The sequence below is a fragment of the Saccopteryx bilineata genome, chromosome 4 (genome assembly GCF_036850765.1).
Source record: "Saccopteryx bilineata isolate mSacBil1 chromosome 4, mSacBil1_pri_phased_curated, whole genome shotgun sequence".
NCBI lineage: Eukaryota > Metazoa > Chordata > Mammalia > Chiroptera > Emballonuridae > Saccopteryx > Saccopteryx bilineata.
The window spans coordinates 127,740,994-127,812,472 of record NC_089493.1 but is presented as its reverse complement, the minus strand read 5'-3'; the positions used below and the strand labels follow the sequence as shown (position 1 = coordinate 127,812,472).

Sequence of the window (71,479 nt, the reverse complement as noted above, 5' to 3'; positions counted from 1 at the left end):
AGCTAGATCTAATAAAGAAGGTAGTAGTTTGCAGGCGAAAAATATTTGGTGTCTCCAGTTCATCAGCATTCAAAAGAAATGTAATTTTTTTTTTTAAGTAAAAAGCGTGATATGGTAGACCCGTCGGAGTCATTGGCCTGGTGTGCAGGATTCCCGGGTTCGATTTCTGGCCAAAGCACACAGGAGAAACACCCATCTACCTCTCCACTCCTCCCCCTCTCCTTTCTCTTCGTCTCTCTCCTCTCGCCCGCAGCCAAGGCTCCACCGGAGCAAATCCACCCTGGGCACTAAGGATGGCCCCATGGCCTCTGCCCCAGTCGCTAGAATGGCTCCAGTTGTAACAGAGCAACATCCCAGATGGGCAGAGCATTCCCCCCGGTAGGCATGCCAGGTGGATCCCAGTCAGGCGCATGCAGGAGTCTGTCTGACTGCCTCCCCATCCCCATCCTCAGAAAAATACAAAAAATAAATAAATAAAAGAAAAAATACTAAAAAAAAGGGAGGGGGCATTCCCTTGTGCTAAAGCTCCAGGGAGCATGGAGTGAGCTTGAGTATGTCCTATGATACATGGAGCTCTATGTTTACATATAAGTCTTTGAAAAAGGAGGAACTGCTGAAATAGTTAATGAGCATTTGTCCCTAAGACAGCAGTCTTTATAGTGGGAACACCATACGTAAATATTTGCTGTCTATAGATTAAGGGGAGAATATGGCAAATGCTGAAAAGCCATGACCTTTGTGCCCCTCCCCTCCCCCAACCCCCTCCCTCTCCTCCCCTCACCCTGTAACCCCAACACTGTTGTTCATGTCTCTGAGTCTCATCTTTATGTCCCACCTATGTATGGAATCATTTAGTTCTTGGTTTTTTCTGAATTACTTCTTTCACTCAGTATAATGTTATCAAGGCCCATTCATGTTGTTGTAAAGGATCCTATGTCATCATCGTATGCTCGCCTCATAAAAGGAGCTTGGAAGTCTTCCTTCCTCTTGAATTTTTTGAAATAGTTTGAGAAGGATAGGAGTTAGTTCTTCTTTGAATATTTGGTAGAATTCCGTTGTGAAGCCATCGGGCCCAGGACTTTTCTTTTTTGGGAGTTTTTTGATAGCTGTTTCAATCTCATTTGTTGTAATTGGTCTGTTTAGGTTTTCTGATTCTTCCAGATTGATTTTTGGAAGATTATATGATTCAAGGAATTTGTCCATTTCATCTAGGTTGTCTAGTTTTTTGGCATACAGTTCTTCATAGTATTTTCTTACAATATTTTGTATTTCTATTGTGTCAGTTGTTATTTCTCCACTCTCGTTTCTAATTTTATTTATTTGAGTCCTCTCTCTTTTTTTCTTGGTGAGTCTTGTTAAAGGTTCGTCAATCTTGTTTACCTTTTCAAAGAACCAGCTCCTGGTTTCATTGATCCTCTGTATTGTTTCTTTAGCCTCTATGTCATTTATTTCTGCTCTGATCTTTATTATTTCCTTCCTTCTACTAGCTCTGGGCTTTACTTGCTGTTCTTTTTCTAGTTCTTTTAGATGCAGGGTTAAGTTGTTTATTTGAGCTTTATCTAGCTTCTTGAGGTATGCCTGTAATGCTATAAACTTCCCTCTCAGGACTGCTTTTGCTGCGTCCCATAAATTTTGAGTTGATGTATGCTCATTATCGTTTGTTTCTAGGAATTTTTAAATTTCTTCTTTGATCTCAATGTTAACCCATTCATTGTTTAATAACGTGCTATTTAGTTTCCAAGTGTTTGAATGTTTTTCAATTTTTCTATTGTGGTTGATTTCTAGTTTAATGCCATTGTGATCAGAGAAAGTGCTCGATATGATTTCAATCTTCTTAAATTTGTTGAGCCTGCTTTTGTGCCCTAACATGTGGTCTATTCTAGAGAATGTACCATGAGCGCTTGAAAAGAATGTATATTCTGCTGTTTTAGGGTGAGAGGTTCTGATGATATCTATTAAATTGAGTTGATCTAATATGTCCTTTAAGTCTGCTGTTTCTTTTTAATTTTCTTTCTTGAGGATCTATCTAATGATGTTAATGGGGTATTGAAATCTCCTACTATTATAGTATTGCTGTTGATCTCGCCCTTTAAGTCTATCAAAGTCTGCTTTATATATTTAGGTGCTCCTATATTAGGTGCGTAGATATTTATAATGGTTATATCTTCCTTTTGGATTGCTCCCTTTATCATTATGTAGTGACCTTCTTTATCTCTAACTATGGTCTTTGTTCTAAAGTCCATTTTGTCTGATATAAGTATTGCTACCCCAGCTATTTTTTCATTTCCATTTGCGTGAAATATTTTTTCCCATCCTTTTATATTCAGTCTGTGTGCATCTTTTGATTTAAGGTGTCTCTTGTAGACAGCATATGTATGGGTCCTGTTTTCTTATCCACGCAGCTACCCTATGTCTCTTGATCGGATCATTTAATCCATTAACATTTAAGGTTATTACTGATATGTAATTGTTTATTGCCATTTTTTTTCTTTAAAACTGTTTTTCTCTTTTGCTATATTCTTTTTTTCCTTTGATCTGTTTACAACAGGTCCCTTAGCATTTCTTGCAACCTTGGTTTGGTTGCAGTGAAATCCTTGAGTTTTTTTTGGTCTGTAAAGCTTTTTATTTCTCCTTCAATTTTAAATGATAGCCTTGCTGGATAAAGTAGTCTTGGTTGTAGGTTCTTGTTCTGCATTACTTTGAGTATTTCTTGCCATTCCCTTCTGGCCTCAAGTGTTTCTGTTGAGAAGTCAGAAGTCATCCTTATGGGGGCTCCTTTGTAGGTGATAGTCTTTTTTTCTCTAGCAGCTTTTAATATTTTCTCTTTATCATTTAGCTTTGGTAATTTAATTATGATGTGTCTTGGTGTTGGTTTCTTTGGGTTTCTCCTTAATGGAGTTTTCTGTGCTTCCTGAACATGTGAAATGTTTTCCTGACTTAATTGGGGGAAGTTTTCCGCTATAATATGTTTGAAAAAAGTCTCTATCCCTTGTTCTTTCTCTTCTTCTTCAGGAACCCCTATGATGCGGCTGTTATTTCTCTTCATGTTGTCACAAAGCTCTCTTAGAGTTTCCTCAGACTTTTTGAGTCTCTTTTCTTTTTTCTGCTCTGCTTCCGTGCTTTTATTTATTGTGTCCTCTAACTCACTGATTTGATTCTCTGCTTCATCCATCCTGCTTTTAATTCCTTCCATTGTATTCTTTATTTCAGATATTGTATTTGTCATTTCTGTCTGATTCTTTTTTATTATTTCAATGTCCTTTTTTATATTTGTTATCTCTTTATTTAGGTTTTCGTAATGGCCATCTATGGTGGTTCTAATATCTTTGAGCATCCTAACAATCGTTATTTTAAACTCTGCATCTGGTAATTTGGTTATATCTGATTCACTTAGGTCCTTTTCTGGGGATTTCTCTTGGTTTATTTGTGTTGTATTTCTCTGCCTCTGCATTTTCTCTTCACAGGAGTGGCTGTGATCACATGCTTGGGTGCACAAGGGTTGGTGGCCTTGGCCTTTGCCCCACCCCCGTGTGTGACGTTATGCTCGGTCCTGAGGGCACTGGCGAGCACCTTTGCTCAGCTGTGGGTCTCCGCCTGTTTCCGAGCTTTCGCCCTGCCTTTGCAGGATGATCCCACTCAAGGAACAGCTGCTATCCTTGGCTCTACCGCCAGGCAGGGCTGCATGCCCAAGCTCAGCTCCGTAGCGGAACTCCGCCTCTTCTGGGCTTTTGGCTCCACCCCTGCGGGAGGAGCTGGCTACCAAGTCAGACCGCAAGCCTGGGTTGCACGGGCGGGGCAGGGATGTGCTCCTCTGCCCTTGCTCCGGGGCTGGTTTCTACCCTTTCCGGGTTTCCCGCCCTTCTCTCAGAGGCTGGATTACAGGCTGCTGGCAGCTGAGCTTGGCCGCTTTTGCACTCCCCCTTCTTCCTAGCCGGGCAAGATTGAGCTCACACCTGAGCCCACTGGTGGCCAGCCGGCTTCCGCCTCTGCCAGCAGAACCGCGCTTTTGTCTCCCGCTGCCGCCTGCTCTCCGGTGCGCCCTCAGCCGCGTGAGTGGGGGTGTTGCAGCTCGGACCCTAAGACTCACTACTGTAGACCTGAAAGCTCCCTCCTTCTATGCGACTCTGCTCTGAGTGCCGTGGGGGAGCTTGTTTGGCTGCTCTCCTGCTTCCCTTTGCTGGTATTGCTGTTTCCGGGGGAAATATTCACTTCAGCTTTGGGGAGTGACTTGTCCCAGGGGTTAAGGTGGCTATCTCCCAAAATGTTTCTCCCTATGCCTCCTAGATTGCACTCTCTTCCTGTTACTGTGGTTCTCTCCCCTCTCCCTCCGTCCCCAGGAGCCCCGGGTGAGTGTTTGTGAGAGAGATGTTCTGCGTGGTCCCTTTAAGAAGGATCCTGGGTCTGAGAAATCAGACTCTCTCACAAACAGTATCCTGACTTGTTTCTAGCTAAATACTGTCCTTACGCTTTTTCTGGGCTCTGGGGCTGCAGGCTGGGGCTTTGTTCCTGGGGCTCAGGACCCTTTCCCCTCTGCTAAACTCACTTCCCGCCACGTGAGTCTCTCCCTGCTGCCGTTCGCTCTGAGAAGCTGGGCAGCCCTCTCCGCGTTTCCGCTTTTCCTGCCAGTCTCTGTGTGGCTTCTTCAGCGTTCCTCGGTTGAAGAGTCCTTTTAGTTTAGTCCCAAGTTGGTTTTTCCAGCTGATAGTTCATAAAATTAGTTTGTAATCCACTTTGGTTCTGGGAGGTAGATGCTGGTACGTCCGCCTACTCCAGCGCCATCTTGTCTCCTTCCAACCAAGACTTCTTTATCCAGCAAGGCTATCATTTAAAATTGAAGGAGAAATAAAAAGCTTCCCAGACCAAAAAAAAAAAAAAAAAAAAAAAGCTCAAGGAATTCATCACAACCAGACCAATGCTGCAAGAAATGTTAAGGGGCCTGCTGTAGACAGAACAAAGCAGGGAAAATATCTAGTAAAAGAGGAATGTAGATCTAAAGAAAAAAATGGCAATAAACAACTACATATCAATAATAACCTTAAATGTAAATGGTTTAAACGCTCCAATCAAAAGACATAGGGTAGCTGCATGGATAAGAAAACAGGACCTGTACATACGCTGTCTACAAGAGACTGACCTCAAAACAAAAGATACACATAGACTGAAAGTAAAAGGATGGAGAAAAATATTTCATGCAAATAGAAATGAAAAAAAAAAAGCTGGGGTAGCAATACTTATATCTGACAAAATAGGCTTTAAAACAAAGACTATCGTAAGGGATAAAGAAGTTCACTACATAATGATAAAGGGAGCAATCCAACAGAAAGCATTATAAATATCTATGCACCTAATATAGGAGCGCCTAAATATATAAAGCAGACTTTGATGGACATAAAGGGCGAGATCAACAGCAATACTATAATAGTAGGGGATTTCAATACCCCACTAACATCATTTGATAGATCTTCAAGAATGAAAATTAACAAAGAAACAGAATTAATAAAGTACCTAGGAGTAAATTTAACCAAGGAGGTTAAAGACTTGTACTCAGAAAATTATAAAACATTGATAAAAGAAATCAAGGAAGATACAAACAAGTGGAAGCATATACTGTGTTCATGGTTAGGAAGAATAAACATCATTAAAATGTCCATATTACCCAAAGCAATTTATCAATTCAATGCAATTCCTATTAAAATACCAATGACATACTTCAAAGATATAGAACAAATATTCCAAAATTCATATGGAACCATAAAAGAACACAAATAGCCTCAGCAATCTTGAAAAAGAAGAATAAAAGTAGGAGGTATCACACTTCCTGATATCAAGTTATACTACAAGGCCATTGAACTCAAAACAGCTTGGTACAGGCAGAAGAACAGGCATACAGATCAATGGAACAGAACAGAGAACCCTGAAATAAACCCGCACCTTTACAGACAATTGATATTTGACAAAGGAAGTAAGAGCATACAATGGAGTAAAGACAGCCTCTTTAATAAATGGTGTTGGGAAAATTGGACATCTACCTGAAAAAAAATGAAACTAGACCACCAACTTACACCATTCACAAAAATACTCAAAATGGATAAAAGACTTAAATGTAAGCCGTGAAACCATAAGCATCCTAGAGAAAAACATAGGCAGTAAGCTCTCCAACATCATCCGCAGCAACATATTTGCTGATTTATCTCCACGGGCAAGAGAAATAAAGGACAGGATAAACAAATGGGACTATATCAAACTAAAAAGCTTTTGCACAGCTAAAGACAATATGAACAAAATAAAAATGCAAACCACACAATGGAAAAATATATTCAACAATACATCTGATAAAGGGTTAATAACCAAAATTTATAAAGAACTTGTAAAACTCAACACCAGGAAGATAAACAATCCAATCAAAAAATGGGAAAAGAAATGAATAGACACTTCTCCAAGGAGGACATACAAATGGCCAAAAGGCAAATGAAAAAATCTGCCTATCATCACTAATCATTAGAGAAATGCAAGTTAAAACCACAATGAGATATCACCTCACACCAGTCAGAATGGCGCTCATTAACAAAACAACACAGAATAAGTGCTGGCGAGGATGTGGAGAAAAGGGAACCCTCTTGCACTGCTGATGGGAATGCAGACGGGGGCAGCCACTATGGAAAACAGTATGGAGATTCCTCAAAAAATTAAAAATGGAACTGCCTTGTGACCCAGCCTTCCCACTTTTAGGAATATATCCCAAGCACACCACATCAATGATTCAAAAAGAGAAATGCACCCCATGTTTATGCCAGCATTGTTTACAATAGCCAAGATCTGAAAACAGCCCAAATGTCTGTCAGTGGACGAGTGGATTAAAAAGCTGTGGTACATATACACAATGGAATACTATAGGGCAGGGGTCCCCAAACTACGGCCCGCGGGCCACATGCGGCCCCCTGAGGCCATTTATCCGGCCCCCGCCGCACTTCCAGAAGGGGCAACTCTTTCATTGGTGGTCAGTGAGAGGAGCACATTGACCATCTCATTAGCCAAAAGCAGGTCCATTGTTCCCATTGAAATACTGGTCAGTTTGTTGATTTAAATTTACTTGTTCTTTATTTTAAATATTGTATTTGTTCCTGGTTTTTTTTTGTTTGTTTGTTTGGTTTTTTTTACTTTAAAATAAGATATGTGCAGTATGCATAGGGATTTGTTCATAGTTTTTTTTATAGTCTGGCCCTCCAACGGTCTGAGGGACAGTGAACTGGCCCCCTGTGTAAAAAGTTTGGGGACCCCTGCTATAGGGCCATGAAAAAGAAGGAAATCTTACCTTTTGGGACAACTTGGATGTACCTAGAAACTATTATGTTAAGTGAAATAAGCCAGGCAGAGAAAGAAAAATACCATATGACCTTACTCATTTGAGGAATCCAGGAAACAATGTGAACTGAGGAATGGAATAGAGACAGAGGCAGGATCAAAGGATCCAGAGGGAAAGTGGACAGAGGGAAAGGGGATGATAGGATGGGATGAGATCAGAAAAGCAAATCCTGGAGGGAATGGGGAAGAGCATTACAGGAAGGGGGGAAAGGGGGATATTGTGTGGAACATGGGGGAGGGGGGTTATTCAGGGGACACTAGAAACTATATAAACACAATAAATTTAAAAAAAAACTGGGGGAAACCCAGAATATCAGCTCTTTTACACAATATATTGTTAACTGAAAATTTTGCAGAAAACTAGTTACTTCATGTTCTAAAAACTTTGTTGTTAAAGATTATGGAAGTGTGTACACTGAAAGTGGCCAGACACACAACTGACCACAAGTACTATGTCATACATATATATCTAAATGTAGAAATATGTGCTGAGTGCCAACATTCATTCTTTTTCTGGTTTTTATGTGTGCCTTAGCACTACAAAGGGCCCAAAGATGGAAGTAAGCCCAGGGAAGGGTGTGTACATCAGGAAGGATTGTAAACCCAGCAGATCAGGGGCTTGGGTAATGAAGGCAGAAAATAGATTATTCTGGAAAGCTATAATTTCTATATGGCCGAGTTATGAACTGAGAATTGTGCCTTCTACACACAAAACTGTGTTGCTTGAATTTTTAAAACCAAATACATGTTGCTTTTACAATAAAGAAATGCCCATCATTGCCTCCCCACATGTTCCCTTCTAAGTGAATTCATTCTCTCACTTGCACTGGTTCCATGTCTTCTCAGCTGGGTAACTCACTCACAGTTTCTCTTTGGAGAATTTGAAACTGGAATACCGAGGGAATAAATTAGGAAGAGCAAGAGAACGAAGCAGATGCAGGGTTAGGGATGACAGACAGGATGGGTTTTGAGAGACCAAGGGGTAACCTTGATTCCTAATAGATATTCCAGCCCATTAGACCCTGGCTATAATTAGCTTCTCACATCCAGATGCTGGTACAGATGATGAACTCCCCACTGCTAAGCTAGTTGGGGTTCTCTTCCTAGCAACTAAAAGATCTCTGACAAGAATGTGATGTTTAACCTTTTGCACCTAGAATATAAAAAATCTGTGAAATTTCTGAAGCATTCTTATATGTACATGTCATCTCTCATAGTGTCAGGAAAGATCACTGTTTCTTTGACCTTTTGTCTCCATGGTTTGTCTCATAATTACTTGTTTCTTTTTTTTTTTTTTTGGATTTTTCTGAAGCTGGAAACGGGGATAGACAGTCAGACAGACTCCCGCATGCGCCCGACCGGGATCCACCCGGCAAGCCCACCAGGGGGCGATGCTCTGCCCCTCTGGGGTGTCGCTCTGTTGCGACCAGAGCCACTCCAGTGCCTGGGGCAGAGGCCAAGGAGCCATCCCCAGCGCCCGGGCCATCTTCGCTCCCCTGGAGCCTCGCTGCAGGAGGGGAAGAGAGAGACAGAGAGGAAGGAGAGGGGGAGGGGTAGAGAAGCAGATGGGCACTTTTCCTGTGTGCCCTGGCCGGGAATCGAACCCAGGACTTCTGCACGCCAGGCCGATGCTCTACCACTGACCCAACCGGCCAGGGCCTCTTGTGTGTTTCTTGTTGGTTCTGAACAATTCTTTATCCTTCTACTGGCCTCCTGCCACTATCTAGCTAATGTGGACTCAGGGGAGGTTAACAGATTTTAATATTTTCCTAAGCAAACTATCCTTAGGAAGATGTCAGCTTTTCTTCCAAGGGAAAAAAGCATTGGCCCACTTACCTGGCGACCAGGGAGCAAGGTGGGTTGAAAAGACCAGCTTGCCCTGGCCGGTTGGCTCAGCGGTAGAGCGTCGGCCTAGCGTGCGGAAGACCCGGGTTCGATTCCCGGCCAGGGCACACAGGAGAAGTGCCCATTTGCTTCTCCACCCCTCCGCCGCGCTTTCCTCTCTGTCTCTCTCTTCCCCTCCCGCAGCCAAGGCTCCACTGGAGCAAAGATGGCCCGGGCGCTGGGCATGGCTCTGTGGCCTCTGCCTCGGGCGCTAGAGTGGCTCTGGTCGCAATATGGCGACGCCCAGGATGGGCAGAGCATCGCCCCCTGGGGGGCAGAGCACCGCCCCTGGTGGGCGTGCCGGGTGGATCCTGGTCGGACACATGCGGGAGTCTGTCTGACTGTCTCTCCCTGTTTCCAGCTTCAGAAAAATGAAAAAAATAAAAAAATAAAAAATAAATAATAAAATAAAAAAAAAGAAAAGACCAGCTTATCTCCCAAGTGGAAAGGACAGGGAGAGGGACAGACTGTGAGGGGCTAAGGTATGCAAGAAACGAAATAAAAAAGCTGACTCATTCATGCTGGAGGTGGCCATAGCTGGGGGAGGGACTGAACCTTTCACAAAACAGAGCTGAAGTGCTTCCGGATCAGAGATCTCCGGACATCTATCCAGCTCCAATCAGCGCAACAAGACACAGCTGAAAACAAGAAGTGGGGAGGAGGGGCAGTAACTCAGGTCTCCATGGAGATCTGAGATACACCTCCCCCTTCTGAAGCTGAGAAAAAACCCTGCCCCCAGTGAGATTAGTTGGTGGAAGAGACCTTCACCGTCTCAGGCTACACCCACAGCATTCCTGGTTACAGTTTCAAGGAAGCCCCCTGCTGAGATCAGTTAACAAGACTATCACCTGTTAAGAAAACAAACAAATCAAGACTTCAAAGCTGCCCAAATCTGAAAGTGGATTACAAATAATAGCTGATACCAACCCAAGAAGACCTAGAAATAACACAACTGAAAACTGGAGGCAGACAACACCAAGCCTAGACTCAACCAACTCTACAAATAAAACACCATGATGAGAAGACAAAGGAGTGCAACCCAAATGAAACCACAAGAGACACCTTTGAGAGATGAGCTGAGTGATATGGAAATAATCAAACTTCCAGATGCGGAGTTCAAAATAATGATTGTAAGGATGCTTAGGGATCTTAGAACAACAATGGAGGGGCAGTTTGAAAATCTAAATAAAGAAATAGCAAGTATAAAAAAGAACCAGTCGGTGATGACAAATACAATATCAGAAATAAAGACCACAATGGAAGGAATTAAAAACAGGATAGATAGAGCAGAGGATCGAATCAGCGAGTTAGAGGACAACTGGAATGAAGGCATGAAAGCAGAGAAGCAAAGAGAAAAGAGACTCAAAAAGTCAGAGGAAACTCTTAGAGAGCTCTGTGACAACATGAAGAGAAATAACATCCACATCATAGGGGTTCCTGAAGAAGAAGAAAAGGAACAAGGAATAGAGATGTTGTTCAATCATATCATAGCTGAAAATTTCCCTAAATTAATGCAAGAGAAACTCTCACAAGTCCAAGAAGCACAGAGGACTCCATTAAATGATCCAATCAAAAGACATAGGGTAGCTGCGTGGATAAGAAAACAGAACCCATACATATGTTGTCTACAAGAGACACACCTTAGAACAAAAGACACACATAGATTGAAGGTAAAAGGATGGAAAAAAACATTTCATGCAAATGGAAATGAAAAAAAAGCTGGGGTAGCAATACTCATATCAGACAAATTGGACTTTAAAACAAAGGATATAGTAAGAGATAAAGAAGGCCACTACATAATGATAAAGGGAGTAATCTAACAGGAAGATATTACTATTATAAATATCTATGCACCTAATATAGGAGCACCCAAATATATAAAACAGACTTTGATGGATTTAAAGGGCGAGATCAACAGCAATACTATAATAGTAGGGGATTTCAATACCCACTAACATCACTAGATAGATCCTCAAGAAAGAAAATTAACAAAGAAACAGCAGACTTATTGGAAACACTAGATCAACTAGATTTAATAGATATCTTCAGAACCTTTCACCCTAAAGCAGCAGAATATACATTCTTTTCAAGTGCTCATGGTACATTCTCTAGGATAGACCACATGTTAGGGCACAAAAGTGCTCTCAACAAATTTAAGAAGACTGAAATCATATCAAGCACTTTCTCCAATCACAATGGCATGAAACTAGAAATGAATCACAGCAGAAAAGCTCAAAAATTCTCAAACACATGGAAACTAAATAGCAGGGTGTTAAATAATGAATGGATTAAGAATGAGATCAAAGAAGAAATAAAAAAATTCCTAGAAACGAATGACAATGAGCATACAACAACTCAAAATTTATGGGACACAGCGAAAGCAGTGCTGAGGGGGAAGTTCATAGCACTACAGGCACACTTTCAGAAGCTAGAAAAAGCTCAAATAAACAACTTAACCCTGCATCTAAAAGAATTAGAAAAAGAACAGCAAGTAAAGCCCAAATGTAGTAGAAGGAAGGAAATAATAAAGATCAGAGCAGAAATAAATGACATAGAGGCTAAAGAAACAATACAGAGGATCAATGAAACCAGGAGCTGGTTCTTTGAAAAGGTAAACAAGATTGATGAACCTTTAAGTAGACTCACCAAGAAAAAGAGAGAGAGGACTCAAATAAATAAAATTAGAAATGAGAGAGGAGAAATAACAACTGACACAACAGAAATACAAAATATTGTAAGAAAATACTATGAAGAACTGTATGCCAAAAAACTAGACAACCTAGATGAAATGGACAAATTCCTTGAAACATACAATCTTCCAAAAATCAATCTGGAAGAATCAGAAAACCTAAACAGACCAATTACAACAAATGAGATCAAAACAGTTATCAAAAAACTCCCAAAAAAGAAAAGTCCTGGGCCCGATGGCTTCACAACGGAATTCTACCAAATATTCAAAGAAGAACTAACTCCTATCCTTCTCAAACTATTTCAAAAAATTCAAGAGGAAGGAAGATTTCCAAGCTCCTTTTATGAGGTGAGCATAATTCTGATTCCAAAACCAGGCAAAGACAACACAAAGAAAGAAAATTATAGGCCAATATCTCTGATGAATATAGACGCTAAAATCCTCAACAAAATATTAGCAAACCAGATCCAACAAAATATGGAAAAAATCATACACCATGATCAAGTGGGATTTATTCTGGGGAGGCAAGGCTGGTACAATATTCATAAATCAATCAATGTGATTCATCACATAAACAAAAAGAAGGAGAAAAACCATATGATAATTTCAATAGATGCAGAAAAAGCATTTGATAAAATCCAGCACCCATTCATGATCAAAACTCTCAGCAAAGTGGGAATATAGGGAACATACCTCAACATGATAAAAGCCATCTATGAGAAACCCACAGCCAACATCATACTCAATGGGAAAAAAATTAAAAGCAATACCCTTAAGATCAGGAACAAGGCAGGGGTGCCCCCTTTCACCACACTTATTTAACATAGTCCTGGAAGTCCTAGCCACAGCAATCAGACAAGAAGAAGAAATAAAAGGCATTCAAGTTGGAAAAGAAGAAGTAAAACTATCATTATTTGCAGATGATATGATATTGTATATAGAAAACCCTAAAGTCTCAGTCAAAAAACTACTGGACCTGATAAATAAATTCAGCAAAGTGGCAGGATATAAAATCAATACTCAGAAATCAGAAGCATTTTTATACACCAACAATGAACAGTCAGAAAGAGAAATTAAGGAAACAATCCCCTTCACAATTACAACCAAAAAAATAAAGTACCTAGGAGTAAACTTAACCAAGGAGACTAAAGACTTGTACTCGGAAAATCACAAAGCATTGATAAAAGAAATCAAGGAAGATACAAACAAGTGGAAGCATATACCGTGCTCATGGTTAGGAAGAATAAACATCATTAAAATGTCTATATTACCCAAAGCAATCTATAAATTCAATGCAATACCAATTAAAATACCAATGACATACTTTAAAGATATAGAACACATATTCCAAAAATTTATATGGAACCAAAAGAGGACACGAATAGCCTCAGCAATCTTAAAAAAGAAGAATAAAGTGGGAGGTATCACACTTCCTGATATCAAGTTATACTACAAGGCCGTTGTACTCAAAACAGCCTGGTACTGGCATAAGAACAGGCATATAGATCAATGGAACAGAACAGAGAACCCAGAAATAAACCCACAGTTCTATGGACAACTGATATTTGACAAAGGAGGTAAGGAAATACAATGGAGTAAAGACAGCCTCTTTAACAAATGGTGTTGGGAAAATTGGACAGCTACCTGCAAAAAAATGAAACTAGATCACCAGCTTACACCACTCACAAAAATAAACTCAAAATGGATAAAAGACTTAAATGTAGGTCGTGAAACCATAAGCATCTTAGAAGAAAACATAGGCAGTAAGCTCTCGGACATCTCTCGGAGCAATATATTTGCTGATTTATCTCCATGGGGAAGTGAAATAAAAGACAGGATAAGCAAATGGGACTATATCAAACTAAAAAGCTTTTGCACAGCTAAAGACAACAAGGACAGAATAAAAAGACAAACTACACAATGAGAGAACATATTTGACAATACGTCTGATAAGGGGTTAATAACCAAAATTTATAAAGAACTTGTAAAACTCAACACCAGGAAGACAAACAACCCAATCCAAAAATGGGCAAAAGAAATGAATAGACACTTCTCCAAAGAGGACATACAGATGGCCAATAGGCATATGAAAAAATGCTCAACATCACTAATCATTAGAGAAATGCAAATTAAAACCACAATGAGATATCACCTCACACCAGTCAGAATGGCGCTTATCAACAAAACAACACAGAATAAGTGCTGGCGAGGATGTGGAGAAAAGGGAACCCTCCTGCACTGCTGGTAGGAATGCAGACTGGTGCAGCCACTATGGAAAACAGTATGGAGATTCCTCAAAAAACTGAAAATCGAACTGCCTTTTGACCCAGCTATCCCACTTTTAGGAATATACCCCAAGGACATCATAGAACGGCTCGAAAAGGAGAAATGAACCTGCATGTTTGTGGCAGCATTGTTCACAATAGCGAAGATCTGGAAACAGCCCAAGTGTCCGTCAGAGGACGAGTGGATTAAAAAGCTTTGTTACATATATACTATGGAGTACTACTCAGCCATAAGAAATGATGACATCGGATCATTTACAATAACATGGATGGACCTTGACAACATTATACGGAGTGAAATAAGTAAATCAGAAAAAAAACTAAGATGAATCCATACATAGAAGGGACATAAAAATGAGACTCAGAGACATGAACAAGAATGTGATGGTTACAGGGGTGGGGGGTTGGAGGAGGGGGGATGGGGTGAAGAAGGAGAGAGGGGTTAGGGGAGGGGAGGTGCACAAAGAAAACCAGACAGAAGATGACAGAAGACAATTTAACTTTGGGGGAGGGGTTTACAGCACAATCAAATGTCAAAATAATCTAGAGATATTTTCTCTCAACATATGTACCCTGATTTATCAATGTCACTGCATTAAATTTAATAAAAATAAAAAATAAAATAAAAAAAGCATTGGCCATACCCAGTGACTTTTAATTATTTGCATCATTGCTCCTTTCTAGTTCTAAAGTTAATTGAAAGTTGCCCATGCACATTTTAAAAAAGAATTTATTATTGATTTGAGAGAGAAAATGGGGGGGGGAGATAGAAGCGAGAAGCATTAACCATAGCAGTTGGGCAAGCCTGGGGTTTTAAACCAGTGGAACCTCAGGGTTCCAGATCAACACTTTATCCACTAAGCCATCACAGGTCAGGTATCCATGCACATTTAAATCCAATAATCATTCCTTTCTAGAATAAGACAGTGGGCTAAGAACAAGATGTAGGCATAGCAGCCTTCATGATCAAACTGCACTCAATTTCAAAGAGACTGCATGACTACAGATATTTCCAGAGGCATAATCCAGTGAGGTAGGGAGAGCTAGGAAGCCCACATATCTGTGCTCCATTTCCAGCTGAACTTTTCCCTTACACTTGGTTGAATAATTTCAATATAAATTTATCGGTGTGCCAACTGCATGAGAAGCACTCTACTATGTACAACAAGAAATGAATAAGAATTTGTTGAGAACATATTATGTACTCAGCACTTTGCATAGCGCTGGAAGTATCACTATGAATAATATCCTATACCTGCTTTTGAGGAACAACACTTTGCTTCCCTGGTTCTTAGTTCTCCCCTAAAACGAGAAGTGAACTAGGCAATTTCTAAGATAACATCTAGGTCTATACTTTTATGATTCTTAAAAATTTCCCCTAGATCTTTGTACTCATTTCTGGTGGGAAAGGATGTTCTGTTGTTTTAGTTCAAGAAGTTTACAGCCTGACCAGGCGGTGGCGCAGTGAATAAAGCGTCAAACTGGGATGCAGAGGATTCAGGTTCAAAACCCTGAGGTCGCCAGCTTGAGTGCAGGCTCATCTGGTTTAAGCAAGGCTCACTAGCCTGAGCCCAAGGTCACTGGCTTGAGCAAGGGATTACTTGGTCTGCTGTAGCCCTCTGGTCAAGGCACATAAGAGAAAGCAATCAATGAACAACTAAGGAGCTGCGACGAAGAATTGGTGCTGCTCATCTCTCTCCCTTCCTGTCTGTCCCTATCTGTGTCTCTCTCTGCTCTCTGTCACACATACAAAAAAGAAGTTTACAATAGAGGATTGAACAAAATTTTCAAACACACATTACAATCAGCACATATGGGTTGAGTTCAGTAGTACAATGTTTCTTCCCACATATTTATTAGAGGCTAATTATTTCTCTATGAAATTTTATAGATGCTCGGTCTTTATTCAGGATACTATGAGGCCAGATGCATAATCTTCAAACCACTGAATTGTGACCATCTGCCTAATGTGGCTATTGCCTGCCAGGTCTCTTTGGGAGAAACATGCTGAGGACACTCCAGGCCAAGAAGCACTATCCTGGGACCTTCATTCAAATCTCTAATCAATACTTTGTGGGTGAGCTAGGTATCACCACAGGGACTCCTGCCTAGACTGCATCCTGCTTCAGGCCCAGGACATTTTCTGTGACACCCACCTGGGAGACAAATTTTAAGAGGATAGTCAATCCCAACACAAAGAAAAGGAATCCAAGAGAAAGACCCAAAAGCTGCTCCCAACAGAAGTAAGACATTTTATCTGGTGCTCATTGCCATCAAGAGGTCCCCCTGTACCATGAGTGAAATTAAATATTTTGGAAAGCTGTATCATAGTAATATGGCACTAATGTTTTTTAAAGCCAAATGTTTTTTTTTTTTGTTTTTTTTTTTGGTTTTTTTTTTGAGAGAACAGAGAGACAGAAAGGGAGAGGGCGAAAAGCATCAACTTGTACTTGCTTTCACTTGAGTTGTGCATTGAGCTTCTCGTACATGCCTTGACCGTACATGTTCAAGCCAGTGACTTTTGGGTTTAAGTTGGTGAGCTTCAGAATCATGTGGACCATCCCCCTGCTCAAGCCAGAGACCTCATGTTGACCATCTGTACTCAGAGCCTGCAACCTCAGCATTCTAGGTCAATGCTTTATCTACTGTGTCACCATTGGTCAGGCAAGCCAAATGCTAACAGATGGCCAAAGGACAGAAAAGTTGAAGGGATCTGTGCTCTAGAGTCCCTGGAGGTTGTAGCCTGGCTATTAGTCAAGGAAGGAAAATAATTATGGAGGACCCAGACAGGAGAATGGGAGGAAGGCAAGAAGTGAATGATAAATCTTTTTGGGCTAACTGGGAAATTCCAGTAGGTAATAATGTATGGTCTGAATGATTTTCTAATCATTGTAAGGCCTTATATGCTCAGATTAAAGTTTCATTGATGTCCTACCTCCCTTAAGGGTTTTCAGATTATTTCTGTGGATTTGGCCAGCACGAGCATCTATAGCCACTAAGGCTTTAGGTATGCAGGCCTAAGAGACTAGACTAGAGGCAAGATAATTGTAGTCTACAGCAGCCATTGGGATGCCTAGAGCAGGATGTAGTTTAAAAAGCAAAAAGCCCTAGCCTGGCCAGTTGGCTCAGCGGTAGAGCATCAGCCTAGCATATGGACATCCCAGGTTCAATTCCCAGTCAGGGCACACAGAAGTGACCATCTGCTTCTCCACCCCTCCCCCTTCTCTCTCTTTCTCTCTTTTACTCCTGCATCCATGGCTCGATTGGTTTGAGCATGTTGGCCCTGCGTGCTGAGGATGGCTCCATGGGAACTCCACCACAGGCGCTAAAAATAGTTCAGTTGCAAGCATGGCCCAAGATGGGCAGAGCATTGACCCCAGATGGGGGATCTTGGTCAGGATGCAAATGGGAGTCTATCTCCCCTCCTCTCACTTGGAAAAGAAGAAGAAAAAACAAAGAGCCCCCTTTTAAAGAGATTTAAACAACACACATAACTATCTTAACTATATACATTTGTTCTTTTTTGTTCTAAAAACCCTAACATCAGAGGACCAGGACTAATAGTCTAACCATGAATAGGATTTCTGATATTTTTCCATGAGTTAATCTGACTTAGATGTAATCTTAAAGTGGTCAAGAGCCTTAATTAAACAGCTCCTATGGTAAATGGGATACTAACATTATTTTTTATCAGTATTTCTCTTCATACCCTATTAGTTCTAGACAAAAGGAATTGCTTCAGATTCTTCAGAGATTTCTGCCTAGAGAGATGAGAAACATCAATTCCTAGTTGCGGCACCTTAATTGCTTTCTCATATGTGGCTTGACCTGGAGGCTCTAGCCAAGCCAGTGATCCCCTTGCTCAAGTCGGTGACCCTTGGGCTTCAAGCTAGCAACCTTTGGGCTCAAGCCAGCAAATATGGGGTCATGTCTATGATCCTACACTCAAGCCAGCGACCCCGCACTCAAGCTGGTGAGTGTGCACTAGAGCCAGATGACCCCAGGCCAGTGACCTTGGGGTTTCAAACCCGGGTCCTCAGCATACCAGGACAATGTTCTATGCACTGCATCACTGCCTAGTCAGGCTCATTCTACTTATTTTAAAGATTCATCAAGTGTCTGAGTGCCAGATACTGTTTTTATTCTGATATGTAGTCTTTTTCCATGGACTGGTCTTTGACTCCACACATTGGAATTCTGTCTTTAAAACTGTAATACAAATGCTTCCTCATTGCATTCATTCAAAAAATATGTATTGAACTCTTACTGTGTGCAGAGTCCCGGTACAGGCAGAAGGATACAACTGTGGGAAAAGATACCACTCAGTCAGCATGTAGTCTGTGGGGACCATGGACAAGAAAAGAGGCTAAAACAAGGGTGTATAAAATAAAGAAGTACAGCGTGCGGAGGACCTGGGTTCGATTCCCGGCCAGGGCACATAGGAGAAGCGCCCATTTGCTTCTCCACCCCTCCGCCGCACCTTCCTCTCTGTCTCTCTCTTCCCCTCCCGCAGCCAAGGCTCCATTGGAGCAAAGATGGCCCGGGCACTGGGGATGGCTCTGTGGCCTCTGCCCCAGGCGCTAGAGTGGCTCTGGTCGCAACATGGCGACGCCCAGGATGGGTAGAGCATCGCCCCATGGTGGGCGTGCCGGGTGGATCCTGGTCGGGCGCATGCAGGAGTCTGTCTGACTGTCTCTCCCTGTTTCCAGCTTCAGAAAAAATGCAAAAAATAAAAAAATAAAAAAAATAAAGAAGTATCCAAAAGAAGGTGCCTTTCAAAGTTTCTCACAGCTCATTGCTGAAGGTGACAACTGGCCAGGATGTCTAGCAGCCCTAGGCTCCGCCTGGCCATGGGAGAACTGAGCCAATCACTGTCAGCCCACACCTACTCCATTCACACTATACTTGTTCTGGTCTGGGATAAGACCTGAAGGATAAAAAGATGCTGCTAACTAAGAAAAGAGACAATCAGCCTGACCAGGCGGTGGCGCTGTGGATAGACCAGTGGACTGGGATGCGGAGGACCCAGGTTCAAGACCTCGACGTCGCCAGCTTGAGCGCGGGCTCATCTGGTTTGAGCAAAAGCTCACCAGCTTGGACCCAAGGTCGCTGGCTTGAGCAAGGGGTTACTCGGTCTGCTGAAGGCCCACGGTCAAGACACATATGAGAAAGCAATCAGTGAACAACTAAGGTGTCGCAATGAAAAACTAATGATTGATGCTTCTCATCTCTCTCCGTTCCTGTCTGTCTGTCCCTATCTGACTCTCTCTCTGTCTCTGTAAAAAAAGAAAGAAAGAAATAAAAATAAAAAATAAAAAAGAAAAGAAAAGAGACAATCGGGGCCCTTCGGTAGTTCACTTAACTAGTCTGTCTTGAGCATCTACTACAGGGGTCGGGAACCTTTTTGGCTGAGAGAGCCATGAACACCACATATTTTAAAATGTAATTCAGTGAGAGCCATACAACAACCCGTGTAATTCCGTGAGAACCATACAACGACCTGTGTACGTTATGCATTATCCAATAAAAATTTGGTGTTGTCCCGGAGGACAGCTGTGATTGGCTTCAGCTACTCGCAACCATGAACATGAGCAGTAGGAAATGAATGGATTGTAATACATGAGAATGTTTTATATTGTTAACGTGTTTTTTTTATTAAAGATTTGTCTGCGAGCCAGATGCAGCCATCAAAAGAGTCGCATCTGACTCACGAGCCATAGGTTACCGACCTCTGATCTACTATATGCTCCGCACTGTGCCTACAAGAATCAACCTAGGAATGCATAAATGGAACAACAAATTGATGTTTCTCTTTCCCCTCCTCTCTCTCTCTCTCTCAAATCAGCCAATAAAGTTATAAAAATTTCTAAGAATTTTCATTAGTAATTTTCTTATTCTTGTATGTGTCCTGATGGGGGATGAACCAACTGAGCTATCCTGCCAGAGCCTGGTGTGATTTTCAGTTGAGCACAGAATAAAGTCCTGACCTTGAATTTCTATGTAAGCCCAGCAGGACCAGCCTCCTATCTTATTCCTGGGCATTCTCCATCATGCACCCAAAGTCCAACCACTGTCTTACTACTTGGGGTGAGTACATACCCTAGCTTGTGAAGTTTTGTCCAGGGCGGGCGTAGATTTGGGAGCAGTTACTAGGAGATTATCAATCATCAAAAGAAGAGCCCACAACAGAAGAAGGAATGGGGACACGTCAAGCGTGTTCTGAAAGCACAGTTCCCCGCCCCTCCATCAAGAGATCACATTTTTGTAATTTGGGGATCCTTTGTCTAGAAGGGTCATTCATACCACCTAATCCCAGCCCCACGGCCTTTCACATCACCACGACCTGTGGTTTCAATCCTCATTTCTGCTTCTGAAGTTTCTGGCAAACTATCGTTCCTCATTCAAGACTGAGCCTACAAAGACCTTGTGGCCCCGCTACCCACGTGGCGCTTCCACAGTCTGTGACTCTAGCAGTTCTGCGATGGCAGCGCGGCCTCCGCAGCGCACATCCTCGCCAGCGCCACCAGCCATCGGGCCGCCGTGTCCAGGGCGCCGCCCAGCGCTCGGCGCCGTGGGAGGGCCGGGCTCAGGCCGGGACAGGGCGAGGGCTCCGCGGTCCTGGTCGCGGGCTAGGCGCCCGCACGGGTCACGTGACACGGCGGTGATCACGCGGGCGCCGCTCAGCAGAGCGCGGGGTCACGTGGCAGGCCCGCGGGACCGCAGAGAGGAGAGGCTCATGGCGGGCCCCGGGCTGTTCCTCTCGCTGCTGCTGGCGGCGGCGTTTGCGGGTCCGGGGGCGGCCCTGTGGCCTTGGCCGCAGCGCGTCCAGACCGCCGACTGGTCCTACGTCGTCCTCCCGAACAGCTTCCAGTTCCAGTACCACATCCAGTCGGCCGCGCAGGCGGGCTGCTCGGTCCTCGACGAGGCCTTCCGGCGCTACCGGGATCTGCTCTTCGGGTCCGGGCCGTGGCACCGCCGCGCCCCCGCAGGTGAGCCGCCGCGCCCCTGCCGCCGAGACGCCTTGTCTCGCGGGCTGTGGCCGGCCCTCCCGTCTACCCCGTCCCCACTCTCCAATGTCTCTCCGGCTGTGGTTCCAGACGCCTCGAGCCCGTTCACCGCGTCCTGTTCTCGGGCTGTGTTTCTCTCACACTGCCCGTCCCAGGACGACAGTCCAACCAGGACACCAAATGACTGCACGGTCTGTGCCAGTGGACGTCCCAAGTGGCCTCTCTGGCCGTCTCTGAGTGTCCCAGGGCTCCTGGTGAAGCTGCGAGCAGGCTGGGGTGGGGGAAACCAGAGCTGACCCCGAAACGGGTTTGACAAAACGTGAGAAATGCATGGACCTACGCGCAAGAACAGGAGAGTGACACCTGGTGTAGGCAGGAGATGTTTGAACTGCGAGAGGAACCACAGGGCACTTTTGTACGGAGATGGGGTTTGAACCGCCAGCTAGAGCGGGGCGGTGGATATGGTGGGCCAGGACGAAGAAGAGCGCATTCCAGGAAGCCTGAAAGGCTCGGGCGGAGGCGTCAGAAGGTTACGATTGAGCTCAAGTGCTGGGTGCTGGGTGCGATGGGGAGGAAGAGAGTGGGGTGCGTGGTGAAGAGAGGGTTTAAACGAAAAGTCAGGAGTACGGTTGGAATGGGTTTCATCTACACTAGCAAGGGTTGGCAATTTTCTTGAAGGCAACTGCTGAAAGTTGTGTTTGAGGATTAGTATTTCAGCAACGCAAAGGAATCAGAGTATACTTTATGGACATAAAACTTAAGAGTTTTTCTTGAACATGTCCTGGAATCAAGTTCTCTATTAAATGAGGTGTAGCTATTCATGAGTGGAAGCTATGTTGATGGTTGGATGGATGAGCTGTATAGTAACATCAATTTGAATAGTTTCACCTGTTCTTAAATTATACTGCTCACAAAAATTAGGGGATATTTTATTGCCTCATATTCATTTTGAAATATCCCCTGATTTTTGTGAGCAGTACACTTTTCACAAATGTTCTCGTTTGCTATATTAAAAGCATTTAATTAAACAGATGGCAGAGAGTGACAGAACTGGCATCAAGGTAATTCTTCACCAGTAAAATTCTTTGGGCTGGGCGGAGGAGAGACCAGGCTGTTGTGTGTGTGGTGAGTCTCATATTTCTCTGAATCCTTCGGGACAAATAATAAAATGCCTTACATAGGATTGCCAGTCAGAACATGGTTATTTTGATATAGAACAGTTAGGGCCTGGCTTGTGCACACACACACAAAAAAAAAAAAAAGAAAAAAAGAAAAAAAATTGATCTGTCATATAATTGGTATGTGCCTATCCCAGTTCTAGGTGCTCTGGATGTTCTAAGAAAAGTAGAGGCTCTGGCTAGTTGGCTCAGTGAATATATATAGCATCAGCATAGCATGCGGACGTCAGGGTGCACAGGAGAAGCCAACCATCTGCTTCTCTTCCCTTCCCTCTCCCCCTTCTCTCTCTCTTCCACTTCCACAGTCAGAGGATCCATTGGTTCAAGCATGATCCTCACCCCCCTACCCTGTGCGCTGAGAATAGCTGGGGTTGGGAGGGAGCTCAGCCTCAGGTGCTGAGGATAGCTCCTTTAATTTGACCATCAGCCCCAGATGGGGGTTGCTAGGTAGATCCTGGTGGGGGCACATGTAGGAATCTATCTCCTCTCCTTTCACTTAAAAAGAAAAAAGAAAAAAAGAAAAGTAGAAGACCTATGGCTAAGCTTTACAGTCCAAGTGGGAAAATATGTAGCAAAAGGGCACAATGTATTATAAAATGCTGAAAAGATAGATAATTGGCATGTTTACTGCTATTGTATAAAGTAAGCATTTACCTCCATTTCAGAAGAACTTCAGTTTAATCAAGAAAATGGAAACAGGAGGTTATGTGACAATGGGTTGCTATAAATTCCCTATGAAAGATTTAGAAACAGATAAAAAGCTGAAGTGTTTTATTTCAATTTACTACCTTCCTGTGAATGAATTTACTCTGTTAGTTGAGGGGGTTATATCCCTTGAGAGATAATGAAAACTGGTTTGGATGAACATTACCAAAGACATAGAAGTAACTTCTTCCTCTGTTTTTCTTCCCTTTGGACCAGAGTGTTCTGGGGAGGCTTTCAGATGACTTGAGCTATAACCCTATTTCTGAAGAAGAAGAAAAATGAATTGATGGAAGGGAAAACAACATCCACAAGGCTTAAACGGGGTATATTTCCTCTATGGGGCTGATTTCAGTAAAGAAAACAACATATACAAGTTGAATCTTAGCTAACCACTTTTCATCGGGTTCCTCCAAATAACTGCCTTGTAGGCATTGGGCCAGTGTTTTTCTTAATGTAGCACAACTTCTGTTTTTGGTCTGAACCTCGAATCCACTGGAATTCATACTTTCCTTTTCTCAAAAACAAGTCTAGTACCGAGTTTCCATTCTATTCTGAATTCACCTTCAAGGGTTAGCCTTAGTCCCTCCATTGCTAATGGTCTAAGAAGGTGTTCAGTATTTGTTACTGTCTTTGCCATTGAGAGTGTTTCTGTCAACTGGAGAGTCTGTTGCTACATATTGTTAAACCTATTAAATTAAATTATTTTAGACTCTAGCTACTTGAATGACTTAGTTCTGTGGTTTGATTATTAAGCCACATCCTATTTGCAAATCAAAGATCTGGTCGCTTGAGATGGCACCCATTTGATGGTGCCCAAATACTGTTGTGCAATTGATGGAGCTGGTAAAGCCCTAATTTTTTAGGTTAAGTGGCTAAATTCAGGTTAAGTGTTGATTGACTGCATGCAGTCTTTACTTTTCCTGAAACTGGTTGATTGAAGCTGTAGTACTTAATGGCTGTTACAAAGTTTCTCTCCTGTTCTGATGTCTCCATGCAAATTCCTGTGAGTTACTTAGGATCCCATTGTCCCTGAACAGAACAGTCCTCACTACTTTTCCCAGTCCTCTTATTCTAGCATGGAAGGAAGATTATTATGTGAATATCCAGAGCTCTTTGAAAGCCATTTTTAAAATTTGACTTGCTTGATATCAGATATTGAATCAGTGTCTAAGTTCATATGTGGCATAATTTTTTATAATCTGAATCTCCTAACATACCTCCATTCCTTCTCTAACCAGGGCTGGAACATAGTAGTATATAATTACTTGTTGGATAGATTAGCTTAATAGGGCTACTTTGCATGAAAGTTTGTAAGATGACTTCATGGTTTTTATTTCCAAGATCATCAAAAAGACAATTTGCAGTTCCACTTAGAATTAAATGCCTTTCCTTTTGAGTGATAAACTTGGAATATTAGCATGTAAGTCCAGAGAAAGGATTGTATTGTGCTGTGGTCCCAACTCAAGTTGATTTAATCTCATCCCAGAACTGGGGACACATTGGAAATGTGTCCAGGGAGTGTCGAACAGAAACAGGTGAGATTGGGCAGCTGGGCTGCGGAAAAAGAGCAGTGCTGATTCCTTTTCTCTACTCTACTTGGACTAGTGCGCACTTTAACCTTTCTGGTGACAAGGGCAAGGCATAATCTTGTAGAAGACGGGACTGCTGCTAAGTTTATTGTTTTAAAAGCAAAGAGGAAGAAAGCAAAACGTGAAGAATTCTTTAGTAGACCTATTTTTCTTGTGAAGAACAATGGAGGGAGGGACACATAAGAAGGGGAGGTAATAAGATTTGGAAAGGAGCCCTGGCCAGATGGCTCCATTGGTTGGAGGTGTTGTAAAGTAACTAAATTCACAAATCCGCAGGTGTCCATAGAGGCACGTAGTCCAAATAAGTTTTTGAAAAGTTTTATTAAAGGAGGAAATTTATTAAATATACCGGCCACATATGGCTGACACAGGGCAATAAACCCAAATTGTGCAGCCCCCAAAAACAGTTCAGGGACTGTTTATATACTCCTAATTATACAGGGGAGGGGAGAAAACCTGACATCATGGCATAAGTTTATACCTTTTGTTTAGAGATACATACATTAACCACATGCTTTCAGGGGGGAAGGGTAGTTTCCATAGGGACAGATACCTGTAAATGGTTCATTAGTATAAGAAAAGATTTTTTTTTTTTTTTTTAAAGATCCAATGAGTGCTTTTTTTTTTTTTTTTTTTTTTTTTAATTTTATTTATTCATTTTAGAGAGGAGAGAGAGAGGGAGAGAGAGACAGAGACAGGGGGGAGGAGCTGGAAGCATCAACTCCCGTATGTGCCTTGACCAGGCAAGCCCAGGGTTTCGAACCGGCGACCTCAGCATTTCCAGGTCGACACTTTATCCACAGCGCCACCACAGGTCAGGCAAGAAAAGATTTTAATTTAATCTTTTTTTCTTCCTGTACCTGGCTAGCTATTCACCCTTCCTCCCATAGGTATGGGGGAAGGTCAGGGAATCCAAGTCTTCTTCCTCTTCTGCATTTACAACACAATGCCATTGGCCATCTTAGTTTTGATGCTAATCACACAAGCATAGAAATCACACTTACAAAATCTTTTTGCACACCTAGCCCAAATTAATAAAATGTTCTTTAAATTTCCTAAAATATTAATATTAATTCTGTAGCTTTTGGCACTTTACAACATTCCCCACTGATTCTATTTCCTAAGTCAAATTTTTGACTTAATTTATTGATGAGCATAAGGCTGTTGTCTAGGAATGTTAACTTACAATATGTAACAGGCATTTAACAGATAGCATTAATAGCAATATAGTTTATTAAAGAAACAAATGTTGATTAATTTCTTATAAATTGCACAAATCTTTTGCAATTTATATAAAACTAATTGGTTTTTATAACAATTTACTTTTAGTCAGAATTTTAAGAGTACTTAGTGAGTTTGTTGGGTTTTTTTGTTTGTTTTTTCTGAAGTTGGAAATGGGGAGGTAGTCAGACAGACTCCCGCATGTGCCCCACTGGGATCCACCCGGCATGCCCACCAGAGGGTGATGTTCTGCCCATCTGGGGCGTTGCTCTGCTGCAACCAGAGCCATTCTAGTGCCTGAGGCAGAGGCCACAGAGCCATCTTCAGCGCCTGGGCCAACTTTGCTCCAATGGGGCCTTGGCTGCGGGAGAGGAAGAGAGAGACAGAGAGGAAGGAGAGGGGGAGGGGTGGAGAAGCAGATGGGCGCTTCTCCTGTGTGCCCTGGCCGGGAACTGAACCTGGGACTCCTGCACACCAGGCCAATGCTCTACCACTGAGCCAACCGGCCAGGGCCCTTAGTGAGTTTTTTTATATATTCACCATCCTTCTTAGGGTTAACTTGCAAGGTTTGGTGGGGTCACTCTCTGTCGTCCACGATGGTGTCTCCGCTGGGTTTCTAGGCTTGAACCTGCTATGATGGACCCAGGCAGGCACGCCCTCTACCTTGGCAGCAGTGGGAGTGGTTAGGATCACGGTGTGTGGACCCATCCACGTGGGAGTCAGTCCTTGGGTGATGTATTTCTTTACCCAGAATGAGTCCCCAGGCTGAAAAGGATGTACTGGATTTTTTGGCAATGTAGGAAGTGCCTCTTGACTGTCCTTTTGACATCCTGCTGAGTAATTTGCAAACCCTGCAAGTACTTAAGGAATAAGTGGTTACTTAACTCAGCTTTTATTTTTTCTCTGAGTTTTGGGAATAAGGGATTAGGTCTCCCAAACATTATTTCAAAGGGCGTAAATTCTTTTTTATAGGGGGTACACCTTGCCCTAAGGATAACTAGTGGGAGTAAGGTTGGCCAGTTTTCACCGGTTTCTAAAACAAATTTAGTTAGAATTTCTTTCAGAGTCCGATTTATACGCTCTACCTGCCCTGAACTTTGGGGCCTATAGGCACAATGTAATTTCCACTTAATATTTAAGATTTTGGCTAAGTCCTGGGATATTTTGGCAATGGATGCCGGCCCATTGTCAGAACCCATGCTGGTAGGGAGGCCAAATCATGGAATTATTTCATGGAGTAATTCCCTAAGTACTGTGGTAGCAGTTTCTGACTTAGTGGGAAATGCCTCTACCCATCCGGAGAAAGTGTCCACATAGACTGGGAGATACCTGTACCCTGCGTGTACCCTGCTTTATTCCAGTGAAATCAATTTCCCAGTGTTCTCCTGGCATGGTTTTTTTCTAACTCCTAAGGGTGTTCTCCTACCTTGTTTTGCATTTACCCGTTCGCAGGCCTGGCAATGTTGTATAATGTGGTCCAGGTGTGGTATGAAATACCTGGATTGGAGTAATTTAGTCATTTTGATTATGCCGAGGTGGGGGGCTTGATGTATTTGAAGGGCTACTGTCTGCCCTAATGTCTTTGGAATCAAGATTCTTTTATCTGGTAGGATTTAATAGTCATTGACATTTTTGGTAGCTCTTTTCTCTTCAGCTAGGGTAGTTTCTGAGAGTAATGAGGAGTGTCGGGCAACTCAGGCAAAGGCAAAATCACCAAAACTTGGAGAGGCCCCACTGATTTTATAGCTATTGGCTCTTGCCTCTGGGTCTGCTGCTCAGTTTCCTCAGGCTTCTTTCGAATCTCCTTTTTGGTGCCCTCTGCAGTGAATGATTGCTACGGCTGAGGGGAGTTGGATAGCTTTTAGTAATGCTAAGATTTTTATTTTTTAATATTCTTCCCAGCCGAGGTAAGTAGTCCTCTTTCTTTATAAATGGTACTATGTACGTGTGCTGTAGCAAAAGCATACCTGCTGTCCGTATAAATGGAAACTGCCTTTCCTTTTCCTCATCTGAGGGCCTCGATAAGGGCTATTAGTTCTTTTTTTTTTTTTTTTTTTTTTTAACAGGGACAGAGAGAGAGTCAGAGAGAGAGATAGACAGGGACAGACAGACAGGAACAGAGAGATGAGAAGCATCAATCATCAGTTTTTCGTTGTGACACCTTAGTTGTTCATTGATTGATTTCTCATATGCACCTTGACTGCAGGCCTTCAGCGACCAAGTAACCCCTTGCTCAAGCCAGCGACCTTGGGCTCAAACTGGTGAGCTTTGCTCAAGCCAGATGAGCTCGTGCTCAAGCTGGCGACCTTGGGGTCTCGAACCTGGGTCCTTCCGCATCCCAGTTCAATGCTCTATCCACTGCACCACCACCTGGTCAGGCAAGGGCTATTAGTTCTGCCTTTTGTGCTGAAGTTCCCCGGCTTAACACCTGTGACCAAATGACCCGATTCAGGGTCACTACTGCAGCCCCCGCATACCTGATATTGTCTTTTATGTAGGTGCTCCCATCTGTGTACAGTACTTCATTAGCGTAAGGTAGCTCAGAGTCCTTTAAGTCTGGTCGAGCAGTCTGTATGATGTTGATTACCTCCTTGCAGTCATGTAGCGGGGTATCCAGGTCGTCATTTGGTAGTAGGCTCGCGGGGTTTATGGCAGTTGTTTTTTAAAACCTTATTCTGGGCTGTTGGAGGAGTAAAGCTTGGAACTGGGTTACTTGAGTGTTAGACATATTTTTCTGGAGTTTCCCTTAGGAGCGTTTCTACTGCATGTAGTGCTGTCAGAGTTAGCTCTTGACCTAATGTGAGCTTGTTAGCCTCTCTAACTAGGACTGCGGTTGCTGCCACAGCCCTTAAGCATGCAGGCCATTTGGCTGCCACAGGGTCCAGTTGTTTAGACAGGTATGCAGCTGATCTTTTCTATGGTCCTAGGGGTTGAGTTAAAACCCCTTTTGTGGTTCCCTGAGCTTCATGAATAAATAGCTGAAAGGGCTTTGAGATATCAGGTAGGGCAAGAGCAGGGGCTGATACTAGAGCCCTTTTAAGGTTTTCAAAGGCTTTTTGTTCTGTTTCAGTCCAGTTTAGGGGTTGTGACCCACCCGTGCAGGCATAGAGAGGCTTTGCTAATTCAGCAAAACCTAGGATCCACAGTCTGTAATATTCCACAGCCCCAAGGAATTATTTTACTTGCCTTTTTGTTGTTGGAATGAAGACCCGGAGTATGGCCTTGATGTGTCCAGAGGACAGAGTTCTCTTCCCTTCTTTGACCCGATAGCCTAAGTAAGTAACTTCCAAAGTGTAGAGTTGAGCCTTTTTTGGCTGACACTCGGTACCTGAGTGTTTGTAGTGTGGCGAGGAGGTCCTGAGTTGCCTCGAGACAGTGCTCCTGTGTAGATGCCACCAGCAGTTGGGTCATCTACGTACTGGAGTAGGGTACAGTCTTGATGTTCCTGTTGGAAGGCTACCAGGTCTGTATTCAGGGCTTCATTGAAGATAGTAGGAGAGTTTTTGAAGCCCTGAGGCAGCCTAGTCCAGGTTAATTGGCCAGAGCATTCTCCTGCTGGATTTATCCACTTAAAGGCAAAAACAGGCTGGCTTTTAGGGGCTAGCGGGATATTGAAGAAGGCATTTTTAAGGTCTAGGACTGTATAGACCCGATGCTCAGGATGCGGGAAGCTGAGCAATGTGTAGGGGTGCAGGGGTCTCAAACTCGTGGCCCATGGGCCGCATGCGGCCCGCCGAACAATTTTGTGCGGCCCGCAGACTAATCCACAGGCTTACTTAATTTTATCCAAAATATTTTGAACTTCGTGGATTAGTCTGCGGGCTGCACAAAATTGTTCGGCGGGCCAATGCGGCCCGCGGGCCGCGAGTTTGAGACCCCTGGGTTAGGGACTGTAGGGTGTATGGTCTCTATCAATGTGTCGGGGTTAGGGACTGTAGGATGTATGGTCTCTACCAATGTGTAGGGGTTAGGGACTATGGGGTGTATGGTCTCTACCCATTTGTTAACTTCCCGAAGGTCCTGGACCAGTCAGTAATCCTTTGTTCCAGGCTTTAGGACAGGTAATAAGGGAGTGTTCCATGGGGATCGTCAAGGCACCAAGATTTCCGCTTCCGGGAGACGCTGTATGTGAACAGCTATTCCCTCCTTAGCTTACCAGCTCATTGGGTATTGTCTTACCGCTGCTGGAGTTGTGGTGGACAGCAATTGTATGACCGCAGGTGGCTGATGAGCCTCAAGTCCGGGAGGGTTGGTTTCAGCCCATACTTCTGGAAAACTTTCTTGGAATTGCTGGAGTAGAGACAGGCTATGAGCATTTTCCAATTCAGTTGATTCCTGTAAAAGGTTTTCTTTGGAGAGGGGGCAGGTTAGGAGTAGCTGTAACCCAGCATCTGGAGTTCCCTTATCAGTTCCTATAGTTAATGTAGAATTCTCCCCCTTAAAGAAGATTGTGGCCTGGATTTTTTGTAACAAGTCCCGCCCTATCAGAGGATAGGGGCACTCTAGTATGACCAGAAACGAATGGGTGACCGTTCCTTGTCCTTGATTGACTGTCTGCTGGGTGGCCCATGGGTAGTATGCAGTTTTTCCAGTGGCCCCTTGTATTGGAGTCCTGTGTGTGGTGATGGGTCCCAAGGGCTTAGTCAAAACTGAATGTGTTGTTCCAGTGTCTATTAGAAAATTTATATTTTCCCCCTATTTTTACTGTTACTATAGGCTCTTGGGGGTTTAATGAAAAAGAGCCTTGGCCCCGTCAGTCCTTGAGGTTTAGGACCCAAGAACTTCCCTTAGTTGTTTGTAATATGGGACATTTAATTTTCCAGTGGCCCTTTTCCTTATAATTAGCACATTGATTCTTTTTTAGCTGAGTCCTATTTTTCTTCAAATTATTTCCTTTTTTATTTTGCTTCTTTGGGGGGCCCTTATTCTTAAAAGAGTTTGTCTCTTGGAGCGCTGCTACTAAATACTTTAGTTATTCTTTTATTTTGTTTTATTTCAATTATTTCCCTATTATAAAAAAACTTTTTGAGTTATTGAAATTAACTGTGACTTGCCTGACTGGACGGTGGCGCAGTGGATAGAGCGTTGGTCTGGGATGCAGAGGACCCAGGTTCGAGACCTTATGATCGCCAACTTGAGCACGAGCTCATCTGGCTTGAGCAAAGCTCACCAGCTTGGACCCAAGGTCGCCGGCTCAAGCAAGGGGTTACTCGGTCTGCTGAAGGCCCACGGTCAAGGCACATATGAGAAAGGAATCAATGAACAACTAAGGCAGGGGTCCCCAAACTACGGCCCGCGGGCCACATGCGGCCCCCTGAGGCCATTTATCCGGCCCCCTCTGCACTTCTGGAAGGGGCACCTCTTTCATTGGTGGTCAATGAAAGGAGCACATTGACTATCTCATTAGCCAAAAGCAGGCCCATAGTTCCCATTGAAATACTGGTCAGTTTCTTTATTTAAATTTACTTTTTATTTTAAATATTGTATTTGTTCCCGTTTTGTTTTTTTACTTTAAAATAAGATATGTGCAGTGTGCATAGGGATTTGTTCATAGTTTTTTTATAGTCCGGCCCTCCAACGGTCTGAAGGACAGTGAACTGGCCCCCTGGGTAAAAAGTTTGGGGACCCCTGAACTAAGGTGTCGCAATGAAAAACTAATGATTGGTGTTTCTCATCTCTCTCCGTTCCTGTCTGTCTGTTCCTATCTATCCTCTCTGACTCTCTCTGTCACTAAAAAAAAAATTAACTGGGACTTACTTATGTCCTCAAATCCCTCTAGCTTTTGCAGTTTGTTTTAATATCTTGGGCTGACTGGGTCACAAAAGCCAAATTAATAGCCACACTGTTTTCGGTAGCATCCGGGTCTATGGGAGTTTACACCCGGTATGCTTCACAAAGAAAAACGTTCAAAAAATACTGCAGGGGACTCCTGCAGATCCTGGATAATTCCAGCAACCTTCGAGAGGTTGGTGGGCTTTCCAAAGCCTTTAGTCCTGCTAAGAAATACCAGTGAAAAGTGTCCAATGAGGCTTTTCCCTCCTGGGAGTTGTGACCCCAGTTAGGTCTAGTGGAGGGGAAAGCTGCCTCAATGCTGTCCCTATTTTTCTCTATTGATTCTCCTCCAGGCTTTAGGACTGCCTTTTTACCTTACTGTCTGATTCTGTCCCTCTCCTCCGAAGTGAAGAGGATATTTAAAAGTTGCTGGCAGTCTTCCCAGGTAGGTCTATGAGTTTGTAAGATTCTATAAGCCCTATCAGAGCTTGAGGCTTCTCCAAGAATGGAGGACTTTGGCTTTTCCAATTATATAGATCACTGGTAGGAAATGGGACATATGCAAGGAAGGGCCTTTCCTCGTGGTCAGGGTCAGTTCCTGATGGGGGAGCTTCTCTGAGTGGCAAGATAGGATCCCTTCCCTGCCCGTACTTCGATCCACTCCGAGTGTGGGGAGGGGATGTAACAGTGGAAGTTATAGCCTCCTTCTGTAGGTGCTGTGTAGGCTCAGGGGCTCTAGCTTTTGACCTGTAGTGGGGTGGCCACTCAGTTTCCCCAAGAGACTCTGTGAGAACAGGAGGTCCTGGGGCACTCTTTATATTCCCTTCTTGCTTTAGACCCAAATCTGGTCTGTCTAGGAAGATGTGGAACCCTCTTTGCATCGAGCAAGCTTTTAGCCATAGTAGCGGATCTAATGTTAAATTTAGCCATTGAGCCTGACCAGGCAGTGGCACAGTGGATAGAGTATCGGACTGGGATGCGGAAGGACCCAGGTTTGAGACCCCGAGGTTGCCAGCTTGAGCGTGGGCTCATCTGGCTTGAGCAAAAAGCTCACCAGCCTGGACCCAAGGTCACTGGCTCGAGCAAGGGGTAACTCAGTCTGCTGAAGGCACGCGGTCATGGCACATATGAGAAAGCAATCACACCTATTACCTGTGGTTGTTTAATTCATTATTTTTATGTAAGGGTTATTAGAGAACCCAATGTCTCTGAAGACCCGAGGCAGAACTGGTGGACCTGGTTCACTCAGTTTCTAATAATGACCAAATGTGCAAACATAAAACCGCTACAGAAGCTGATGGACCTGGTCACTTTCAGCTCCTACTAATTGTCCTTCCAGAATACTAACAGATATCCCCCAAAGTCCGAGGCAGGACCTAAAAACTTTCCACCGTTGTCTCGGTCTTGGAAAGCCTGCACAAACTTAAGACCACGTCTGATTTGTTTCGTGGCAGATTAAAACATAAAGACTATATAGACTAGTTACAAACAGCAAAATGGTCTTGAAAGCCCTACTTACTCCACTGGGGTTCCACATCCCCAGAATCCCAAATCAGCAAAGCCCCCAAATCCACTTTACCTACTTTTAGTCCAAAACAATTTTGACCAATACCAGTCTCAGACAGAAAAGTGAAAGCAAGTATTCAGAGGAAAGCCAGAAGAATTCAGCAAAGCAGAAAGAGTTGTTTTTCTTACCTCCTTTATTTCTCTGCCAAATAGTCCAGATTGCTAAATTTGGGAACTGGGGGTGTCTACCAGGGAACTGTCTGGACCCCACAGGAGGACCGGGAGCCCTGGAAGTCTCAGGTGGCATGCCTCTCCTTGATCTTCAAGTGGGCCCCGGGCAGCCCCCTGGAGAGTCTGTCCAATTCTGGGTGCCTCTACCCCATGACGTGAAACACTGTAGGCCCCACATTGGGCGCCAAATGTTGTAAAGTAACTAAATCCACAAATCCGCAGGTGTTCATAGAGGCATGGAGTCCAAATAAGTTTTTGAAAAGTTTTATTAAAGGAGGAAATTTATTAAATATGCCGGCCGCATATGGCTGACACAGGGCAACAGACCCAAATTGTGCAGCCCCCAAAAACAGTTCAGGGGCTGTTTATATGCTCCTAATTATACATGGGAGGGGAGAAACCTGACATCACAGCATAAGTGATGTATGTATCTTTTGTTTAGAGATACATACATTAACCACATGCTTTCAAGAGGGGAGGGGTAGTTTCCATAGAGACAGATACCTGTAAATGGTTCATTAGTATAAGAAAAGATTTTAATTTAATCTTTTTTTCTTCCAGTACCTGGCTAGCTATTCACCCTTCCTCCCATAGGTATGGGGGAAGATCAATCAGGGAATCCAAGTCTTCTTCCTCTTCTGCATTTACAACACAATGCTATTGGCCATCTTAGTTTTGATGCTAATCACACAAGCATAGAAATCACACTTACAAAATCCCTCTGCATGCCTAGCCCACATTAATAAAATGTTCTTTAAATTTCCTAAAATATTAATATTAATTCCATAGCTTTTGTCACCTAACAACAGAAGATCCTCCTGGAGCACAGAGGTTGCCAGTTTGATCCCTGGTCAGGGTACCTACAGGAACAGATCAATGTTCCTGTCTCTCTCTCTCTCTCTTTCTCTCTCTTTCTCTCCTTTCCTCTCTCTCTAAAATAAAATAAACATTTCAAAATAATAAATAAACATTTTTAAAAATTTTGGAAAGGAGCTAGGTAGCTGGAACTAGTGTTTAGTTAGGGGCAACATAATTGTTGAGTTCCGTTTTGAATCCCAGGGCCTGGGTTAGCTTGGCCTGCAGGCTTCAACCAGCCTCTCCTATTATTAGATTGTAATGTTTTCCCAATAGCCCTGGATAGTACTAGGCCCTAGAAGCTCTGCTTGATCAGGGTGGGTGTGGTAGTCTGGGGCTGGTTTATGAAAAATTCAAATCTTATCTCCTTGACCTATCGGCACTTCCCCTGCTGAAGACCATGTGCGGTGGAGGACTCCATCTGGAGCATGAGTTATTGAGGAGTCAGTCGGAGAATTTCTACTAGTCACTTGCTTAACTGTGTGCCTTCAGGCAAGTTGCCTAATATCTGTAGGAATCCATGGGAGTCCGAAAGACCAAAGCAACAGGCTTTATTGAAAGGAAGAAGGAACCCTGCCGGGCACTTCTCCGGGAAGAAGAGCACCAGTACAAGCTAGGGTATGAATTTATAGGGTAAAAGGAAAGTCTCGAGCAAGTGGGTGTTCAATCAAAAATCCTGGTATGCTCCTCCTTGGGGGGCTTGCCAGCTTCTTGGAATTCCTCTGTCTCAGGGGCGATAGTCCAGTAAGGGTGAGGTCTGACAGATAAGTGGAACAACAAGAGGGCAGTTTGGAATTCCTAGTAAATTCACTTATCTCTCGTTTCTCAACTTTGTAGTTACATATAAAAGAAAGGTAGTTATTAATTTTATAATATATGCTGAGGGGTGACGAGGAAAAAAAATTGGAAAGTTATTGCTTCTTCTGGAGAGAATTCAAGAAAAGAACCTTGCCAAGCCAAGTCCCTCATCTGTTAAGGAGGTCGTCAATTTCCATGCTGTAAGGTCTGAACCAGGCGATGTCTCCGAAAAACTGAGTGAGGAAGTAAAAAAATTTTGGTAATAATTGTGAATTGCTTACTGTGAGAGCCAAGTGGATACAGTGACATGGTGATACATGGTCTCCTGGATGAGCCTCATGAGACGTGCTGGTCTGGTTCCTCTCAAATGGGAGGACATGTGGAGATTTTTAGAGACAGGGAACCTGTTGGTGTAAGTTTTAGAAGGACTGAGTATGTGTGGCTAAAAGGAAGGGGGTTTGGAGAACATTCAGGAGGGAACTTCTTGGGCTGAGGGACGGCTTCTTCCTGCTGTCATCCCTACCTATTTGATATTTCCCTCGTGAAGTTCTCCTTGGGGTATTGGGGATAGGGGTGTAGGAGCATTTGATTGTAGGTAATCCTAGAGATTTCTCTCATTTGAGCCTGTAGGAACTTGATAAAGAAAGAGGCAAGTATTTGGAGATTAGGAATGAAGAGATAAGGAGGGTTGTATAGCGGGAGTGAAAGTTCTTCCATGGTAAAGTTAAAGGTATTCTTTCCTGGCCCTGGAGAGAGCAGTTAGCTTGAGCTAAAAGAAATGTTTCAGGTCTGCTTTGTAGGCTCTTCTTCAGCCAAGAAGACCCAGCGATCTTGTCCCCTTACTATGTGAAGGGTAAAAAGACTGAGAAGTGTTAAGAGGTGAATGTTATTTATTCTCCTAGTTCTTCAGGGATATGGGAGAGCTTTAGGATTAGAGGACCTGTAGGAGTTGAAAGATAGGATTTAGGAGGTTTGCTAATATAGGGTTTCAGATTTTTCTGTTTCACGAGGGCAGGTTTCAGGGTTGGTGTGTAGGGTTAGGTAGATTTTTCCAATTTTCTGATTGGCGAAGGTCTGCATGCATTTCTGTAAGAAACTAGTGAACAAACGTAAAAGGCATGGTCCAAAAGCTAGAAAAATAAATAAGAGAGTGAATGGACTAATGAAAGGCAATAGTCAAAACACCCAGTTTGCACACACACAAAAAGACACCCAGTTTGTGTGAAACAACTGATTTCATGTTTACAAATTCACCAGGCTTCAAGGAGAGAGAGAGAGAGAGAATAAGATAGGGCAGTGGCCAGTCCCCCTGTCTTTAGACCTATTTTTATAGAAATTCTTAAAGCAACAAGAAGAAGAATTATTTGTATAGCTCGTTTGGTCTTTAGATTGACGGGTAGTGTACTAGGAATTGAAAGAGGCTCATGAGGTGGGATTAGGTTGATATTTGGGGTGAGATAGATTAGGGTGCAGGTTTCTGTCCAATTAGTAGGGAGACATATATAGGTGTTGGTCCACACAAGTAAAAAGCACCTGATTGTGTGAGGCAGGCTGAGAGATGAATAGAGAGTTGAAAGACAAGGGGTCAGTTTCATTTCTCTGTTTCTGAGCTCCAGATGGTCAAGGTGGAGGAAAGTCACCCTTAGCAGCAGTGGGAGTTGTCAGGATCATGGTGTGTGGACCTGTCCACGTGAAAGTCACTCCTTGGGTGATGTAGTGCTGGAAGCGCCTTTTGGACAGTCTTTGAACAGTTTGCTGAGTAACCTATAAAACCAGCAAGTACTTAGGGAAAAGGTGGTTACATTTCTACACATTGCAGTTAGAGTTTAAGTCCTAGTGACCACTGCTTCTAGCTGGAATTAGCAGCAGGTCCCAGCCTACAATAGGCATGGGGCATTGAGACAAGAGGAGTAAAGGAGTAAATAAAGCAACAAAATCAGACTGTCAATACCCACAGTAGAGATTCTCGAGGGATAAATAAAACTCAAATATTCAGGCAAGGCATAGTACACAGTGTGTTCGTAAAGTCATGGTGCACTTTTGACCATCACAGGAAAGCAACAAAAGACGATAGAAATGTGAAATCTGCACCAAATAAAAGGAAAACTCTCCCAGTTTCATACCTATTCAGTGCAGTTCCATGTGGGCTCACGCACAGATTTTTTTAGGGCTCCTTAGGTAGCTGTCCCTTATAGCCTCTACAGACTCATCACTGACTGATGGCCTACCAGAACGGGGTTTCTCCACCAAACTGCTGGTTTCCTTCAGCTGCTTATCCCACCGAGTAATGTTATTCCTATGTGGTTATAACTTTGTTATAAACGCGCCGATATTCACGTTGCACTTTAGTCATGGATTCTAATTTAGCAAGCCACAGAACACACTGAACTTTCCTCTGTACCATCCACATCTCGACTGGCATGGCCGTGGGCTGCTCCACTGTATACACGATGTTACGTCATCATCTGCGCATGCTCACATGCTGCCACATCATCCTACAGAAACTGGGAGGGTTTTCCTTTTATTTGGTGCAGATTTCACATTTCTATCATCTTTTGTTGCTTTCCTGTGACTGGTCAAAAGTGCACCATGACTTTATGGACACACTGTAGATGGCCCTTGTGTTTACAAGAAATGAGTTCAATTTATCTGCTACTTGGAAGAAATACCTTAGGCTTGTGAACGATGTCCTTGGGCCTTCAGTGGCAATTCCCAGCATGCTGGGCAAAGTCAGGTCACAGATAGCTGGAGCAGGGCTAGAAGAGACTGAACCCTCCCTCCATGGAGCAAGGGGGCAGCTTACGTTCTCGTGTCCCTCTTTCCACAGCAGAGATGTGTCTCTTGATGGGGCCGGGAAGCCTGGCAGGCTTCAGTTCAGTGATCTTTCTTTCTACCCTGGAGCAGGGTCCTGATGGAATCTTATGAAGCCCTTTAGGGCGCTGGAGCCTTTGAGAGTGTATGCCAAAAGCTGGTATTTCCTGACTTTTGGGGGGCCTTATTTGCCTTTTCTGTTACTTCCTTGGCCATTATAGACCTTAAAAGCCATGCTCAGAAGATCTCACTGAGGGGCTTGACTAAGAGAGCAAAATTGGGAATCTAGTGTCTAAAGAATCCTATTAGATCAAGGAAAGAAAGGATTTGATTTGCAGTGGTAGGTGGTTGGAGACTTGTGGAGGGTCTGAGTTTGATCTAGGGTGAGACCTCAGGTGGTGGGGGTTAAGGCGATGCCCAGATAGACTTATGGACTAAGAGTGAAGTTGAGCCTTAGCAGAGAAGACACGATATCACTTCATAGCAAGTAAGTTAAGAAGGGTGGAGGTGTGTCTCCTTGAGGCAGGCAGGGAGGGGCTGCGGAGGAGTAGATCATCTACATATTGTGAGAGAGTACAAATATCGATCAACTTACGACCTATGCAACTTATGACCATTTGACTTTATGACCACAATCGCTAGCCACGACTGCTCCGTGTCTGGCAGCACAAGTGTTGCCCAGCTGGGCGTACGACAGTGCGGATCAGCTTCCGGCAGCACTACCATCTCCACGTGCATTATAAAAATACATTTTTTATAATGTATTATACAATACATTTTTAAATAAAATATGTATTTCTGATGGCTTTAGGCGACCCCTGTGTTTTGGTCGTTTGACCCCCGCCAGGGTCGCGACCCACAGGTTGAGAACTGCTGGTGTAGAGGAATGGTAAAGAAGGCATTCTTGAGGTCTAGGATCCTGAAGTGAGTGGTGTTTGAGGGAATGTGTGACAGTAACTTGTAGAGATTAGTGACTACTGGATGGAGGGGAATTATTATCTCATTGATTAGGTGTAAGGCTTGTACGAGGCGATCAACCCCTGAAGGTTTTTGAATAGGAAGGATGGGGTATTGCAGGGAGAGTCTGTGGGGATGAGTAAGCCTTGATTTAAGAGGCGGGTAATTATTGGTTTAAGGCCTTAGAAACAGACACAAAGATACTTCAGATACACATTATGAATTAAGGAATTTAAATGAGCGTGCTTTACTTGTTTCAATTAAAATTATACTAGAGGTGTTTTTTGACAAAGAGACAAAACAGATTATTCACTCACATAGCTCAATAGACAATTCTGTTTTTTTTAAGTTTTTTGAAATGGCAGGGAGTTGCCAGCATAGAGGGGAGGAAGAGAGAAAGCAGACGGATGGACAGTGTGAGCAGCTGGATGGAAAAGAAGGAGGGTCAGAATCTGCAGGAGGAGGAGGAGGAGGAGGAGGAGGAGGAGGAGGTTGAGGTATTAGTGGTGGCGCCATGTGGTCAGAGGAGTCAAAAAGATTTGGAGCTCTGAAGAGGGGAGAGGACGAGGGGGAGAAGGGCATAGCTGTAGTCTGTGAGGAGGGGGGTTGGGGTGAGGAGAAGAAAGGCAGAGCCTGCAGTTTGTAAGGAGGGAGGGGGGCTTAAGAACACAGTGGAGAAGGGAGGCGCCCCCAGCCAGCAGGGGAGGAGAAAGAGAGACTGGATTTGCAGGTGAATGAGAAAACAGAATCTTGTGAAGGGAGGGGCTTTCTGGAGGGAAGAGACTCGAGCAAAAGAGATTTGCAGAGGGAACAAAAAGGGGTCCCGAGAAAGAGGTGCCCCGGGGGTCAGGCAGGAGGGAGAGAGAGTTGGGAGTCCGCGGAGAAGGAAAGATTAGGAGTAGGGGTTTTAGGTGAGGTTTCTCTGGCCAAAAACGGCCTGCGTGTAGAACAAGTAGCACAGAAATTAAGGACAGGAGAGAAGGGAGAAGAAAGGTCTGCACGTAAGGAATTTCTGATGCCCTCCCCGTCCAGTGGCAAAAGTTGTCAAGATCTCTTAGGATATTGTAATGGTAGTAGAAAGCAACCTGGCTAGACACCTAGATTTTCGAGGAAGTCCGTAGAAGCTAGCCACTCGGAGTAGAAACCTCCCAAACTGTGAACCTCAGAGAGTAGGGTGAGTCCTGAAGGAGTAGAAGAGTAGTCTCTGAAGCCTGAGATTGGGAGGAGCCCATGTTCCAAGAGGAGCCTGGCTGGACGGTTTGGACTGGGAGGGGCCCACAGTAGAGGAGACTGGTGAGAGAAGGGGGCGTCCCCATCTTCAGTCACAGTTCTGAGAGGAGAAAATCTCCGTAGAAAGTCTCAGAGAAGAGGTCTTCACCCCAAGGCTGAGATCCTGGGACGTAGGAGAGGGGCCAGGCTAGGCGTGCCTAGACTTTCGTAGAAGTCTATAAAGGAGTAGAGGCAGACCACCTGTAGATAATGGGGTCCAAAGTCAAAACTGTCCAACCAGGAAGGGTTGCTTTTAGAGAGAAATTTGGAGGCCAACCAGGGAAGGAGGAGGGAGAAACTCCTTACCTTTCTCTGGTCCAGCAGGGGTTCAGGACAGGGTTAGACTGCCGGCCAATCAACCTACAATTACATGTCCAAACAGAATCAGGGAGTAAGCCTGGGACGAGCTGCCACTGCCCATTGCTTCCCTGGTTGTAAGTTTGGACAGCAAAGAGGGATCGTCCAGGCAGTTAGTACCCTGTCCCGGGTTTTGGCATCAAATGTAGGAATCCATGGGAGTCCAAAAGACCAGAGTAACAGGCTTTATTGGAAGGAAGAAGGAACCCTGCCGGGCACTTCTCCGGGGAGAAGAGCACCAGCACAAGATAGGGGATGAATTTATAGGGTAAAAGAAGAGTCTTGAGCAAGTGGGTGTTGAATCAAAAGTCCTGGTATGTCCAGAATGCTCTTCCTTGGGTCAGCTTGCCAGCTTCTTGGAATTTCTCTGTCTCAGGGGTGATAGTCCAGTAAGGGTGAGGTCTGACAGATAAGCAGAACAACAAGAGGGCAGTTTGGAATTCCTGGTAAATTCATGTATCTATCAATTTCCAAGTGGCTGTTGATACTTAAAAAAAATTCTGCAGCCTGACCAGGCGGTGGCGCAGTGGATAGAGCATTGGACTGGGATGCGGAAGACCCAGGTTTGAGACCCCGAGCTCGCCAGCTTGAGCGCGGACTCATCTGGTTTGAGCAAAAAGCTCACCAGCTTGGACCCAAGGTCGCTGGCTCGAGCAAGGGGTTACTCGGTCTGCTGAAGTCCCACAGTCAAGGCACATATGAGAAAGCAATCAATGAACAACTAAGGTGCCGCAATGAAAAACTAATAATTGATGCTTCTCATCTCTCCATTCCTGTCTGTCTGTCCCTGTCTATCCCTCTCTCTGACTCTCTCTGTCTCTGTTTAAAAAAAAAAAAAATCTGCCTATGTTTCAAGCATTTCTGAAGATAACAAGGAGACAGTGGTGAATGTCTTTACAGTCTTTGAAGGAAGGTATGTAGAAGAACTTGATTTGAAAGTAAAACAAAAATAGCCTGACAGGTGGTGGTGCAGTAGATAGAGCATTGGACTGGGACACAGAGGACTCAGGTTTGAAACCCCAAGGTCACCAGCTTGAGCACAGGCTCATCTGGTTTGATCAAGGCTCACCAGCTCGGGCCCAAGGTCGCTGGCTTGAGCAAGGGGTCCCTCGCTCTGCTGTAACCCCTCCCCTTTGTCAAGGCACATATGAGAAAGCAATCTGAAAAACTAAGATGCTGCAACAAAGAATTGATGCTTCTCATCTCTCTCTCCCTTCCTGTCTGTCCCTATCTGCCCCTCTCTCTGTCTCTCTCTGTCTCTGTAACAAAAAAAAAAACCAAAAATAAAATGTCTGAGTACCAGTGGTATCCCTTCTCTTGTCCCATCCACTCCCTTACTGATAGATATGTAAATTTCAAACTGCCCTCTTGATGTTCTGCTTATCAGACTTCACCCTTACTGGACTATCCCCCCTGAGACAAAGGAATTCCACAAAGCTGAGAAGCTGCCCCCAGGAGGGGCTCCGGACATACCAGGACTTTTGATTCAACACCCACATGCCCCAAGCCACCAAGGAGGAGCATTCCGGGCATACCAGGACTTTTGCCTCAGTATCCCCTCAGGCTCTCCCAAACACTCTATAATTCGCCCCTAGTCTGTAACCAGCGCTCTTCTCCCTGGGAGAAGTGCCCGGCAGGGTTCCTTTCTTCCTTTCAAGAAAGCCTGTTACTCTGGTCTTTCGGACTTCCATGGATTCCAACATTTGGTGCCAAAACCTGGGACAGGGTATTAACTGCCTGGATGATCCCTCTTTGCCGTCCAAATTTACAACCAGGGAAGCAATGGGCAGCGGCAGCTCATCCCGGGCTTACTCCTTGATTCTGTTGGGACGTGTAATTGTAGGTCGATTGGCCGGCGGTCTAACCCTGTCCTAAACCCCTGCTGGACAGAGAAAGATAAGGAGTTTCTCCCTTCCCCTTCCCCGGTTGGCCTCCAAATTTCTCTCTAAAAACACCCCTTTCTGGACGGACGGTTTTCTCTGACACGCCTCACGTTTTGAGGGGTTTGACTTTCAGTCTCAGTGGACTGCACGGAAGACTAGGCGCCTAGCCAAACCCCTCCACTCTCTCAGACTTCTTGTCCTCGGAACTCCCTGACAGGTGGTGACGACCTCTATCAGGGATGACTCCCCCACTCGGAGATTCTCTCCTCTTGGGACAGTGACAAAAGGCAGGGACGCCCCCTCTTGCTCATCTGTCTCCACTATGGGCTCTTCAGAGTCTAAGCCTTCCGACCAAACCCCTCTAGGATGTCTCATAAAAAACCTCACCAAACTTGGTCTCTCAGACCTCAAACTGAAGAAATTAATCTTCTTCTGTAACACAGCATGGCCTCAGTACAGACTAGACAATGACTCCCATTGGCCTGAAAACGGGACATTTGATTACAATATCCTAAGAGATCTTGACAATTTCTGCCACCAGACGGGGAGGGCATCAGAAATTCCTTACGTGCAGGTTTTCTTCTCCCTTCTCTCCTGTCTTGAATTTCTGTGCCTTCTGTTCTACATGCAGGCCGTTATGGCCAAAGAAACCTCACCTCATTCACATGCAATACCACTCTTTCTCTTTCTCCTCCCCTGCTGGCCGGGGGCCTCTCCCTTCTCCACTGTGTTCTTCATCCCCCTCCCCCCTCCTTAGAAGCTGTGGCTCTGGCTGTGGTGCCTGTCTCATCTCTGACCTTTCTTTCCTCCTTACAAACTGCAGTTCTGTCTGTCTCCTCTCCGACCCCTCCTCCTTCCTTACTGTTGGGTAGATAAGATATATTATGCTCACTTTGTTAAAGATGGTGCCTCCCACGTGGAGGCAGTCGCCCAGGTGATATTAATGTGTGTTTCTGGGTAGGCAGGATCCTTGTAGCCTGGGGCTTGGTTTTGGGATTAAGCCTTTCCCACCCTTTTTGATGTGGGGTGGTACAATCCAATCATGCCTCAGAGAAGTGACTTTGTATTAGAGACTTCCCTACTTTGTATATTGGATTAGAGGTTGTGAAGCTACAGTATAAAGTGGGGCAAAACGGGAGTTTGGACTCTTGGTTCCTGAGATTATTATTAGAGGAGAGAGCAGAGAAAGGCCACGTGGAGGAGGCCAGGAGAAGCAGCCAAGATGGCGGAGTGTTGAGTGAGATGCCAATTTGTGCAGTTTGACGCTGGATAAGGAAGGAGATGGGGAACTGAGGAGAATAAGGCTGGTGAGCTAGAAACCTTTGATTCTAGGAAACTCGGTGTAAGGCCAGGAGCCGCCATCGTGGCCATTCACATGCAGGTTCCCATTGGGTTCGGGCAGACGATAAAGAAATGGCGGAGTCAGAGGATGGGGGGCCATCCTATTTATTGGTGTCTCACCAAGACAGGCAAACCACAAGAGAAGACAAGGGAAAAGCAGAAAACCAGCTCTTCCCATGAAGGGCAGGGGATCAGGGAAGCCCCTGCAGTTGTGATAGCAGGAACTGTGTGTCCAAGCTCCTGGTCTGTCACACTTTATAGTGTAGAAAACCAAAATCCCTTAATCCAATATACAAACAAGGAAGTCTCTGATACAAAGTCACTTATCCAAGGCATAATTGGATTCCTCATGAGAGTGCACCACCCAGATCATACAGTCAGTCAAGGGTGTGGGGAAAAGCTTAGTCCCAAAACCAAACCCCAGGCCACAACGACCTGGCCTGCCCACAGCCTGTCCCCCACACCCAATATAAGTCACAAGCGAGCAAACATATGTATCATATTTACAAATTTATTTGACCAACACTCGGAAAAGTCAGTAGCTTTGTGAGCACTGAATGTGAGTGGGTCTTGGAGCCTAGTGAGTGTTTTACTTGCCCGCCGGGTGCAAACTAGGATTAAAGACTATGGCCCATCAGTTTTTGGCTCCATTGTTTCTTTACCGACTGTCCGAATCCATTGGGAACCTGCATAGGCCAGAAGGCTGCTGTGATGGTAGCCCTGTCCCTGGCTACTGGCTTTACACTTACAAACTGACTGTGCCTCTTTTCTCCTTGCCCTCTCCCCTCTCCTCAGAGCTCTAAATCCTTTTGACTCTTCTGACCATGTGGCGCCACTCCAATATTTTAACCTCCTCCTCCTCCTCCTCCTCCTGCAGATTCTGACCCTCCTTTTTCATCCAGCTGCTCGCACTGTCCATCTGTCTGCTTTCTCTCTTTCTCTCTTTCTCTCCTCTATGCTGGCAACTCCCTGCCATCTCGAAAAGCTTAAAAAAACAAAATCGTCACTGTGAGAGTGAATAATCCATCTTGTCTCCTTGTTCGTTAGAAAATATCTCTAATATAATTTGAATTGAAACAAGTAAAGCACTCTCATCTAAACTCCTTAATTCATAACTTTTATGTAAAGTCTTTGTTTAATGTGTAACTCTGTCTGTTTCTAAGGCCTTAAACCAATAATTACCCACCTCTTAAACCAGGTTTACTCATCCCCATGGAATCTCCCTGCAATACCCCACCCTTCCTGTTCGAAAACCTTCAGGAGTTTACCACCTCATACAAGCCTTACACCTAATCAATGAGGCAGTAATTCCCCTCCATCCAGTAGTCCCTAATCTCTACAAGTTACTGTCACACATTTTCTCAAACACCACTCACTTCATGGTCCTAGACCTCAAGAATGCCTTCTTTACCATTCCTCTACAACAGGGATCCCCAAACTATGGCCCACGGGCCGCATGCGGCCCCCTGAGGCCATTTATCCGGCCCCCACCGCACTTCCAGAAGAGGCACCTCTTTCATTGGTGGTCAGTGAGAGGAGCATAGTTCCCATTGAAATACTGGTCAGTTTGTTGATTTAAATTTACTTGTTCTTTATTTTAAATATTGTATTTGTTCCCGTTTTGTTTTTTTACTTTAAAATAAGATGTGCAGTGTGCATAGGGATTTGTTCATAGTTTTTTTTATAGTCTGGCCCTCCAATGGTCTGAGGGACAGTAAACTGGCCCCCTGTGTAAAAAGTTTGGGGACCCCTGCTCTACAACCTGACTCTTACTTTCTGTTTGCCTTTACCCAGACACTAATGCAGCCCAGCAATTTACCTGGATTGTCTTACCCCAGGGGATCAGAAACAGCCCACACCTGTTTGGGCAGGCACTAGCTCAGGATTTAGCACATGCAATCTCAAAACTAGTACTCTCTTACAATATGTAGATGATCTACTCCTCTGCAGCCCCTCCGTGCCTGCCTCAAGGAGATACACCCTTATTCCTCACTATGAAGTGATATCATGTCTTCTCTACTAAGGCTCAACTTTATTCTCAGTCCCTAGTCTATCTAGGCATCGCCTTAACCCCCACCACCTGAAGTTTCACCCTAGATCAAACTCAGATCCTCCACAGTCTCCAACCATCTACCACCACAGATCAAATCTTTTCTTTCCTTGGTCTAATAGGCTTCTTTAAACACTAAATTCCCAATTTTGCTCTTAGTTAAGCCCCTCAGTGAGATCTTCTGAGCATGGCTTTTAAGGTCTATAATGACCAAAGAAGTAACAGAAAAGGCAAATAAGGCCCAAAAGAGGTCAGGAAATACCAGCTTTTGGTTCCAGTGCCCTAAAGGGCTTCAGAGGATTTATCAGGGCCCTACTTCCAGTGTGGAAAGAAAGGTCATTGAACTGAAGCCTGCCAGGCTTCCCAACCCCATCAAGGGACACACCTCTGCTGTGGAAAGAGGGACATGAGAAGGTAAGCTGCCCCCTTGCTCTGTGGAGGGAGGGTTCAGTCTCTTCTAGCCCTGCTCCAGCTATCTGTGACCTGACCTTGCCCAGCATGCTGGGAATTGCCACTGAAGGCCCAAAGGACATCATTCACAAGCCTAAGGTATTTCTTCCAAATAGCAGATAATATAATCTCATTTCTTGTAAACACAAGGGCCATCTACTATGCCTCGCTTGAATATTTAAGTTTTATTTATCCCTCAAAGATCTCTACTGTGGGTATTGACAGTCTGAGTTTGTTACTTTATTTAATGTATAGTATCTCCTTTATTTCTCTTATCTCAATGCCCCATGCCTATTATAGGCTGGGACCTGCTGCTAATTCCAGCTAGAAGCAGTGGTCAATAGGACTTAAACTCTGACTGCAAAGTGTAGAAATGTAACCACCCTTTCCCTAAGTACTTGCAGGTTTTATAGGTTACTCAGCAAACTGTTCAAAGACTGTCCAAGAGACACTTCCAGCATTACATTACCCAAGGAGTGACTTTCACATGGACAGGCCCACACATCGTGATCCCGACAACTCCCACTGCTGCTAAAGTAGAAAAACGGCATGCCTTACTCCAACCACAAACCTGAAGCTGGTTGGTCTACGTATGGCAAATATATGAAAAAACTAAGGACTCTTTTAGTCAGGCTTTGGGAAAAGGGAAACTAGGATAAAAAGAAAGTCAACTTGTCACTAGAGGTTAAAATTTTTTAAATCAAGAGTTCTGACTAGAAAGGAATTTTATGGTTTGATAATAGAAGGTATAAGGTATGGAAATACTTTTGAAAGAAAAAGGAAAAGCAAGTTGTTATGAAGGCCAGTTATTTCTGGATAAGAAAGTCATGAAAGCTGAAGGTTTATATAAGTTGTAGAAGGTTTGTGCAGGTTATAGGTTTGTACTGAGAAAAAAGAATTTGTACAGTCAGAAAACTGGTTTTCAAAGAATGTTTAATCAGTCACCCTAGCTACCAATGCTCTACTCTCCCCACTTATTGGGATGACTCTTTCCTCCACCCTGACCATCTGGAGCTCAGGAACAGAGAAACAAAACCGACCCCTTGTCCTTCTATTCTCTATTCACCTCTCAGCCTGCCTCACCTAATCAGGGGCTTTCTACTCATATGGGACCACAAGTATATGTATCTCCCTACTAATTGAACAGAAACCTGTACCCTAATCTATCTCACCCCAAATATCAACCTAATCCCACCCCATGAGCCTATTTCAATTCCTAGTACACTACCCATCAATATAAGGACCAAACAAGCTATACAGGTAATTTCTCTTCTTGTTGCTTTAGGAATCTCTACAAAAGTAGGTCTAGGGGCAGGGGGACTTGCCACTTCCCTGTCTTATCCCTTCTCTCTCTCTCTCTCTGAAGCCCAGCGAATTTGTAAACAAGGAATCAGTGGTTTCACACAAACTGGGTGTCTTGACTATTGCCTTTCATTAGTCCACTCACTCTCCTATTTATTTTTCTAATTTTTGGACCATGCCTCTTACATTTGTTCACTAGTTTCTTACAGAACCGCACATAGACCTTCGCCAATCAGAAAATTGGAAAAATCTACCTAACCCTACACACCAACCCTGAAACCTGCCCTCATGAAACAGAAAAATCTGAAACCCTATATCAGCAAACCTCCTAAATTCTATCTTTCAACCTCTACAGGTTCCCTAACCCTAAAGCTCTCCCATATTCCTGAAGAACTAGGAGAATGAATAGCATTGACCTCTTAATGCTTCTCAATCTTTTTGTCCTTCACATAGTAAGGGGACAAGATCGCTGGGTCTTCTTGGCTGAAGAAGAGCCTACAAACAGGCTTGAAACATTTCTTTTAGCTCAAACTAACTGCTCTCTCCAGGGCTGCTAGGAAAAAATATCTCTACCTTTACCATGGAAGAACTTTCACCCCCGCTATACAACCCTCCTTATCTCTGCATTCCTGATCTCCAAATACTTGCCCCCTTCTTTATCATGTTCCTACAGGCTCGAATGAGCGAAATCTCAAGGATTACCTACAATCAAATGCTCCTACACTCCTATTCCTCAATACCCCAAGGAGAACTTCACGAGGGAAATATCAAATAGGTAGGGATGACAGCAGGAAGAAGCCGCCCCTCAGCCCGAGAAGTTCCCTCCTGAATTTCTCCAAACCCTCTTCCTTTTTAACCACACATAGTCAATCCTTCTAAAAAATTTACACCAACAGGTTCCCTGTCTCTAAAAATCTCTACATATCCTCCCACTCAAGGGGAACCAGACCAGCACATCTCATGAGGCTCATCCAGGAGACCATGTATCACCATGTCACTCTGTCCACTTGGCACTCACAGCAAGCAACTAACAATTATTACCTCACAAAATTTTTTTACTTCCTCACTCAGGTTTTCGAGGACATCGCCTAGTTCAGACCTCACAGCATGGAAATTGACGACCTCCTTAACTGGATGAGGGACTTGGCTTAGCAAGATTCCCTTCTTGAGTTCTCTCCAGAAGAAGCAATAATTTTCCAATTTTTCCTCCTCTTTCTCCTCATCACCCCTCAGCATATATTATAAAATTAATAACTGCCTTTCTTTTATATGTAACCACAGAGTTGAGAAATGAGATACGTGAATTTCAAACTGCCCTCTTAGTGTTCCGCTTATCTGTCAGACCTCACCCTTACTGGACTATCGCCCCTGCGACAGAGGAATTCCAAAAAGCTGAGAAGCTGCCCCAAGGAGGGGCTCGGGACATACCAGGACTTTTGATTCAACACCCACATACTCTAAGCCACCAAGGAGGAGCATTCCGGGCATACCAGGACTTTTGCCTCAGTATCCCCTCAGGCTCTCCCAAACACTATATAATTCGTCCCTAGTCTGTAACCGGTGCTCTTCTCCCCAGGAGAAGTGCCTGGCAGGGTTCCTTTCTTCCTTTCAATAAAGCCTGTGACTCTGGTCTTTCGGACTCCCATGGATTCCAACACTTACCACCAGAAACAGGACGTTGTAGTTTTTTGCCTGTAGATACCTTCTTTTTATTTATTTTTGTTTTTAATATTAGGTGTAGGCTTATTTTCTTATAGGTACACAGTGTTTTTCTGGTGCATGTCAATATATTAGCCTGTTAAAGGCATAAAACCCAACCCTTTCCCTGTTCATTATACAGAAGGACAGTTTTACTGCCTGTTACTTCTTTTAGAAATACAAGAGGTCACTGTTATGTTTCTGCCTTTTTTATAAATTTCCTCTGCTGACCCTGGTGATAAAGTAAGTTCACTGTGCCTCATCAAGAGGTTTATACAGTTGGATTCGGTAGGAGATTTGTCCCACTTTGACAGGGCACTGGTAGCAGGGTCAGCCAAAAAGAGGAGGCTGCATCTGTAGCAGTGACAGAGGTACCTGTGTGAAGGGTTTTTTGAGATCTGCCTCGACATTTATGGGTCTATTGTTCACTCTCACAAAGAAATAGATTTGCTTCTCTGTTCCTGGATGTAGTGAATAAGACCCATTAGTGGGTCAGGAACTTCTCTCTTTCATTTCCTTTGCTTCTGCTTTAAGCTTCTGTTATTGCTTAAGCTTCCTGGTTGTGCACTCAACCTGCTCTCCAGCCAGTAGTGCTGTGCTATAATTGTGTCCACATCTGAGGTTGGTTGAGGGGTTTGGCTGTGTTATAGAACCCTTTCTCTGGATGTTTGCACTCAGATGCAGGAAATTTGGGTGCTTGTCAGCTCCGGTGTCAGTAAGCAGCCTCTCCTTCTCTTGTAAAGCTTTGGAATAAGGGCACATGGCTTACCAGGTCCACTGGATGGGAAGTTTAAATTCTGTCCTGTTTGACCTTGTCCTTGTGGGAACTAGTACTGGGATCTCACATTAGTGGCTTTGATCATGTGACTGGGGCCACAGTCCTAGTTTGAGGCAGTCACAGTTGCAAGCTTCTGCTCCTTTTATGTGTTGGCATGTCAGCCTGTTCTCCGTACAGGTAGCAGCACATACTCATGGAGCCTTTGGGCTTCTGGAAGAATCTCATGAACAGCCCTCGGGGAAGCTGCTCTGTGATGTGGTTATCACAGGAAGCTCCCAGCCCCAGGGTTCCTCCAGCTGTGTAGAAAACCGTCTTTAGGAAAAAGGAAGTAGAAAATGGAAAGAAGCTAGCATTTGTTGAATGACTGGCACTTGCTGTATGTTATGCCCTTTGATCTTCATAACAGCTCTGTGAGGTTGGTGTTTCCCCACCTTTCAGACCTGAGACTCCAGGCGCTAATATGCCCAGGGTTGTAGCGCTGGCAGTGGTGGAACAGAAATTCGGGCAGGTCTGTCTGTCTGTCTGCAAAAATTGTGCTCTCTTGACTGTGCAATCTTGGGGTAATCTACTCATAAGTATCTTCATCAAGCATTATACCAATTAGTGATTTGGAAAACTAGCTTCTGGTGGAATTAAGCTCTGATCACACTTTAATGTGAATTACTTTAGTGACTTCTAACATCTATTTGCTTAATCGATAGCACTCAGGTTATGAATATTTTGATACCTCACTCATTGTTATTAGATTCTAGTAGTATTTCTGATTGGCTTTTTTCCTTAGTACAAGCAGGATTTTAAGCAACTAGAGATTGTCAGTAGCTCTGATCCAAAAAATATTAATTGAACTGCCCTCATCCTTGAGGAACTCACAGTCTCTGGAAACGGGAATACAAACATACAGTGTGGTTTTTGCTGATAATGGAAGACCCAGGTGCTTTGCCAGCAGCCCAGCCAAGTGTATGTGTGCATGTGTAGGTACCTTTGGAGAGGCTTCCACAAAGAGCTGTCTAATCAACTCTGGAAGTACAGAGTGGTGGAGATGGAGGTGGTAATCCACATGGAAGGAACTGCAGGTGGTAAAGGCCTCCCGGAAAGCGGCCTTTGTGCCATGTTCAAGGCACTGGAGGTCAGTGTGGTTGACACATACGGCTCCAGGTGGAGCGTCCATTTCTAGAGCTAGAGAAGTTGGAGACCCAGGTCATCTCAGGACGACTCCAGGCTTACTAGCAATTTGTATTCTGCTGTCATACACAGAGGTAGGGAAGATGGTAAAAAGAGAGAGAGTGATGAAGAGGCTAGAAGGAGGATGAGAATTACAAAAAGTAAGTTTGACTTTGGATCTGTTGCGTGTGAGGTGTCTAGTGTCTAGTAAATAGCTATATAGCACTGAAGCTTGAGAGATGAGTTGAAACAATTACAGAAATCAAGAAACTCCAAAAGTGACTGTGGGAGGGTGTTAAGGACGAGGAAGAAGATGCTGGATAACTGCTAAGCCAGAACATACTCTTCCTCTTGAGTATTGAAATCATCTAGGATGATAACCAGCCTTGAGACAAACAATAAGACTAGGAACCAGGATCTGAAATCTTGGGTAAATATAGAAGAGACCAGGAAGTTGCAGAGTGTTATGACAAGGAGAGGCTCAAGATTTCACACTGGATGGCCTGGGCCACAGAAGAGAAGGTGTTTTTTCCCCCCACTTGGTGCTAGAGGACCTGACAGCAGCCCCAGATCCCAGCCTGAGGACCTGAGAAGGAATTGCTTCTCAGCGACTTCAGGAGAGGTAGCATTCCTGGGGAAAGCCAGCTTCAGTTGAGGAAATAAAAGAGACTGAGGATTTGGGCACTTAACCATGGAACAAGATTCCAGAGGGTTTGGGGGGGGGGGGTGGAGTGCGATGTGTAGTGCAGGTGGTTTGTGGAGGAGAACAGACGACACCTAAAGGAATGGGAGTGTGGGCCCAGGAATGAGCAGAGGCAGTTACATTGGGCAGAGTGACAGAAGATGAGAGAGATGACATGGTAGATTTCCCTGACTGTAAGATTGCCAAGAAAATAAGTTCCAGAGATAAGCAAGAATTCATATGTACATGAGAATTTAATATATGATAAAGGAAGCATTTCCAATTAAAAGTGAAAAGATAAATTAGTCAATAAATGGATAGGGATGGCTTATTATCCATTTGGAAAAAATTTAAATTAAGTATTTATATTAATCACAAAAGTAAAATCTAGCCCTGGCCGGTTGGCTCACTGGTAGAGCGTCGGCCTGGCGTGCGGAAGTCCCGGTTTCGATTCCCGGCCAGGGCACACAGAAGAGGCGCCCATCTGCTTCTCCACCCCTCCCCCTCTCCTTCCTCTCTGTTTCTCTCTTCCCCTCCTGCAGCCGAGGCTCCATTGGAGCAAAAGATGGCCCGGACACTGGGGATGGCTCTGTGGCCTCTGCCCCAGGCGCTAGAGTGGCTCTGGTCGCAATAGAGTGAAGCCCCGGATGGGCAGAGCATCGCCCCCTGGTGGGTGTGCCGGGTGGATCCCGGTCGGGCGCATGCGGGAGTCTGACTGCCTCCCCGTTTCCAGCTTCAGAAAAATACAAAAAAAAAAAAAAAGTAAATTCCAGGTGGATTAAAGTTGTAAAGATAAAAGATAGGCCATAAAAATACTAGAAGGAAATGAAGGAGACTATTCAAGTTCTCCTAGGGGTAGAGGAGGCCTTTCTAAGCCAGCCAGGAAGGAAAACCCTAAAGGAAGAAACTAACAGATTTCACTGTGTAAGAGTAAAGCAAAATAACATTAAAAAATAAAGTGCAAATAGGGCAAATATTTGCAACTTTAGAGACATGTTTAAAATGTAGAGAGATCTCTACAAATCAATAAAATAAACCAAAAAAAAGTGCAAAGAATACAGCCAATAAATGCTAAGTAGTGCTCATATTCATTCATTAGTAAAGAAATGCACATTTAAAAATGATAACATTTCTTTATCCATCAGGCTGGCATTGGTGAAAATCATTGAGACTGTCTAGTTTTGGAAGGATGTGAAAAGATGGGCCAATGTGTATTGGATCAGACAGAAGGCACTACAATAATTTGGGAAGGGTAGTTTGGCAGTGTCAAAATCAAAACACTTCGTATTTTTGGTGGGTTAGCATTTTACCTCTAGGAATTTTTCTACAAAAATCTCTCACAATTTATTTTTAAAAGGACACACACAACTATTTACTAGACATTGTTTATAATATCAAAAACTTAAAAGTATTCCCAAACGTCTTTCTAAATATATCTCAAAAATGGGGTTCTATTCAGAACCTACAATATCAATATATATTGACATTAAAAGATCTGCAGGTTATTTTGGTAAGTGGGAAAAAAAGTTACAAATTGTCGCTTGACCAGGCAGTGGCGCAGCGGATAGAGTGTCGGACTGGGATGTGGAGGACCCAGGTTCAAGACCCTGAGGTGGCCAGCTTGAGCGTAGGCTCATCTGGTTTGAGCAAAAGCTCACCAGCTTGAGCCCAAGGTCGCTGGCTCGAGCAAGAGGTCACTCAGTCTGCTGTAGCCCCCTGGTCAAAGCACATATGAGAAAGCAATCCATGAACAACTAAGGTGCTGCAACAAAGAATTGATGCTTCAGTCTCTCTCCATTCCTGTCTGTCCCTCTATCTCTCTGTCACATGCAAAAAAGTTACAAATTAATATGAGGATCTCATTTTTGTTTTAAAAATTAATAATCTCTGTTTTTACAAAAAAAAAAACTCTAAAGACTGCAAATGTTAACCAAGGTTATCTCTTGGAAACTGTAATTATAAGGAGATGTTTTTCTTTTCAGTGGAATTACCGGGGGAGATGAGGAGACTAAACAAGTTTTAAAAGTGGGGAAAAGCTTTTAACTACAGCTTTTACAGAAGAAGATGGAAGGAGGATCATCTGGGACTCTCCTGTGGGCTGGATCAGCAGCACTTCTGAGTGGGTGTTAGACATCCCTGGAGAATGTAAAGTCTTGGGATTCAGGAGGAGACACTGTGGTCCACTCCAAATTCAACAGCACTATGGAGGTGCTCCAGGCTCGAGGCAGCTGGGTTCTCAGACTCCTGCTGTACTGGGATAAGAAGTGTGATAAGAAGGGGGGCGGCCTTGCCTCTTCCCCTACCCATACCATTGTACTTGTACATTAACTGCTTCCCAAGCTTTGGAGTACCTCATCCCCTCTTGATAGCCTGGCAAACACCAACTCGGGGTTCAAGGTTCTTGGTCAAAGGTCTCCTCCGAGGTTAAGCTGCTTCCCTTTTTGGAGATAGCTGTTATACCCACTGTAGCCTTTGTCAGTGCTGTTTTGTAATTGTTTAAATTTGTCTCTTCTACTAGACTGTGAGCTTGTCAAGGGCAGGGACCAGGGCTGGTTTTTGTTTTTAACTACCCCAGCACCTGGCACAGCTCCTGATGCATAGTAAGTGCTTGATATATTTTGGTTGGAATGAAGAAATGAGTGAGAAATGAATGATTTCAAGGATTTTTATTAGGCTGGGAATGGGGAAAGGAAGCCTGGATGTTATGTATATAAAGGTGAGAGGGGAGGGGAACAAAGTGGGCACAGAGAGCCTGCAGCATTGGCACCAGCCTCGGAGAGTACCACGACCATGGGGCAGGGTACATGTGAAAGAGAGAGGAGGTGCCAAAGGCTGGGTTGACTTCCCTAATTACCACTCCAGAAACCAAACCAAGCTAAGATTCTGTGAATTAAAAACATTGGTATGAGAGAAATAGGTTTTTTTTGTTTTGTTTTTTGGGTTTTTTTGGCAGAGATAGAGGGACAGACAGACAGGAAGGAAGAGAGATGAGAAACATCAATTCTTCATTGTGGCTTCTTAGTTCATTGATTTCTCATATGTGCCTTGACTGGGGGGCTTACAGCAGACCAAGTGACCCCTTGCTCAAGCCAGCAACCTTGTGTTCAAGCTGGTGAGCCTTGCTCAAACCAGATGAGCCTGCACTTAAGCTGGCGACCTCGGGGTCTCGAACCTGGGTCCTCCACATCCTAGTCTGACACCCTGTCCACTACACCACCACCTGGTCAGGCGAGAGAAATGTTTTGATTCAGGGGGAGAAAGGCTGGTAGAGGAAGAGGCTAAGACAGTTTCCAGATCCCCTAATGCAGCAATGAGCTGTCTCTTCCAGGGAAATGGGAAGTCCTGAATCTTTAGATTTATGGACCCAGGGGTCTTCAGAGCAGTGACTGAAAAGGTCCTTTTTGTGTGCCTGGGTGTCTTCTTACCATCCCCTACCCCAGCCCCCAAAATACTAGGTTTGGATATATAAAAGTAATCTCTGCATGAACTGTTTGCCATTTATGCCTGATTATCATGTGGCAGAGTCATTATATTGTACATACGCAGCATTAAATATGCATGTTTAAAATTCTAGCATCATTTATTATTTTCAGCAAATATTTATTGAATGGCTCTCACATGTCAGACATTGGAAATACACAGTCCCTGCTGTTGAGGAACTCACAGCCTAAATGAGGAGATAGATGAACAGCGCATATAAAGATAAATTTTACCCCAAAATGTATGTATGTGTTGCTTCATGATCACATTCTAAGTTCTCTTAGGAAAGGGTAGGGCCAGGATATTAAAGCTTTATGGAAAGAAAACTTTTTTAAAAATTTATTGAGTTCTAGAGAGAAAGAAAGGGGGGGGGGGGAGAGAGAGAGAGAGAGAGAGAGAGAGAGAGAGAGAAAGAGAAACATCTATCTGTTCCTATATATTCCCTGACCGGGGGCCAAACCCAAAACCTCTGTGTATAGGGACAGCATTCTAATCAACCACGCTATCTAGCCAGGGCTAAAAGGAAAACTTTTATAAAAAGCTGTTTCTCTTTCTTTCTTTCTTTCTTTCTTTCTTTCTTTCTTTTTTGTGACAGAGAAAGTCAGAGAGAGGGACAGATAGGGACAGACAGGAAGGGAGAGAGATGAGAAACATCAGTTCTTCATTGTAGCACCTTAATTTTCATTGATTGTTTTCTCATATGTGCTTTGACCGGAGGGCTACAGCAGACTGAGTGACCCCTTGCTCGAGCCAGTGACCTTGGGCTCAAGCTGGTGAGCCTTGCTCAAACCAGATGAGCCCGCGCTCAAGCTGGCGACCTTGGGATCTCGAACCTGGGTCCTCCGTATCCCAGTCCGATGCTCTATCCACTGCTCCATTGCCTGGTCAGGCAAGAGTTGTTTCTTAATCAGGTGAGATGTGGAAGTAACAAAAAGTTTGTTTCAATTGGATGACGCAATACTTGCAAAGAAAAGTATGGAGAAAATGCGGAGTTTTCGGGGTTCTATAAAGAGTCATCGTGCTACTATGAAATTCTACACAGGAGCAGAGAGACTAGGCTGGAGCTCTTACACTCACCCAATGGATTTTGGACTTTATCCTGAAAGTGTTGGGAAGACACTGGAAGACTCTTGAGAAGAGATTGTCCTAACCTGATTTTTGTATTAAAACATCACAAGGGTATGACCAGGTGGTGGCGCAGTGGATAGAGTGTTGGACTGGGATGTGGAGGACCCAGGTTCAAGACCCTGAGGTCACCAGCTTGAGCGTGGGCTCATCTGGTTTGAGCAAGGCTCACCGGCTTGGACCCAAGGTCGCTGGCTTGAGTAAGGGGTCACTCAGTCTGCTGTAGCCCCCCGGTCAAAGCACATATAAGAAAGCAATCAATGAACAATTAAGGCGCTGCAATGAAGAATTGGTGTTTCTCATCTCTCTCCCTTCCTGTTTGTCCCTATCTGTCCCTCTCTCTGACTCTCTCTGTCTCTGTCACACACACACACACACACACACACACCCTACACAAGGGAGAGTAGATTGAAATGAGGCATATATGAAGATAGGGAGAGACCAACTAGGAGAATTATTTTACAGAGATCCAGGTGAGAATTTATGAGAGGCTGATTGAAGGCATTGACCAATGGAAGTGGGAAGATGGTGATAAGAGATAGTAAAGATTTGTAGTTTTTGTAGTTAGAAGACGTAATTGAATCTTTCTCTTTTTTTCTGTTGTAACTCAGTGTTTAGCCATGTTTGACACATAGTAGACAGTCCATAAATGTTGAATGATTTAACTGGTGATCTCCTCAGAAAGGTGGCAGGAGGAGGGTAACCATGGTCTGGGTAAATCAATAGATGATGCTGTTATCAGAGAGACGATCGACCAGAAAGAGGAATGGAGAGTTGGCTCATTGTTGTATTGAAGTGTCGAGGTGCGTTTGAAATACCTGATCAGAGGTGTTTGAATCGAGCTTTGGAAGCACTGGCGTGGGAAGTCAGGTTTGGGAGTTTCAGTCGATGTAGAGTGGAGGGCACTGTCCAGGGAGAGGGTAAGATAAGAGAAAGCAAGCAGTCTGCGATTCTGGGGAACGCAGAACATAGGAGTTGATAGAGGAAAAGAAGAATGAGGAAGCATGTTCAAGGAGTTAGAAGGAAAACCAAGAGAGAACAGTGTTCCCTAAGACAAGGGAGTTTAGTTTTTAGAAGTTCCAGGATATCTGATGCTGCCAAGAGGTCTCAGAAGGAGTGAGTGGTCACTCGAATATAGTTGTGTGACAACAGGAAGTTTTACCTGTCTTGGTCACTGCTGGATCCCCAGCACATTGAACAACCAGACACAAAGTATACACTCAAATAGTTGTTGAATCAGTGAACTGGAAAAGGTCCCTGGGATTTAGTTACAGACCCACAGGACCTTGGTTAAGGCATTTTCAGAAAAGTGGTGAAAGGAAGCCAGATTATTGTAGACTGAGGAGTGGATAGCGTGTCAGGAAGTGGCTACAGAGAGAGGACTTGGGATGGCCGTTACCTTGGGTACTTGTCATGTGCTGCACACTGAGCTCAGCACTTCACATGCATTAACTTTTCATCTTCCCAACAGCCCTGTGATGTAGGCTCTGCCACAACCCCCTTTACAGATGAGGAAACTAGCTCAGAGGAAAAATAACTTACCTGCCCAGGGTCCCTTGGCTAGAAACAAGTGTTAAAACCAAGACTTCAACCTAGACCTCTCTGTTTTCATCAGCACCTAACTGCTAAGGCTGCTCGGGAGGGGTGAGCAGGCTTTCTTGACATAGGTCAAGGCTCTTGGGTTTCTTCTGCCTGGAGATGGATAACATTTGGGATTCCAGTTTGATTCTGAAATTCTCTCCTCGCTTCTGCCGGGAGGTTCTGTTCATGACCTTGTAGTGCCATGGGAAGTCATGGATGTGGTGCCAGTGGGAGTGCCCTTGGCTCCAGACAGAAGAGAGAGAGGGAGTTCACTGGGGTTCAGGCTTAGGACAGTACAATCACAGCCTGAAGGTCACAGAGAAGAACCTGTAGGAGGGTGGGAAGAGACAACACTGGTATTTCGGCCTTTTTTTCAGTATTTACTAGCATCTTCATACTATATCAGATAGTGTGTTGGCTTGAAGGGGTGGCTTTCTGCTGATGGGGGAAAGGTACCTCGGATAGAGAGCCTGATCAGGAAGTGGAGGGAAGGAAGCAGGATGGGCTGATGAGCGTGTGCCTTTGCTGGGACACCACCAGCTGATCATGTCGGGCCTCCTCTGGTAGGATCCCCCGTCATCTTTCTCACCTGCTCACACTAGCTCCAGGCTTTACCAAGGTTGGAAAGCTTTCATCTGGGGCCCTCAGTAGCAGTGCCACTTCATGTGCCCATCTGCAGCTAGATGAGAAGCCTACACACCAGAATGTGAAACTGTTCCCCTCACCAGACCTCCCTATGAAGAGTGTTAGACTGAAACAGTGTGTTTATTCTGACATAATTGATTTCCATTCTGGCATCACATACACTTCCTAGCTGGTGACCAGCCAGTAACACAGTTTACGAATCAGCTAACCCGCAGACCACACCTTGAGTGCTCTTGAGCTGCCTCTGGTTTCAGAGCAGGTGCTGAGGTCTTGGAATTGTGTGTTTAGACTGTGCCCAGCCAGAACTACAGTCTACGTTACAGAGGGCTGACCCAGATCATTTACACTCTGTCAGGAGGGGTTCCTAGGGAGAGCAGGGTTGTGACCAAATGAAAAGGCTGACTGGCTGCACGTGTGCCAGGGGCACCTGCGCTTTCCTCCCTCTCTCTTGCCACAGGCGTGAGCTGAAGGGACTAGAGCTGGGGACCCTCCTGTAGGGCTTTGGTTTTGCCTGTTGCCCCTGGTGGCAGATCAGCCACCAGAATTTACACTGTTCTTGTAGGAAAACAGCATACATTGGAGAAGCATTCGTTGGTTGTCTTTGTGGCCACTCCTGGATGTGACCAGCTGCCTTCTTTGGATTCAGTGGAGAACTGTAAGTACCACCCTGTTCCCATTCTAGTAGAATAAGCACTTATCTGGAACTATAGCTCTAGATGGCCTGGCCTGAGTTGCTGGTACTAGCTGGGCCTAGAGCCCTTCATGAATGTGGGGACCAAGGGCCACCAGGTACCAAGAGCCATAGAAGGTGAGCTTTTCCTGTGCCCTCCAACTAATGTTTGCAGGCTGACTGGATGATCATACTGGCTGTTCACTGAGTTCTACAAGTCACCTGCTTTCTGGACTAAGAGTAATTCTGTTGCTGTTTTAAGAATGTGAATACACTTTGCTGGGTTTCTTTGAGTTCCTACAATGGGGGAAAAGGGAAGTTTTTGGTCATTTGAACTGAGTTGAGGCAGTCCTGTGACTACCTCCCGTCTTCCCTGAGCAGCAGCATTTGCGGTCTTACCAGTCTCCTAAGTGCCGTTCAGGTCTTGACCTCTTCTCACGTCCTTGGGTGAGGTAGCTGAGGTCTGGAAGAAAGGGAAAGGGGAGCAGTTACAAAGGCCCCGGGAATGTCGGAACCTGGGGTCACCCCTCCAAAGGAAGTCTGCCATCAGACTTCCTCCTTTCAGCTGCAGGCTGGAGGAATTAATGTTTCTTTTTTTTTTTTTTTTTTTTTTTTGTATTTTTCTGAAGCTGGAAACGGGGAGAGACAGTCAAACAGACTCCCGCATGCGCCCGACCAGGATCCACCCGGCACGCCCACCAGGGGCGACGCTCTGCCCACCAGGGGGCGATGCTCTGCCCCTCCGGGGCGTCGCTCTGCCGCGACCAGAGCCACTCTAGCGCCTGGGGCAGAGGCCAAGGAGCCATCCCCAGCGCCGGGGCCATCTTTGCTCCAATGGAGCCTTGGCTGCAGGAGGGGAAGAGAGAGACAGAGAGGAAGGAGGGGGGTGGGGGTGGAGAAGCAAATGGGCGCTTCTCCTGTGTGCCCTGGTCGGGAATCGAACCCGGGTCCCCCGCACGCCAGGCCGACGCTCTACCACTGAGCCAACCGGCCAGGGCCGAATTAATGTTTCTTGGGGAAGAAACTGACCCACAAGTTGAGTGGTGGTTTGCAGAGGACTCTGCTCCAGCCTGACTCTTGTCATGTGTCATCTACTAGAGTCTGCAGGGCCCCTAGGTGACTACCCTTCCATTCTGGCCCCAGTATAGCCAACCTGCAGCTGCCCTTCTCTGGGAATGTCTCCTCTTTGAAAGGAAAAAAACGTGATCTTGCTATTGTTTTTTTACTTTTTTATTTTATTTATTTATTTTTTTTTTTCAGAGAGAGAGAGGGACAGACAGGGACAGACAGATAGGAATGGAGAGAGATGAGAAGCATCAATCATTAGATTTTCCATTGCACGTTGCAACACCTTAGTTGTTCATTGACTGCCCTCCCATACGTGCCCTGACCGCGGGCCTTCCGCAGACCGAGTAACCCCTTGCTGGAGCCAGCAACCCTGGGTCCAAGCTGGTGGGCTTTTTGCTCAAACCAGATGAGCCCGCGCTCAATCCAGCAACCCCGGGTTCTCGAACCTGGGTCCTCTGCATCCCAGTCTAATGCTCCATCCATTGCACCACCGCCCGGCCAGGCTTGCTATTGTTTTTTAATCCAAGGATTTATACAGAACATGTGGTTTATAATCTGAGAATAGAAATCCTTAACCACGTGGGGTTATCTCTGTCATTCCAGACACCTTGACCATAGACAATGAGCAGTGTCTCCTCCAGTCTCAGACCATCTGGGGAGCTCTCCGAGGTAACAGGGGGCTGATGCGGGAGAGACCGAGGAATGTGGGGTGATTGGCATTGATGGGGTGGGAGGACAGGATGGGGCCCAGCAACTTTCTTTGTGGAGAGCATGTGGACTGTTTTCCCATTCCCTGAAAAGAGTGATCTCCTTACAGCTTTCCCCAGAAGCTGACAGGTTTTACTTGTGCAGGGGCAGCAGCTCCGCCAGATGGGCACACACTCTGTGGAGGCGGTGGGACCCTGCAGGCTGCTGCTCAGGGTGCCAGCTGGGGACCAGCAGCCAGGACAGGGGTGCTGTGCCACAGACACTGCCTATTCAGCTCTCACTAAAGACACATAGTCGGCCTGGTTCTTTCGGAAAGGAAAACCATATCAAAGAAATAGATAAATTTCAAAAAAAAAATAGTAGTAAAATATGTAGAATTATATTATTTGGGGAGGACATTAGAACTTGCTTAGCTGAGAGGTAGTAGACCTATATCCTTCCTCTTGGTTTATTGTAAAATATAGACTTAGGCAAATACCTCTTCTACTTTTGGTAAAACACCTGCTGGTAAAGGACGTAGGACATTCTCACAAAGTCCCTAACCTCAGTTGATCTGTCTTTATCCCCTTCCCCTCATCTGTCCTCTCCAGTGTTGTGGAGAAGCAGCACGCTGGCCCCCTGCCCTCCAGCACCTTTAGTGGTGGTGCTGACAATCAGCGAGGCTGGTGGGGTCTGGGACACTAGGCATCAGGCAGGGGAGGAAGTGACACGATAGTCTCGCGGTCTGCCTCAGACTTGGTGCTGGGTGACCCTGGTTCTTTCATTCTGAAACTTGAAGACTCTAGGATTCCTTCGTGGGGCCTCTGCTTGGTTTTTAGAAGTGGAGCTGCGGCATTGAGAATACACAGTGCTTTGGCCTCAGCATGCCTGCCATGGCCTTGCTGGAGTCGAGTGTGCATCCTTGAACTGGTCGGTCCAGGGCGGCTGCTGGGAACAGTGCAGGTATGGCTGCACCTGACCCACCTCAGACCCGCAGAGCTAGGTCTCCACTCAAGCTCTGAAGAGGAAATGGGATAATTCTTTGCCTTCCTGGTCCAGCTGGGGACCGAGGCACTTTGGAAACTCAAGCTCATGATCATTTTTTCACAGTTCAGTAAGTGCAAGGGCAGCAGGCTAGGGCCCCTTTCTCAGCTCCCTCAGCTTCACTGAGTGCTGTCCCTAAAAGATTGTAACCCCTTGCAGATGATGTTTCTGCATCTGTCCCTACAAGCACACCTCTGAATGTTCTTATAACTTTGTGCCTTTAGAAATATGGCAAAGAGGTATGTTGGCTTTGAGGGTTACTATATTCCTAGGAGGGGCACTAAAACCCTCACACTGCCACCTCCCAAAATAAAATAGAGTAAACATTGATACCACCTTCCTATACCGCCCCCCCCCCCCCCGATCCTAGAGTTGAGAACCATCAAGCCTTCTGCTGGGTGCCCGAGCATCATCCTCTGCCATACTGTCACCTCCCAGATGGATGCTTCTCGCCCACCTCCCTAAGTCTTTACTCTGCCTCTCTGCTTCCCTGTAGGTTTGGAGACTTTTAGCCAGCTTGTTTGGAGATCTCCTGAGGGCACGGTGAGTGTGAGCCCTCAAAAAGGGCTCCTTTTAAGTGCCAGGTTGTTCAAGATGTCTGGAGACCAGGAAATATCTTCTTTTGCTTTAAGACAAACTCCTAGTGGCTTGAGAGGGCCTCAATAAGAGTATACAAGGAGACATGAATGGAAACTTGGTTTATTAGACTTGGCCTGTTTAAAATCACTGTAATGTAGTTCTCCTGAGTCATTATTTAGTAAAGACCTGGAGACAACACTGCTTTGAGGAAAACATATCAATGGTCAGTGAAGGCGCAGAATCTGTAGGCTGAATGGTGTGTGGGACAGCTGTTTTTGGCTAGCCTGGGACAGCTGCTCTCTGATCAAATTCCTGCTTATGGTCATTGGGGTAGAGGTGTGGGGCATTTGGGGAGACAGTTACCCTGCAGAACAATCACAGAGTGGCTTTTCAGAGTTCTCGGGAGACCTCCTCATTCCCCAGTCCACCCCCATGGTGAGCTCCCTTGGAATGCTGACATGTTCAATGTTTGGTCCACACAGTTTTTTATCAACAAGACGGAGATCGAAGACTTTCCCCGCTTCCTTCACCGGGGCTTGTTGCTGGATACATCTCGGCATTACCTCCCACTGCCCAGCATCCTGGACACACTGGTACCCAGGCCTTAGGCCTTCTTTGGGGTGATGGGGCAAGGGATAGCCCAGGTGCCATATTCCTGAAGACTTACAGAGAGAATATAAATAACTATGAGCTCCTTGGAAAAATGTGAAGGATGATCTGCTGTAAGACAAAATAATAAGAGTGATTTCAGTCTACCCCATTGGCTACTGTGGACCAGTTTCCAGGCTATCTCCAGCAGGGATGTAGAAGGCAGGTTTGGGAACTGGCTTCTTTGACCGGCAGAGCTAACTTTAGTTTAGTTAGCACAGGGTCACAGAAGATATTTGCCGAGTCTTAGGTGGGGACATTCCTAACTGTCTTGAGTTTGATGGGCAGTCTTACCTGACAGCGGCTGATCCAGCTCGGCTGTCTGCCTTTTCCTTTGCTCCTCTGGGGGAACCAAAGGAGGGGAGACATGCGTCAGTCTCAGCTTCTGAGTATGTGGGTTGTGGGGCTACTGAATTTATAGCAGACCCCACAGTCTGGATAAGTTCTAGTCAGACTACCCAAGACAAATGGCAGGAAGAAATGTTAGTTTTCAGAGTATTCTGGTGCTTTTGGAAGACCCTAGGGTACTACATAGCCACAACCCTCCTCTTAATGTGGCTACCACTCATCTCAAAAGGAGGAGTTGCTGCCTCAGTCAGCTGCCTTCAGCTGTGCCCTGGGGAAGAAGAAATGTGCTGGATCTCCATGCCAGGCATGCCCTGGTGAGAAGGTCTGCTGGAACCTGTTAACACTCAGCCTAGCCTTGGGCAGGCCGAGGGCGAGTGGAGTAGCCTGGAAGTCTGCCCAGCTTCCTGAGTTTGAGACTGAGAATTGACTCTTGGTGTGATCACAGTGTGTTCTCTGGCTTGCAGGATGTCATGGCGTACAATAAATTCAACGTGTTCCACTGGCATCTAGTTGATGACCCATCCTTTCCATATGAAAGTGTCACTTTCCCAGAGCTCACCAGGAAGGTAGGTACTGATTTCACCCTACCCACACTGATGGGATGTTTGAGCCTAGCTATGGCGCTGCTGGAAAGGGCACCTGCTCTCCTCCTCACCAGCCAGTTTTAGGGACACTGACATGGGAATGGCACTGATTTGGAGTCAGGAGACCTGAGGCCGAGTTAAGTTGCCCACTTCTTTGCTCTGTGACCTTCAGGAGATAATCTCTTCTGGTCTCATTTTCTTTTTATTGTATTATTTATATTCTGTCAGGTGGACATAATACCTTCATTTTACTGGCCATATGATACGCAGGTAAAACAGTAGACATGATGGCTTGTGGCCGATTATGAAATAAGTTCAGTAAAGGAAGTCCCTGATACCAGAGGGCTGTGGGTAGATTTTCTGATATTCAGGAAGTCCTAGAGGAGTTTTCAGTCTCCTCTAGTTGGCTAGCCTTCAGAAAATAAGATCCTTAAAGGTGTCTTTTGTCTTTCAGGGGTCCTATAACCCTGCCACCCATATCTATACCACACAGGACGTGAAGGAGGTGATTGAATATGCACGGCTCCGGGGCATCCGTGTATTGGCAGAATTTGACACTCCTGGCCATACACAGTCCTGGGGACCTGGTAAGCATAATGTCAGGGGTTGGAGGAAGTCCACTGAGCCTCCTCCTCTTGAGGCTTTGGGGCATTAGCACTTGGACGTGGCATGCTTAGCCTTGGTCCCTGGAAGAGTTTTCCGTCCACCTCTCCCACCTGGGATTTTAGATAGGCAGAACTTAATTTGTCTGAAGGAAGCCACTTCTTACTATTATACTATGGGCAGATTCTTCTCAAATGTCCTTGTCTTAATGATGCCCTTGCAGGTTGTTGTGTCCTAGAGTGGAAGAAAGATTTTGCCAATTTGGCTGAATTTGGCTCTCTGCTTTTCTGCCTAAAGGCAGGATGAGAGCAGCCTTTGGGGCGGAGGTGACCCCTGCTGGAAGCAGTGTGTCAAGGCAAGAGTGTATGTGCTGACCCTCTGTTTATGATTATGAATATATTTGTATTTTTTTTATTGTGACTAAGTGCTCATGATTACCAGAGTCCTTGAGTCTATCTACCTGTGTAAGTATAATGTTTATGGGTCCAACTTATGACTTAGTGTGAGTTAATGTCCTTCTGTATGTGACTGTGCCCAATGGTCTGCATACTTGTGATGCTCGTGTGGGCTTCTCTGCCGCCTAGGTGTCTCTGGATTGTTGACTCCTTGCTACTCTGGGTCTCAGCCCTCTGGCTCCTTTGGACCGGTGAACCCCATTCTCAACAGCACCTATGAGTTCATGAACACTTTCTTCTTGGAGATCAGCTCTGTCTTCCCGGATTTCTACCTTCACCTCGGAGGAGATGAGGTCGATTTCGCCTGTTGGTATGAACCCTCTGATCTCGCCATCTGGCCTGATGAGCTGCCTGCTCAGAACAGAGGTCAGCCCCTGGCAGGCAGCCTTTCTTGGGTGCTCCTCGGGATCGACCTTGGAGACAGCACTCTGTCTCAGTCCAGACAGCTCCAGTCCTGCGCTTCTTTCTCTCCAGTGACAGAGAGGCCCTGCCTGCCTGGCGAGGCTATGAACGTAAAACTGTTCCTTCCTTTTCTTATATCCTTCAGATAATTGTGGGAAAGCCAGCTCTAGGCACAGAACTGACTTGTTAAAATCCAGAATAGGGAAAATCATCTATAATTATGAAGGTTTAAAATAGTCTGCTTGAGGAGTCATGGCACAGATGAATTTGAGACTAATAGAGGACAGGGTCTGGTTGGCGTTAAATTCTAAGTTCCAAGTCCTCAGATCTGCTTAGCTCAGAAGAGGTTCAGGGGCTTCTTTGAGAAATGGGCGCTAGAGCTGAAACTGGGGGCGTAGTTTGCCTTTTTCAAGGCACGAAAGAAGGGGGGAAACATCCCAAGAGAAAATGTGAGCAAAATACAGACATCGAGGACGGGAGAGTGGCAGCAGTGCTTGTGTCCCACAGGAATAGAGAATAAATACTAAGGGGAAAACAACACGCCCAGGGTGGGGTTAGAGAGGGAAGCTAGAGCTCCATGTGCCAGAGCCCTGGGTGTAGTCCAGAGACCAGTGTGTGTTCTCTTTGAGAGTTTGAACTCAAAGCTCTTCAGGTCCAGGACCAGAGCTTTCCTGGCCTGGTTCAATGGCTCCTTCATACAGCTTTGTTCAGCTTCCATTTCTGGGGCCTCTGAGATCCTCAGCTGATTGTTAATTCAGGCAAAAAAGGAGGTTGTGGGAAGCCAGGTGACTAATCCCAGGCTTTGGGCTTTTCAGATGTTGAAAGAATTCTTATTTTCTCTTGGGATTTAGGAAGTCCAACCCAGATATCCAGGCCTTTATGAAGAAGAAAGGCTTTGGTAGTGACTTCAAAAAGCTGGAGTCCTTCTACATCGAGACGTAAGAAAGGAAGGAGGGTGGGTAGGTTCCCTTGGATCACTTCCTGTGGGGTAAACCATGCCTGGACTAGGCCCTGCTTCACTATTCTCTGAGCCCCTTGAAAGAGTCACATGTCCAATAGTGACAGGTTTGGAGTGGTCAGTTCCAAACTGGGGAAGACACTGCTTCATTGGGAATGGGCCCCTAGCTTTGTTCGGCTCCAAGATCCCTGGCGCCAGCAGCCCAGGGCCAGCTTGAGCTGAGCAGACGCTTTCTCTACTCTCCAGGCTGCTTCGTATCCTCTCTGCCTACGGCAAGGGCTATGTGGTGTGGCAGGAGGTGTTTGATAATAAAGTAAAGGTGAGCCGGGGGCAGAAAGGAGCCGCCTTCAGTGCCTCCCTCTGCTCTCGCAGCCCCTCCCTGCCTCTGAATGGACTGATCCTCCTGAATTTGATTAGGCTTTCGTGTTTGGAACACTTGGGCCATCTCTTCTTTTCCCTCTAGAAAGGTTGCAGAGGTCTGGGTGTGGGTTTTGCAGCTTGTGTCTGTCTTCCCTCACTGCTGATTGATCAAGAGTCATTTCTGCTGCTAGGTTACTTGGGATTCCTGAGATTGGCATCCTGGGCTGGGTTTTCCTTCCTAGACCAGGGTCTTGCAGGTCTTCTGAAGTAAGGTTCCTTCTCCTTCGTTGTCGATCAATATACTCCTAGCCTCTGCCACATACAGGGGCACTGTAGGAACCTTGTCCCATCCGCAGAAATGTCTGGGGACTCTTAGACATACATGGTAGCTCCCAGTGAGTCTGCTGGCCCCACTGTTTGCCCCCCGAGCTCATAGTCACTGTCTCAGTGTGGAGAAGGATGGGGGGATGAGCAGCAGAATGAGCTGTCCTACAGCCTGTGGAATCCTTGACCTCTGCCCTGAGCTGGGAGCTCAGTGGTTGGGGGGCACAGAGAACTGTCCGTGGCCTGGTGCCTGCATCATAATGTGGTCCAGGAGTCTGCTCAACTATGTGCCATTTCCACCATTGAACTTTTGTGACAGGTTCGGCCAGACACGGTCATCCAGGTATGGCGGGAAAATATACCAGTGACCTATCAGAAGGAGTTGGCCCTGATTACTGCAGCCGGCTTCCGGGCCCTGCTCTCTGCACCCTGGTACCTGAACCGCATTAGCTATGGGCCTGACTGGGAAGACTTTTACAAGGTGGACCCCTTGTCATTTGAAGGTGAAAGCAGGGTGCTCTCCTTGCTGACCACAGGTGGCTGGGCTGGGGCACAGGGTGGGAGGCAGGAGGGTCTGGGCTGGGTATCTCAGGTGAAGAGATGAAACAACCCCACTGAGGAGAAGGCAGCGGGAGGAGTCCTCCAGCTCTGTCTGCAGCTTGTTTTCCCACAGGTCATCCTGAGCAGAAGGCGCTGGTGATTGGTGGAGAGGCCTGTATGTGGGGAGAGTACGTGGACAGCACAAACCTGGTCCCCAGGCTCTGGTGAGGTTCTCTGAGGACCTGGAGGGTTAGGTTCGTGGGCACAGGTGTCCCTTGCAGACTCAGTCCTGTCCCGCTACCCCAGGGTAGTATTGGCCTTCCAGGCCTGAGAGCAAAGGGACATTGTTGCGATCCTGCTGTTTGTGTGCAGTACCCACATCTCACCTGACTTCTATCTGTGCATCTCCAACAGCCTGTTAGGCATGTGGGGTAGAGATGGAGACAGGCCTGGAGGGCACAGGGACTTGGTCAGAAGCCAGCCTGGCAGCCCATGATTTCCATAGTAAGACTCCCTGGTCGGGCTCCTCAGCAGCCTTCCCAAGCCTGAGGGGTCTGGAGTTGATGTTTCAGAGCACCTATTGCTGCTGTCAGTAATGGTGATGGAGCCCTGACCACTGACTCTGGTTCCTATGTCTGTGAGAGGGAAAGGTGGGGTCACTTTCTCACGTCATGGAATTGGAGCTGAACCTGGAGGTCCCTGGATCTCTTCAGCTAGACTGCCGCTCTGGATAAGTTGTTGATCGCATCCCTTGGCCCTGAGCCTAGACAGGAGGCAGTAGCCTGTGGGTGTCCCACCGCCTTGCAGGGGATCCAGGGTCCAATTTGGTGCATGCCCCCTTTCCTCCAGGCCCAGAGCAGGGGCTGTTGCCGAGAGGCTGTGGAGCAGTGAGGTGGTGACAGACATGGACTTTGCCTCTAAACGTTTGGCACACTTCCGCTGTGAGCTGCTGAGGTAAGCAAGCTGCGGGCCTTCCCAAGCATGTGGGTAGGTCAGTGACATGGGCCCTTACTGCCAGGACAAGAGCACATAGTAATCGCTGCTGCATACAGACACCTAGCCCATGGTGTGCATTGTGCTTAGCCCTTTACAGGCGTTATCTCATTGATCTTCTCCACAACTTCATACAGTAGTTAGTTTTATCCCCGTTTTAGAGATAGGCAGCTGTGGCACAGACAAGTAACTTGCCCAAAGTTGCTTAGAACCGGTATTTGAACCAGGCCAACTTAGTCTTCTCAGCCATGCTTTTATGGGCTGTCATGAAGCCTGTGCCCCTGCTGGGGATAAGACTATATATAAATGGTCATTTCCCGGATTGAGCCACTGACGAGGTCCTGGGGACCTGAGGGCTATAGCCTGGTGCTGAGCAGAGCCCAGGCTGAGAGCCACCATGGCGGGGTCTGGCCCTCAGTGTCTGACTCACTGGTTGACCCTGAGCTGGTTCCCTACCGTCTCCAAGCATATTGTTTACTTGGTATTGAAGGAGGCTGCCTAGAGGTGAGGCTGAGAACTCAGGACAGGTTGTCATGCCCACGTGGATTGGAAAGCACCTTAGTCCCCCACCACCATCACATTCACAGCTTTTAGAGCCCTTTGAAGGGCACTCCACGAGCCAGGAGGACTGGGCACCCCTTGGACATCCGCCTCTTTTGTAAGGAACTGAGTGTTGGGGCTAGGGTGCAGAGACAGGCAGGATGGAAATAGGGAGGCACTCCCAAAAGTTCCTGGCTATCCCCTTGTCAGAATCACTCGGGGCAGGTTCTTGCTGACACATGGCTCCACCCCAAGTAGAAGTCTGCAGAAGTGAGACTCTGAGTAGTACTGATGGGCAGGGGCAGCTTGCAACCCCCTGAAATGAGCAAAAGAAGACAGTTGTGATGGTGACCCCTGAGTGGCTCATCTCACCGTGTTTGTACGTGTCCTCTTGCAGGCGGGGTGTCCAGGCCCAGCCCCTCAGTGTAGGATACTGTGAACAGGAGTTTGAACAAACCTGAGCAATCAGGCACATGCACCGAGGAGGGTGCTGGCCGTAGCAGAGTGGTGGTGGGGGCCAGGCTCCCACTGCATCCCAGCCAGGGGTCGGAGCCCCTTGCCCACGTGCCGCTGTGCTTGGAGAGACTGGTGCTGGTGTCCAATAAAGAGTGATATGGCCTATTTCTACAATGAACATGGACTACCTGTGTAAAAAAAATGTAGGTGGTGCCAGGACCGGCCTTCTGCGTCTGAGTGTGTGGGGCTCAGCAGGGCCCAGTCAGATGGGGCTCAATATCTGCCCCTGGCTGGTGCTTGTTTGTCGAAGGCTAAGAAGGAAACCCTTTGTGCTGTCTTGCCTCTCCCTGCCTCACTCAGGGTCCAGATGCATGGCCCCATTCTCTAGTCACTTAGGCCTCCAAGCCTTCTATATATGGAAGAAGACATTGTTCAGAGAAGTTCTGGCCATTAGCAGGGGCCCCAGACCTAGTCTCGTCACAGACTAGCCCTCCCTCAGCATACACACACTTCTCTCCCTAGAGCTGCTTCTGCTTCAGGTTTCTTACTTCAAGTTCATGCAACCATTGTTTATATCAGGAGTCGGGAACCTTTTTGGCTGAGAGAGCCATGAACACCACATTTTTTAAAAATTTATTCATTTTAGAGAGGAGAGGGAGAGACAGAAAGAGAGAGTGACAGAGAGAGGAGAGACAGAGAGGGGGTGGAGGAGCTGGAAGCATCAACTCCCATATGTGCCTTGACCAGGCAAGCCCAGGGTTTTGAACCGGCGACCTCAGCATTTCCAGGTCGACGCTTTATCCACTGCGCCACCACAGGTCAGGCAGAACGCCACATATTTTAAAATGTAATTCCGTGAGAGCCATACAACGACCCGTGTACATTACGCATTATCCAATTAAAATTTGGTGTTGTCCCAGAGGACAGCTGTGATTGGCTCCAGCCACCCGCAACCATGAACATGAGCTGTAGGAAATGAATGGATTGTAATACATGAGAATGTTTTATATTTTTATTATTATTTTTTTTACAGAGACTGAGAGTCAGAGAGAGGGATAGATAGGGACAGACAGGAACGGAGATGAGAAGCATCAATCATCAGTTATTCGTTTTGACACCTTAGTTGTTTATTGATTGCTTTCTCATATGTGCCTTGTCCATGGGACTTCAGCAGACCGAGTAACCCCTTGCTCAAGCCATCAACCTTGGGTCCAAGCTGGTGAGCTTTTTTTGCTCAAGCCAGATGAGCCTGCGCTCAAGCTGGCGACCTTGGCGTCTCAAACCTGGGTCCTCCGCATCCCAATCCAACGCTCTATCCACTGCGCCACCACCTGGTCATGCGAGAATGTTTTATATTTTTAACATTATATTTTTTTATTAAAGATTTGTCTGCGAGCCAGATGCAGCCATCAAAAGAGCCGCATCTGGCTCCTGAGCCTAGGTTCCCGATCCCTGGTTTAAATGTTGTAGACCACATATAGTGGTCTTGGGACTGTGGTCAGTGTAGAGTATGAAGGACTTGAGTCCCAAGAGGCCCTGGTCAGCTCTCCAGAAAGCCAGCACCTTCC

The 71,479-nt window shown here is 45.3% G+C and overlaps 1 protein-coding gene across 1 annotated transcript; it reads left to right on the top strand.

The window, feature by feature from the left end:
- The first annotated feature begins 20,910 nt into the window (after positions 1 to 20,910).
- Positions 20,911 to 70,089, top strand: HEXA (hexosaminidase subunit alpha). The gene is made up of 14 exons (XM_066278019.1): positions 20,911 to 21,209; positions 59,215 to 59,307; positions 60,994 to 61,059; positions 62,618 to 62,664; positions 63,183 to 63,293; positions 64,161 to 64,262; positions 64,735 to 64,867; positions 65,468 to 65,648; positions 66,592 to 66,678; positions 66,945 to 67,017; positions 67,702 to 67,885; positions 68,056 to 68,146; positions 68,772 to 68,876; positions 69,853 to 70,089. Exons 1-14 carry the CDS (start codon positions 20,957 to 20,959, stop codon positions 69,914 to 69,916), a joined length of 1,590 nt encoding a protein of 529 aa, XP_066134116.1. The 5' UTR covers positions 20,911 to 20,956; the 3' UTR covers positions 69,917 to 70,089.
- The last annotated feature ends 1,390 nt before the right edge of the window (positions 70,090 to 71,479 follow it).

Excerpts from the sequence above, each read along its gene's own strand:
- HEXA (XM_066278019.1), top strand. The coding sequence starts at position 20,957 with ATGGCGGGCCCCGGGCTGTTCCTCTCGCTGCTGCTGGCGGCGGCGTTT. Across the intron at positions 65,649-66,591 it reads GAGGTCGATTTCGCCTGTTG|GAAGTCCAACCCAGATATCC; the intron begins GTATGAACCCTC and ends CTTGGGATTTAG. Across the intron at positions 67,018-67,701 it reads TGTTTGATAATAAAGTAAAG|GTTCGGCCAGACACGGTCAT; the intron begins GTGAGCCGGGGG and ends CTTTTGTGACAG.